The 72,089-nt window shown below is 35.2% G+C and overlaps 2 protein-coding genes across 8 annotated transcripts; one reads left to right on the top strand and one right to left on the bottom strand.

The window, feature by feature from the left end:
- Positions 1-15,135: 15,135 nt before the first annotated feature.
- Positions 15,136-50,406, bottom strand: LOC149536674 (uncharacterized). Of its 7 annotated transcripts, none has more exons than XR_016358189.1 (9): positions 49,990-50,384; positions 23,665-23,792; positions 23,132-23,379; positions 22,732-22,887; positions 22,452-22,608; positions 17,895-18,034; positions 17,746-17,781; positions 15,741-16,744; positions 15,136-15,384 (listed from the first exon to the last, which is right to left on the bottom strand). XR_016358189.1 is itself a non-coding variant. In XM_089807804.1 (9 exons), exons 3-9 carry the CDS (start codon positions 23,738-23,740, stop codon positions 15,800-15,802), a joined length of 1,758 nt encoding a protein of 585 aa, XP_089663930.1. In that variant the 5' UTR covers positions 23,741-23,792; positions 25,295-25,385; positions 49,990-50,404; the 3' UTR covers positions 15,234-15,799. The 7 variants fall into 7 exon arrangements, 5 of the variants coding, with proteins under 5 accessions (XP_089663930.1, XP_089663932.1, XP_089663929.1 ...); XR_016358190.1 differs by having other exon boundaries at positions 22,762-22,887; positions 49,990-50,254; XM_089807804.1 differs by adding an exon at positions 25,295-25,385 and having other exon boundaries at positions 15,234-16,744; positions 49,990-50,404.
- On the top strand, positions 26,051-26,559 carry LOC149536675 (uncharacterized). Its single transcript, XM_089806327.1, has 2 exons — positions 26,051-26,171; positions 26,222-26,559. Exons 1-2 carry the CDS (start codon positions 26,051-26,053, stop codon positions 26,557-26,559), a joined length of 459 nt encoding a protein of 152 aa, XP_089662453.1.
- Positions 50,407-72,089: the final 21,683 nt, after the last annotated feature.

Genomic DNA, 72,089 nt, shown 5'->3' on the forward strand with positions numbered 1-72,089 from the left:
GCAGTCGACGGATCATCAATAGAGGAGAGACCATGAACTCACAAGTTAGTTCACAGGTCTGCCTTACTTGTGCATTGTCCATTTTCCCTTGAACTAACTTCTCAATGCCTGAAAGGGGAGCCTCATCTGTAGAACTACATAAAGAAGCCCAAGATTTCACTTTTAATTCAGTCTCTGTTAATAGTGAAGAATTCCTATTGACGATCGTCATTTTTTTGTTCTTGATAGTGTCTAACTCCCTGAGCTATAAGGTAACAGATTCCAGATTAGCCTTGAGACCTGTATTTTTAGCAACTAGAGATTGCACAATATCTTGTAGAGTGTGGTTCTCGAATTCCAACAAAGCCAATCGTTCTACAATTTTAACATAGAGTGAAGTTGACTGAGCAACAACATTTTGTAGGACAACATTAGCAAACTCCATTGTGGTCTTGGAAAATCCCATATACTCTTCTCTTACATTTCCATATGAATTGGAGAATCAGAAAGGATTTATGAAGACCCATTAATCTCTTTTGCATATATATTATTTCTCTTAATCTAGTGACTGCAACACTTTGAAGGATTCACACTTGAGGACAACGTGCAAATAGAGATTTCTTCTATCAGTGGGGCCTACCTAATTGTAGTCTCCTACATCAAGCGGGGTCCACTTCTAGTGAGTCCCACTTCTAGCAGGCCTACATCAAGCGGGGCCCACAGCAAGCAAGGTCCACCTCCAACAAGTCCCACTTCTAGCGGGGCCTACATCAAGTGGGATCTACATCTAGTGGAGCCCACCTCTAGCAAGGCCCACATCAACCAGGGCCCACCTCTAACTAGTCCATATTAAGTGGGGCACACCTCTAATAATACCCACCTTCTTGCGGGGCCCACCTATTATGGATCATTCTTACAATTCTTGATGACAGTCCTTGTACAATCTTGAATTTTGCAACTTCTGAGGCATAGTTTAAGCTCATACAAACACTTTTTTAGGTGCAATTTTTTTGAAGTGCATGATTTTTTCTACTTCTTAGTTTTGGTATCAATTATGAGATATTATGGGTAGATATAGTACTTTGAGAATTTGGTCAAAATTGGCCTAATTTGGCACTTGTACTCTATTAGATCCTTGAGTGATCTAGTTTAATGTCCCCATTCTTATTATTCCAAATGAAGAACAAAAATTATCCGACGCATTCTTGGAAACATTGTTTCCCTCTAACATATGTGAGTGGATGAAAGTTCATGACTATTCATTTAGTCACTTTTGGTAATTTATTTGATCTAATAAATATTTATAGATTAGTTAAAATATAATATAAAATACTTAAAATAAATATAAGTATAATAAAATACTTATATTATATTATATTATATAGTATTGATTACACTAATTATAATAATAGATTATTTATTAATATATTTATTTGAATTATGATTACTTATTAACTTAACATTATTATATTTAGGTGGCTCATATCACTATATTGATATTGTTAGTTATATTTTCTTTATTTTGTATGTAATACTATTGTTAATCATATTATTTATTAAGTATATTGGAATACTATTTATTTATTGTTTATTATTTTATTTACTATCGCATGTATTATCGGACTTATATAAAATGTTTTACATTAACTGTCTATAATTGATTATAATTATAATTATATTTTATGTTATAGTTTAATATTTAGTTTTCTTATTGATATTACTTATTAATATTTCTTATAATATTTATTAAAATCTTATTAAAATTGGGACATGACATCTAGTGTCCTAATTGTATGAGTCTCTTATTGCTTCATATTTGAAGTTGTAATTATCAAATTAGAAGTCCACTTTGATCCATATTTTGCAAAAATGGTAATTGTACATGCACTAAATTATAAAGTGCCAAAATCATTGTATCTTGGGGGGTGATTTTTGATCTAGTAAAAAGGAGGGTAGTCGCATGTGTAATCTCTTAGACTCTCATTAGTCTCTTGTGTATACCTTTCTTCTCTTTCATTTTGCACAACAATCTTTATTTTTGCACTAAAATGAATCAATCGACAATATGATTACTCACACCCTATGACTACTATGAGTGGAAGTTGAAAATGACAATATATCTTAAGAAGTTACGGTTATATAGAGTAACAATAGATTTTGAAATTGAACCAATATTACTTGTAGAAAAGCCAAATGACACAGCAAAAGTGATGAAGCATATGGTACCTTATGCATGGCTATATCTCCAAATCTTCTCTTTCATGTGGAATAATCTACAACTCCTAATAATGCATGGACAACATTAGAAGGATTATTTGGAAATCCAAATGAATTGAGAGGGCATCAAACCCCCATTTCCCTCTCACTTTTTCTCTACTCACTTTTTTGTTCGCACCTTTTGCAAGTGCGTTCTCCACTGCTCGCCATCCTACATCAACAAAAACACAAGGTTAGCACTATGAAGGCGTGCACATGCTCACCTCCATAAGGTGCACACTTCCAACCTATTCACAAAAACCTAAAAAATAAACTCCAAATCACTTAAGGAAGGTGTGCACATGCCCATCTCCCCAAGGTGCGCATGTGTACACCTTCCCTTTCAACATAAAAACATAAAAAGAAAAATGTAACACACAATCAATGCAAAACCACTAAGGTATTAGAGGTGCGCACATGGGCACCTAAACAAGGTGTGCAACTACACACCTTTGTGACTACTAAAACAAGATAAAAAACTAAGCCACACCCCCTCCCCCCCTCATTGCATTGTGTAGTGTGTACGCAGGTGCGCAACTGCACACAAATGGCTATTCAAAGTCCAAAATAGCGCACCTGTGCACTTGTAAGGGTGTGCTAGGTATGCTAAACTGCATTTTAGGGTTTTTTGGGGGACTTGATTAGTTTTGATCTTTTTTTTCCTGATTCTAACATATTGTGGAGTCAATTAGGGTTTATTTAAGGTCAAATTTTAGCTTTTCAATTGATGTTGCCTTTCTCTTGTGCATATAAGATGGCCTCATCATCCTCTTCAATGGCAGAAAAGATAGCTCCAAAGAACTCAGACATAATAGACTGGAATGTGTTCCTCACAATCTGTAATAAACCTAAAGAAAGATGTGCAATGGTGTTAGCACTCATCTAGTTAGGCCTTGTTAATGCAGCATCACATCCAATATCAGTCTAGTCCACAGAACTCATTATGACCCTTGTAGAGCATTATGTGAACGAAGAGAAGGTCGTTAAGAGAGTGACATGAGAGATAGTCCTAGACCTCCGACCTAGGAACATTAAGAAAGTCTTCCATCTCCCATGGGAAAATCAGTATTTACAAGTTTCCTATCACAAATCAAAATGATGGTATAAGGATAATTTGAAAGAAGCAGAGGAAATAGTGCAATCCTCCTCCTTAATAGATAGAAGATCAGTGGGCACAGAGTCGGTAAAGTTGATAGGACAAGAGGGTATATGAATGATGACATTAGATATGCAATTGTGTTTTTGAAAAGAGTTATGGGACTTCTTGAAGTAGGACGCCTTCAAACCTAGATGGTCCACTTTGTATAAACCATTAGACTGACAAAGATGCTAATTGATTAGGCTACCATCCTAAGTGACAACTTGGATGATAAACTTGTTGCTGTCAAAGATGACCCACAATTCTACATGACATCATAATGGTGTATCTACTAGCAGCTAAAACCACAGACTACCCAGGCCTCTACAAAAGGGGAAGCATGCAAGATGCAAATGCTTGGCCCTATGTGGTATATCCACAATTGGTGAAGAACAAACTCCCACTGCAAAGTGTGGAATATAGGATGGTGAATGGCAGGTTCATCTTTGCAATCATCAAGTTCATAGAGGGTGATTATGCCAAAAGAATGTCAGAGGAAGCAACTGTCAGAATCACAGAGATCGATGCTTACTACATTTAGTTTAAAATGTTCACCTATCTTAGGGTAGTTGGTACTGTACTATGCCTAAAAAAGCTCCCAAGATACCCATACGATAGGCTCATCCTGTTGGAGATCGCACACCAAGTCACTTATGCATATGACAAAGTGAGAAGACAACATAAGACGCCATGGGTTTGGCCCATCACAATTGGTGCTTTTGAGGTGAAACAAAAAAAAGATATTATCACCTTTGATTATAAGTGAGATCAATATCCCTTGGAAGAGTAGCACTCCCCTTTCCCCTACTTTGACAACATTGGGATGGTACAACATCTGGCAGTGAAAGAGTTTGTACATGAAGATGCATTAAAAGATCATTAGATGAATGCAATAGATGACTATGATGTTCATATAAAGGATTATTGTAGAATGACTCCATATTTGGAAACACGTGTTGAAGATTAAGATCCCTTAGAAGGCTGTGGAAAAGGACATTGAAGATATCTTGGATCCTTTATACAATAGGGGGAAGATCTATGACCGATCCATAATGAATGCAGAAATAGGGAGAGATGAGAATGTGGATATAAATCATCAGACCAATCATATAGTCCAATTGACAAAGGAATGGATCAAGAAACCATTAAGAATGGATCCAGTTCCTTAGGCTATACCCCTATAGGCTACTACAAGGCCAATCAAAGGAAAATGTGCAAAAGTCATAGTGCCAACCTTTCTTGCTCAATCTCCTGTAAGGTCGAAAATGGTACATCAACATGAGAGGGAGGTTGAGTACTTTGAAGCTGACAGAAGTAATAAGAGGAAAAGGGTTCCTTCAAAGGCTAGGAAGCAAACAACTCAAGCCCACGCACCTCAACAAGAATAGGTACAACCTGAGCAAGCTGAGCCTACAACTCAAGAGCCTCTACAAGGGCCACAAGAACCTCCACAGCCAGAATAGGTAAAGGAAGAACAAGTAGAGGAGCAAAGGATACCACCAGTGGTTACACAAGAGGAAGAATCCTCCACCTCGGCTCCCAAAGGAGAAAGGATTGAATCAACTATGGCAAGAACACGAAGGAGGAGATTAAGGAAGAAAAGCACTTTGCCCACACAAGTTCCAGAGACAATCTTGGAAATAGAGGCAGAAGAAGGGGAGCAGATTGAATATGTCCCCGTAAGCCAAAGAATCCGTTCAGGTAGGGAAATAGAGGAAGAGAGAAGAAGTTTAATAGTGACACCTTCATTTGCTCCAAGGGATCCTATCTAGGTATCAACATCAGAAGATGAGCAACAAAAATGGATAGGTGATATGGAGGGTCAAGAAACTGATCTCTTTAACCTCTTTGACTTTGACTTCATGCCAGTGGGCACTGAGATGGTGGGAGAGAAAATAAGAGATACTCCCACAAGTGAGTCCTTAGGAGAGGACTGGAATCAATTACTACCTCTATCTCAAGGACCTCTGGGTATTCCACCACCACCATCTCGAGATTTGGTATTTTTGGACAAGGGATCAATGACTCCACTTCTTTGGGTTGTAGAATGATGCAGGCGCATCTCATTACTAAATCATTTCAAAGGTCCAAGATTCTCCATATATTTTAAATGGTCAATTTTAATAATTTAGGATTATGTCTTAGTGGATAGAATTTGGTGTTTTATTAAATAAATGTTATAGTTTTTAGTCGGATATGTTAGAGAGTTAGAGGAAAGGGTTAATGATGTTAGTGTCGGTTTTAGAAAGGATAAAATTAGTAATAGAAATGCCATGTGGTCAATAATTAAAAGAATCTCATCAGAAAGTTGGTGGCAATTTTAAGAGTGTTCATAATGACGAAAAAATGGCTATGGAATAAAAGAAACCGTTTCATATTCCTTCTATTTGGAGGAAAGTCAGTTTTCTTTAAAAAGCCAATCCTATTCTTAGCAGTTACAAGAATACCCATGATTGCTGCATGGTATTGATGGTAAAGCATCTTTCAGATTCCTATTCTTAGCAGTTACAAAAATATCCATGATTGCTGCATGGTATTGATGGTAAAGCATCTTTCAGATTCCTATTCTTAGCAGTTACAAGAATATCCATGATTGTTGCATGGTATTGATGGTAAAGCATCTTTCAGATTCCTATTCTTAGATGGAAAAGAAAATGTTTTTATTACTACTGGACAGCAAGGCCAGTCAGACTTTGGTTATTAAAAAGCCAATCTTTTATGTAAAAAAAAGGATTCAAACTTGGGGAGGAATGTGAAGTTTTATGTCTCTTTTGGTCTCCTATGTTTTTTTTCCAAGATTATAGTTCTACTGTTATGCTTCATATATTTCTCATGGCAATCAGTTTAGGGAATAACAATTGCAGAAAATTGTACTTTGATGCGGGGTCAATATCCCAGCTTTGAACCGTTGGATTTCTCTCAAATTTTTATATGTTGTTTGAAACCTAGTTACGCCAAATATCAACAGTTGGATTGAGTAAATCTTTTATGTGTCGAAAGTTATTCATGTCTGAGTGTGGGTCTATCTGAAGGCAGCAAGAAGATATTTTGGGAGATTTTATTTTCAAAGTTTTGTTTATTGGCTCTAATTTTAGTGTGTGATCCTGAAAGTTGTAGATGCCCCTTGAAGCATCTCAGTTGAGTGACTGATTCCTCCTGAGTTTTCCAAGGTGTGGCTCTGCATCACAGAACAAGAACAAGCAATAGAGGAAGGGGAGCCCAAGAAACTACATGTCGATTAAGTATATGAAGAAGGGAAAATAATTGAAAAGCCTCAACAAACTCTAGCTATAGAGGTTCGGACCTTAGCCCAACCAAATACAAAGACTCCAATTGTAGATATTTCTCAACAAGAAAAGACTCTAAAGAGCACTAATAAGGGAAAGGAGCCTATAGTAGAAACAACCTCGGCAACCAAATTCATGTCTCCCATGGGCACAACTCTAACGTGGTTAAAGAGGGAGGTCATGTTTCACCATAAAAGGAAGTTGGACTTAACAGTTGAGGAGAGAATGAGAGAATTAATCACAACAATCAATAAGCTTGAGCCACATACGGGTGATGCGTGAACACTGGCCTTCATAATGAAGAACCAAAATCAGAACTTACTTGCACATATAGCCATTCCTCCTTCGCATGCTGACACTGAACATTTTACTCCTAAGGACTACCAAATTAAGGAGGTCATGTTGGGTAGACCCACCATAGACACTGCAAAATTGATGATCACTACAAGGATGAAAGAGGTGTTTAGACACATGAACTGAGATGAGTCCAAATTGATAGCACTGCGGAAACAAAATAAGCTATTAAGTGGCTATTTGCATGAAGTTGTGGGCCCCATGGACCTAGAGAATCTAGAGATCACTCTTGCGACAACATTAGAGAGGAAAGGCATGGGAATAACATGGTTAGACCCATTTTTGGAAGCATGTCAGCAATGGCGTGACAATTTTGATGAGAAATGTGTGCAAATAACATAAAGCAATTTGAACCTATTGCACCACATCCAGTCGAGTGTCGACAAGCTGGTTTCCATGGTGAACCAAGATTTTGGGCAAATGAATGAATTACATCCCTGGGCCAATGACTTACAGGTGTTGAAATCGATAAAGGGCAAAAGGTATTGTATGCTGATGGAAGTATATATTGTTGAGGAGCTAGATAAGCTTGATGACTAGATTGAGAAGACATCAACAGAAAATAAGATAATGCAAGGATTACATGCAGAGATCTAGAAGCTTAAGGATCAGACTCAAGAGCAATTTCTGGAAGTGGAAAGATACTACAACGTTGCTTGCCTTGAGATTTTTGAAGACGAGTCTAAGACTAAACTCATTGAGACGCAATTAGTGATCCAACAATTTTGAGAAACATTTGAAAATGCTTCATCAGATGAAGACATGAGACAAGCATTCAAGATTAAAGAGGTATTGTTGGAGCTAGACACAAAGCTTGAGGATTTTGCGACAACTCGGATCCAAGTAAATAACTACCGACAGTAAATAAAGGACAAATATGGAGCTTTGGATTTTCCAAAGGCTATCCTAATGACAAAAATAACAGAGAAGTTTAAGAGCAAATATCCAAACATCATTTTGGTTTAAGGGGAAGAAAAGCCAGATGGTGGAATGGCCATTTTGACACTACAATTTTGGATTTTTGGAACCTATCACCAAGGTGCATAGGTGCACTTTTCACAAAGGCGCATTGACAATTTTGGGTAAGAAGCAGTACGTCGACAGTTAACTACAAATATCTAATTTAGAGCATTCTTATTTATTCTACCTTCACAATCTACTAAGTACACCATAGAATTTAGGTTGAATCGCTATTATCTTAAACTTGTGAGACTTACATATATTGAACCGCAAAGAATGAAATATTATTGTAACGAAGTATGTATATATTCACGTTCCTATTTATGGCATGTAGTGGTATGTCTATAATTCTTAAAATCAATACTACTGCCTTAAATATCTCTATACTAATGGGTAGAGTTCGAGACTATATTCCAAAATGATAGTAACGATGTAATTATTGAGATGAAGATGATAATGATCTCACATTAGTTCATAATCCTTGTATTATCAAGATATTTATTTCTCACTAACATGGGTTATCACAACTTTCTCCAAACTACCCTCTTAGTTGCTTGATGATATTCGAGTTTAGGTATTTGTTGAAGTCATATATTATATGTTGATGATTCTTGATTGCTAATTGAATGGCCTAGATGAATTATTTTATTTTTGATGTGACTTCATGTCTCATATTGAAGCTACCACCTCTACAAAGTTAATATTTCTTCTATTACCTCTTATTAAATATCATTGTTATCTATGCTTATTGCCCTCTAGATTTCCATAAGTTGATTCGGTTGCTTAATTGATGGTATTGTTTTTCTAATACATACTAGGACGTGATTATTTGATTGAGGCGCTAAGATGCCTTATTTAGAATTCCTCTTATATGGCCATTTTTATTGAAATGGGATCTTTTATTTGTTGTTGCTTATGAAGTGTTTTAAATTGCTGTTTGGAGGACGTGTTTACAACCCACCAATCATCATTGAGCTTTTGATAATTATTCTCACTACTGAGTAATCATTTCTATGTTTACAACCCACCAATCATTGTTGAGCTTTTAATAATTATTCTCACTACTAAGTAATCATTTGTAGATTTTGATTGATGATTAACCAATAACCATAAAAGGATTATCTCTAGGTCAATTCAATCTGATTGAACCTACAACATTAACAATAATAATTATTTTTATTTTTATTCTTCATATTACAAGAATCTTTTCACCCTATGAACCTATATTGAATTTAAAAGAACATGAAATTAATTATTGATAACATTGTTTTTGTATGTGTGAATATCTTCAACACATACACTTGAAATTCGATATGTTTTAATTAATTACAATTAGTGACAAGGATAATGAATGTGACAATGCCTCTATTTAACCCAACATGCACATCAATATGATAGAGCTTGGAAATTGTATCTATTAGGGCCTCATGTAAAACCGTGTCTATATATCATAACATGCAATTACATCCTCCTCACACTATGCCAAGGATATTTAAATGGTTTCTATATAGAGAAGACATACTATTACTTGATTAGATGTATTGGCCTAGACTTTGACTCTCCCACCTGTTCCAACTGTAACTAAATGTCTCCTACACCTTACGAGGTAATTTATTGTCTACATGTTCATAAACTTCAACTCATCTAATTTTATTTAAGATTGCACTTAAATGATTTCTACAATTGCTTGTCTTTAAAAAAAATTTAGAATACACATGAATGAATTCAATAATTGATGCAAAGTTTGAGACCATTACAAAATGGTTGAACATAACATTATGCTCTTTTGAAATAAAATGTTTATGATTACATGCCAATTTGAATCATATCTCATTATCAATTTGAATTATACATTAAAGAACTCTTTTGCCAAAGTCCTCTCTTCCTTAATAAGAAATGCCCATTAAAGAAGACATGCAATCTCAATCAAGCACCTTGTTAAATGACATAGAAAATAAGGACAGCCAACAAGAAATTAAGGCTCAACAAAATGGATTACAAATGAGAATGGCACAAATGCTACTAGATGGAATTGGTTTTTAGAACCCTAACAAATCAACTTAAAAGTGACCAAGATAAGATTAGATAAATTTATTGATGTCCAACAAGAGACCAACGAGGGTCTAAGCAATTGGAAACAGTACAAAGGCCAAATGCCAATAGAGGGAGCACCAAACGATGTCCACAGAAAGAACATGAAAGCAAAACAAACAAAAGAACCAAAAAAAAGGAATACAAAATGGATTACGAATGAGAATGGCGCAAATGCCACTAGATGGAGTACATTATGGAGCATTAATTGGACTTTGAGCCTTTCTTTTCTTAAAAAGATGACATTAATTTTGATGAATACTATGAAAAATGGCAAAAAATGAACCTTGTGTAGACCACTGTGAAATTTATGCAACCTCCATGGTAACTTGACCTAAAATTCATGTGCACCAATTAAAGTGCCAAGTATCCCAAATCTTCGATTTTGATATCTCAAAATCTCCTAGACTCCATGTCCCATAAAATGATGGAAACCAATACAATAGTTTTTTTATTTCATCAATAATAATGTAAATGTTCTATAGCACCCACTCTTTTGGAGGATGACAATCAAAGCACAAGTCAAGAGCCTATAGAGTTCATTGTGGATGAAAAATGATGCAATGATACTTGCAAAGAAAATAAATTTTTAAAAAGCCAAGATAAGACTTCTAAAAAGGAAAAAGTCTAACTGAGTGCATTTCATGGGTACCAAGATAGAGAGAATAATAAATACACGATGTTATGGGCAATCTTTCCATATATATATATAACTATCATTGTAACCCTTGTACCCTTCAAAGATACAAGTGCTAGTTATTTTCCTTTAGCATTTACTTTTGATACAGTAGATATGGTATCATATCTTGTTGTTTATCATTTCATTTATTATTGCATAAGTCTTTTACTTCACATATTATATACATATATTGCTATTCGTATAGAGAATACCCCAAAAATTGCCCTCAATCTACATTAACACCCATTCATCCTCTTAAGTTGCACTAAAATTAACACCCATTCATCCTTTTGAGTTGCACTAATTAGATATGGTTTTGTGGGTGTATTTTATTTCCAATATATATGAAAAGTGAGGATCTACCCTAGTAACCATTCACAATATCATACCCAATGATTCCAGCACCAATCGATGAAATGATGTTAATTCCCAGATAGGACAACTATTGACCTTTCGGTAGCAAACAAATATAATCCAATTCTAAGACAACTAATGACCTTTTGGTAGCAAAAAAAATATAAAATGGTAACAAGCCATTAAAAATTTATGCTTCTCTCATGTTCAATGGCCTAGATAATTGCAAATATATAATCATTCATAAAAACATTAATAATTCAAAATTGCAAATAAAAATATTATAAGTATTATTATGCTTTGAAATGCCAAGGGAACCATAACACAAAGTTGAAGCGGACTACGAATTAAAAATACATGTCCTATCATTTTAAAAAAATGAATTAAAAAGCTTTAAAGTGAATTTAAAAAATTATACAGATCTTAAAGAAAATATGTACGTATACAATTATATCGATTGAATAATTAAATCTGTGTACGTTACGTGGGCGTTTGAAAGAAGCTATATACCACATAAGATCCTTTTGGAAGTAGACGCAAAATCGAGTGTCCGCGAAAAATAATTACTGAAAAGCTTGTGCGATCTCTCTTTCTTATCATCAATGTTTTCAATATGTTTTCCTTCATTGACATCAAGTTGATGTGGAAGTGAAATGTGCTTGCCAACAAGCATTAGAGAAAAATTCAATGACCATGTCACTCAAGTTCTTAACATAAGCAGCGCCTTTGAGCCCGCCAAATCAAATAAATACATCAACCAGAAAAAATGACCCACTTCACTAGTATTGTCACATGGATCAAGCTCCCGTGTTTAGAAATTGATAGGATTTACAATATCACCAGTCTGCAACAAGTACAACTTGCCTATAGGTCCCATACACAATTGTGACCAACAATGGATGTACTATTATATCAAGATGTTTGTGGATTCATTGCACAAGTCAAATGCCCCTGTGCAATTCTCGACACCTTCACTGATTATTGTGCCATTAACGTTTCAATCAGCATACAAAATTAACATGCTTAAAAATAGATAGTTGTAGTGTTGCCCATCTGTGCACTTGTTAACAATGCACTATATAACTGGGCTAATTTAACAGAAACATATTCCACAAACACATTATTATCAAGGACGCATGGAGACAGGTACTTGGAGATGGGTGCGGGTATGGCTATTTTTTCCAAAATAGATGATGGGTACTTTTGGTACGTCAATTTGCTTTTATATATAATTTAGTATTTTATAGCAAAACTATAAATATAACACACTTGAGTTTTCAAAAAAGAACAGCGATCAAATTTACTGTCAAACATTAACTGTGAAGATTCAAGTACACAAAATGAAATGTCATACAATCTTTGTACCAAAGCTCGAACTGATTAGTAAATTACATATTGAAATAAGCTTAATAAACAGCAAGCTGATATGCAAACAAAAAACTAAAAGAAAAATTAGAAATGTTAATCAAGGTAATTAGCTATGATGCTCTCCACTAAGTATGCACTGAATACCTGGCACTTGGGTATTGCCTACCAGTACTGGGTACATTTCCCAGGGTATACCATGCAACTATGATTATTATCTAATAGATAAAAATGACTTCAACCACATAGCTGCTAGGTACCATCAGCGTTTTACAAATTACACATCATACAATGCAAACAAAAAAATATCATAAGCTGGCAGCAAAACTATACCTGAAAGAGCTACAACTAAATCAACCCCATGTCGCAAAATAATCTGCAAGTACAGAAAAGTTACATGAATGTTCTAACACAAAATATTTTTCTGTCCACACAGGTAAACCAAATTTTTAACAACCTCAGTTCCAATCATGAAGAGCAGGCATCCATCTATTAATAACCCCATGCCACAAAACTCTCTTGTACGTAATAAACCATGTAGAGCTGCTTATTTATATCATACAACAAGATGCAAAGTTTTTGTATCCAAATCACATTCCCTTACAAATGCAAAAGCGGTCATAGCTAGGAAAGTTCTTTGCTTCACAGTCAAAAGACTTAAACTGATACCACATATTTTTGCCAATTAGGATGGACAATACAACTTTCCCATTCTCAAAATCTATGGCTTGCTATTCAAACCATCTCAAAAAAAAATTTGTAAACAGGTAATAGCACACAAGATGAAAAAATACGAGACAAACATTTTAAAGACTAACTGAAAAAGATAAGACTGATGTCAAAGTGAGCATTAATTTGTACTGTTATTTATTCACTGTTAGAAACAATATAGAAATGTTTTAAGATTGACAATAGTACAGATTTGGAAAACTCAAAGCACTTAAGGTTTATTAATGCACAAAACAAACAATTGTACACTTCTGTCGGCTAAATCTGTCCCCAATAATGACCAAGCATCATCCAACAAGACTATACTGAGCATTCTACACAATTATGACTCAAATAGGTTTCATACCAGAGCTTCACCCTCCAACCACTAGCATCTTCATTTTCATTATTAGAATTCCAAAGGAAACAGACAAAATCGATCACTTCATTTGCAACAAAATACTCCTTATAAAACAACGGTTTACTTTCATTTTAAATTAGTTGCTATTGCTCACAAGCGTATTTTAGTGGGGTGAGAAATTCTCAGCTCATATTACATGCCACTTGGCTTAAAATGCTTGTAACTACAAACTTGCATTAGTTCGAATGATATCAACCCATTTGCCAATGTCTACAAACAGACAGCTGCTACTGATATTGTCAGGGGCAGAAATTCAAATAGCATAAACTAATGTGGTATTTTCCCACCTAACCTCTGTGTCCACTGGGAAAACTTTTGTTTGTCCATGCTTTAAGAAAACAACTTTCTCACAAAAAAACATAAATCATTGCAAAACAGAAACAGCCAAACCAACTCACTAATGCAAAAAGAGATTCAAACCGAGGGTGAGATGCGATCAGTCGTCCGTAGGGTTGTAGATAATAGACTCCACCAACCATAGGGTGGGAATAAGTTCCATTCATCTGTGAATGAATGTAAGGCACAGCTATCACTCCATCAACTTGGGAACTACACTACATAAAAGGTGATCAATGTCAATTAAATGTGATATAATTTATGTGCCACAAAAAAAAAAACTGTCCATTTATTTTCTTGTTTTAAAACACAGCAGCAAAAGTGTGGAGTTGTGAATTATGCCATATATCCACATTTCCAATCCTAAGAAAATAACATATGCATCACCAAATAGTGACGAGAACTTCTAGTACCAAAGCCAAAGATAACTTGGCTTAAACTGCTTGTAATAAAAAACTTGTATCAGGTCACATGGTAACAACCACATGCCAGAGAATGTTCGCATAGCAATGTCATTTGAGGGAAGAAAATGGAATGGCGTTTCTTTCAGGATTTCCCCCATCCAGCTCATTGGGATAGTGCTGGTACTGGTAATCCTACATTGTTACAAAGCACAAACAGCAATTACACTAAATAAGTGTGGAACTTGTTCAAATGTGTTATAACTGCTGTGCCAGACGGGAATATTTAAAAAAAAATTCCACTTCTTGTATTTAGAACAGCCCCAAAAGTGGGGAGTCATGAATAACATTAATGCCTGCATTACGAACTCTAGGCAGATCTCCCCTGCATCCCTAAATACAGATAAACTGAATTTCTAGTGCCAATGCCAATAGAATCTTGCAAGCTCCATTCATCAAGATTGTCATCTTCTCTGCTAAAAAAAACTTTACCCCTGGCAGGATAGCCATATAATTGCCTGGGATTACAAAAGGGTGAGGTGATGATAACACCCCATTTTTCATATATATGAACCTAGGAAGCCTGGGAAAGCTGCTTTGAACGATTGTTTGTGGCCCTGGGAATTTTGTTGCCTGTTTCATGTTTTACATTTGGTAACAGGCGAAGCCCAGAGAAGATAGAGAATAGAATATCACGAGTTCTCAAACGAATAGTCATTCATTTAAGTTCCACCATAAGCTCCCAGTTCAGAAAGTATTATTCAAGTAGAAACATGATACAAACTAAAAGAAACAATTGCAACAAGTTATAAAATAATTTCTAGGATCAAGATATTTAATACCTTATAATCTACAATTGTCTCATACAGAAGATATTTCTTGCTGGAGCTGAGAATCCATAACATGACTGAAAATTTTGAATTATTTGTTTCTAAAATCTGCTAACCACAATACTCACATTGACCCATTACATGCAAGTCCCCACTCTTTTCCTCTGCTGTAGTTAATTGTAAAATGTCCTATTACCACAATTGGCTCCATAAACATCAATCCTGCTGAAGAAGATAATTAGAATAAGATTGGTAAAATTAAAAACCAGGAAACTCTCAACATCTGCCAACTGCCGTACATGAGATGAACTATCACATGCAGTTCTCCCATTTTCCTCCACTGATTAATTGCATTTAATGGAGAAAAAGATTATACCCAGAATCATATTGTAATCTTCTCGTGCAAATGCAAAAACAAATAGTTTAAGCAATGCACATAATAGCTTGAATAGAAAGTTAAACAAAAAGGAACCTCAAATTTGTACAACTCTGGACTAGCTGCCAGGGATAAATAGAAAATGCTGTGCAGAAAAATTACATGTCTCTAGTACAAGTGCTCAAAAAAGCAGTAAGTGACATACCGACTTTTTCCTATGTAGCTTCCTGTAAAACAACGAATTGGTTAAAAAGTTCTATTCCTTTATTGTCGAGGAATTGGTGGAGCTGGTAAGGGAGGTTGGCTGTAGAATCCCATTCCTGGAGGCTGAAGAGGTTGGTAAGGGCCAGGAGGCACCGACTGTTGTAGAATTGCAGGCCTTGGCATTCCTATCATTGGATGCCCAACTAAAGGAGGTGGTGGTGGCAAATTGCTACCATAACCATATGGCATACCCATGATACTACCAGGCATATACTGTATAGGTGGTGGGGGCGGTGGCGGTGGAGGAGGGGGTGGGTAAGGAGGTTGATGTTGCATGGGGGATGCTTGATGCGTCATGGGAGAAGATGTTGGATGTTGCATGGGAGGAGATGTCTGGTGTTGTACAGTGTTTGGAAGAGGTTGCTGTTGCATGGAAACAGACTGATGCTGCATAGGTGACAACTGTGATGGCACAGGAGTTTGATGTTGCATTGGAGTGGAATTAAGCTGTGCAGGGGACTGATGAACCACATAAGGCGAACCCCCATCTGAATTTGGATAGTGGTTTCCCAATTTTGTTCTTTTCTCTGGGGGATATCCAGATGATGTTTCAACTGGAAGACTTGTGGTCCTCAAACCACCAGTCATTGAAGCAGCCTCCTCAGCTGCAAGGGATGACAAGACTGAGGTAAGCATTTGAGCTGATGAAGTTGAAGCTGCCAGTTTGGCTGCTACTTCAGCTGCAACGGATGATGCAGTCATTTTATGTTTAGCATCCACAATTCCAGTGGACTCTACCAAAGAAGTTGTAGGTGCCATTGATACAGATGAAGTTGCATGATCTTTCTCTGTTGCAGAATGATTTTCTCGGCTACTAGTGTGATTTGTATCTTGATGTGCATGAGCATTTGTGGCAGTCTGCTTTAATGAAGTTTTCCCACTGCTCGTTGCATCATTTAGGCGCTGACGCATACTCTCTGTTTGCTCCAACTGACCCTGGGCAACCTGACAGAATATCAAATGCACCTATCTCACTGAAAAAAAAGGAAGTCTAAAAAAAGGATTTAATCAAATTAACCAAAACAGTATTAAAACATCAGAGAAAATACAAATATATAACTAAATAAAGAAATTTTATCCTATTAGCCAAAACATTTAAACTAGTTCATTTTCATATAATGCTAATATATAATTTAGAGTTTAAACCACCAAAAAATGATGCTATCCAATTAGCCAAAATATTTCCAAATAAAATAGACATCTTATATGCCACCACTGAATAACGGACTATTGCTAATTACAGACTACCCTGACAATAGAACCAAAGTAGAATAAGACTGGGTTAACACAATCTATAGTTTTTGTTATGAAGTCAGGTAATTGAGGGTCCCATATCATCCCCATGTTATAACAGAGCAATACACTCAAAGAAAAAAATTTACCCAAAATTACTGGGTGCATGGAAACAACACCAAACAAGATCAAAATAGTGTTACGAGAATAGATATACGAAAACATATTGCAAGTCAAAACACAAACCTAGCATTGTGATTGCTAGAAACTGGAAAAATACAACTAGAGACGACTGCCAAAAGTATATAAAGCACTAGAGATTATAGAGATCAGGAACTTTTATTTAAGTCAATGTGATAATCTAAAGAAAATGTCCTTGACATAAACTTCAACAAACTAGTTCATCAGACAAATATGGGAAAGTCATATATTGCATGAATGTACAAACATGACGCATAAACTAAAAGCAGATGACCTGCTGTGAAGTTTAGCATATCAGAGACCATGTAGAACAAGATCTTAATACACATCTCGATGAGCTGTCTAAGGAAAAGGTAGAGAGAAAGAATTTGATGGTGGCAAACAAGATAACTGGATAACAAAAACATCAAATACAACATTGGCTTGTTCCTAGATATATGTCTTGCCAAAATGGAAGCCTTATCCTCAAAATCTCAAGTGTGACATTTAAAATAATGCCTAAACAAACTCACCTGTATTTGTGTCCGAACCTGTTCTAGCTTAGACTCCTGCGGAAAAGAAAAGTGTCAAAAAAATTAAAATAATGGTAATTCACTTTGTCTACAGTGGCCTGATACTGAAATTGATGAAATAAAATCTTTGGGTTACTACACACTCTAACCTGCTCCTGGAGTGCCTCTTTCAACTGAGCAACTAGAGCTGTCCGTGTCATTTCACTGTTTTCAAGTTGCTCAATGCTTTGCCTCAGAATGAGTTCCTGTTCTTCAAGATTACCCGGTAGACTTGAATTTTTAAGATGTCCTGCTCATTAAACAACTTTGTTATATCAAGTTGGAATCATACATAATTATAACCACGAAAAAAGAGATGAACAGAATGCGCACAGCAAGAAATGGAAAAAATTCACCTCTCTAAGCTTGAGTTCAAATTCTAATTAAGTACGTAGGCTGGGACTTAGCTCGCCCACTTTTCCTTCCCCCCCCCCCCCCCCCGCCCACCAACCCCTCCCTCTCTCTCTCAGTATATATAATTCTAGGACTACAAGTTTTTAGAAGTAAAAAGAAGATTTTTAGACCATGGGCAAATTAGACTTGGCACACTCACAAAAACACTCAAGGGGATTTCTCAATTACCATAATTTTGTTCTGACTTTTGTTACCCTAGGTTTAGACCTTGTAAAAAGGCTCAGAAGAAAACTGAACCTTAGTTATCCACTTACACCAAAAATGCAAATACCTTGCTAAAAAGTTTATAACAAGTTATTATTTATACATAAACTTTAATTTTTCTTGTGTCAAAAAAATTAACCTTCCATGCAATGCATGACTTCTTAACACATCATCAAAGATATGAAATCAAACTATGGATCTGCCTTACCTAAAGGAATATTATGATATTTCAAGAAATAATATTATTAGTTTAAATGAGTCCATCAATGATTTCCAACTATCTCTAAGGTTTAAGCCATCTTGATCATAAGGTTTTTTCCAATCTTCTGGGCTTCTCTAACATGTTTTATTATGAGGATATAAAATTATTGACCTGTGCAAGGACTTGTATTCTACATCAATTATTAGTTTGTATGGAAGGTAAAACTAGGTTTAAATGAGTCCATCAATAATTTCCAACTATCTCTAAGGTTTAAGCCATCTTGATCATAAGGGTTTTTTCAATCTTCTGGGCTTCTCTAACATGTTTTATTATGAGGATGTAAAATTATTGACCTGTGTAAGGACTTCTATTCTACAGCAATTGTTTTTGAAGGCCTACAACATTATTACTGATATGTAGTCAGTATACAAAATGCCAAACCCAGGATTTTAGTAGGAAAAGGAGAAAAGTTATGGAGATATAGAATCAGCTCAGATATGTAATTAAAAAGAGGTGATCCATCAAATTTGCAAAAACTGAACTGATAGCATCAGAGGCATCGCTATTAATAGAAACAAACAAGTATTAAGATAAACAGAACCCCAGAAGTATAACTGTTGAAAGATTTAAACCCAACAGCGGTTGAGGAGGGAAGGCTTATATCATTGGATAACTCTCCTTCTGATGAGGTTCCTTGCTGATGGTATTTTAGCAGCAAGGAAGTTGAGAATCACATCCTCATCTGGATCTTAGTGATATATTGGGTCATGCAATATTTCCAATGGCCACCTCCTGCATCACTTAATATTGGCGGCTGCTAATAGGGTTGTGAGTCTACTTATCCATGCATGACATTGTCCAGAGTTTCTTTGCAATTGGCTGTTAATAGGGCTGTGAGTCTACTTCTCCATGCAGGGCATTGTCCAGCATTTCAACAGTTTGTGTTTAATTTTGAAGGAGTGTTCAGTTAATGCTGAGTTTTTTGTGCAGTTGTGCTATATGTTCATCTATCTAATTCTTATAGAGAATCTGGTATGTCCAACACGTGATCACCCACAAGAAAAAAGGAATTCCACAGATACCTTGGCTTTAGAAAGGGCCATAGAGAACTTTGGTGGATTTCATTATTCATACTGTCCTCATGTTAAAAATAGTTTGCTCAGCAGTGTCTTTAGCATTGCAGGTGGATTCTAGTTGTAACCAAGGTAATCGTACTTTTCCTCAAAAACAACTCCAAAAAAAATTTCTAATTTGTTTTTGGGGTATCCACTGTTAAGAAAATAGGTCCTTTCCACACCTAATAATATCCTGAATAGAAATTCTGAAGGACTGAATTGCTAAGGTATTCAAAAGTCCTATGTTCTGTGACGTATAATACCATGAGTTGGAGGAACTCGTATCTTGTCTCTCCTTAGAGAATCTGGGACTTCTATGCTTTCTCTGTATTTCCAGTTTGTTTTTTCAACTTAGGTTTTAAAATTGAGATTACAGGTCATCTTACTGCAGCGAGGGGTGAAACTGTGGTGGTCAATTTATGCATACATATTATATATGCTGAACTTAATTCAGAATAAAACAAGTTTCAATTATCCACAAGCAGAATGGCTTGCTGTCAAGAGTATGAACTCAGATCACTCTCTTTGTGAATGCAACCCTTTATCATGATAGAGTTTTGGTCCGCCCTAATGCAGTATAGGTAATTGAACTTGGATCACTCTCTCAATGAATGCAACTCTTTATGATGCACAGTCATGTTTTGAATTGGTCTTTGTTCTCATCTATGTTCATATATCATGTGGCATTTCCATTCAGGATCCAGCGCCAATTACTAGATGTTTGAAAATGGAAATAAGTTGAGGCCTTGGGAAGCTCTTAAGTATTAAAATAAGGTTTCCACAGAGTCAACATGTTTATCCTTTGCCTTTTCAAGTTTGAGTTGTTTGAGAAGTAGCTTGCAATCACTTCCTGGTGTTATCTTACAAGCATTAATTGCAGCTTCAGGTTCACAGATTTAATTCACGGATCAGGCAAACAGAAAATAGTGGGTGCTGGGTTTTTGTACTTGCTGTCAAGAACATGAACTCAGATCACTCTCTTTGTGAATGCAACCCTTTACCATGAAAGAGTTTTGGTCCGCCCTAATGCAGTATAGGAAATTGAACTTGGACCACTCTCTCAATGAATGCAACTCTTTATGATGCAGTCGTGTTTTGAATAGGTCTTTGTTCTCATCTATGTTAATATATCATGTGGCATTTCCGTTCAGGATCCAGCACCAAGCACTAGATGTTTGAAAATATAAGTTGAGGCCTTGGGAAGCTCCTAAGTATTAAAATAAAGTTTCCAGAGAGTCAACCCGTTTATCCTTTCCCTTTTCATATTTGAGTTGTTTGAGAAGTAGCTTGCAATCACTTCCTGCTGTTACCTTACAAGCCTTAATTGCTGTTTCAGGTTCACAGATTTAATTCATGGTTCAGGCAAACAGAAAATGGTGAGTGCTGGGTTTTTGTATACAAAGCATGTATATATACTAGAATATTAGAGTCAATATATATATTTCCTAATCCTTTTTAAATATAAAGGATTATTTATGAGCCTGATACAATATTAATGAAGTTAATAAAGTTAATATAAAATAGAGCAATAAAATAATAAATAAAGTTAATATTAATACAACTATGTTATTAATTCTAAAAACTGATTAACACTAATTATTAATAAATTCAGTAAAACATGATTTAACTCAAATAAATAATGGACAAAAGTTTATATTCTTGTTTTGTTGTTGCATAAAGGCAATTAGAGTTCGCAACTAAATTTGTAGGAGCAGAAAACATTGCAAATGTGGCACTAAATATGCAGACTACCTACATAGACCCAATTTTGTCTTCCCCAGACACGGTCAAAAGTAATAATAAAAAACAAAAGCAAATATTAACAAATTATTGCATGGGTTCTAAACAGAATTCTTTTGGTTCTTCACAGATCCATATGGTTTGTTGAGGATAATACCACAGTCCAAAAATCACCCCCTGCAATAACCCCCACTTGGATCTATCTACAATCGGGACCAGGTTCAAAATGGCCCCAAATCCAGGGCCTGCAGTAAATAAACCAGTTACATTGTTATAAACCATTCACATGTTCTAGATTTAGATTCTCGTCTTTTTCATAACTGTATTATCACAGGTTGAGACGCTTTTGGTGCCAAAATTATTATATTTTAGTGCATTAAAATTTGATAAATTTGATTTAAAAATGTCATTTTTGTAAAGCTATACCACATCCACTATTGGCTTCAGGCATTATGTTCTTTTATCTGAAACATCATTGATTGCTGCAGAATGTATTGGAGCTTATTGGAGCATTCTCCAATTTTCTGTAATGGATAATCAATGAACATATTCTCATGGAATTGCTTTACCAAATAAACAGCAATCTGTGGAATCAAGAAGGCCAAAATCCCAAAGATACTATGTTGGTCCCAAAACTTCATAGAGTTCAAGCATATTGGAACTTAAACATATTTGATTTAGCAATTACACTTTTGACCAGGCATACATGTGTCCCTTGCTTTAACCTGTGTATTATGTTCTTTCTTATCTGCAAGGTCATTGATTGCTGCAGTTCGTATTGGAGCTTATTAGTTCATAATAAAATTTCCTGTAACAGATTATCATATAACATCTCCTCATATAATTGTTTTATGATATTGAACTGCATCCAAGGAATTGCGGATGCCGAAAACCCAAAGATATCACTTTTCCATAAGTCAAAAGCTTCACGGAATGCTAGTGACATACAAAAAAATACATATAACTACAACAAAGAAGCTTTTTCTCTTTACCAGTTCCACAAGCATCTTCGACATCCTTGTCCATCTTCTCCACTCGCCTGAAAGCAGCCTTACATTTGTTCAAAATTGCATCCTCATCAATATGGCCATCATGCACACCCTGAAAAGCTGATACAATTTTTTCTGCTGTACCTCCAACGGCCAGTTTCTGAATTTTAACAAACAAATACGGCACTAGTCAATTGCGTCTAGATATTTGATAAACAATATTAGAAGTAACAAGAAAATCTAAAAAACAAATGTAGAAACAAGAAAGGAAGACATTTCTTACAATTTTCACAGAATGTGGAGTCTTTCTTACTATTTTGATGGAATGTGAACCTTTGCCATTGTTCTCCAGTGTTGGAGGTGGATCCTTTCCAAGCATCTCTTCTCTAAGACTGCGCCCACGAGATCCAAATACTTTTCGTTCCTCCCATATATCAATCTGAAGATTTGTTGACAGCGACAAAGCAATCAAATCAGAAATTATGGAAACAATGACTCTAGTACAATCTAAACTTGTCATTCTAAATATAAAATGTAAAGTACAAAAACAACATTCTTCAGCTTAAATCACTTTAGAATACTTGTGATGGTCCAAACAAGAAAATGGATTCACATATTTCAAGCTCACTCAAAAGTAAATTATTTCTTGATGACACCTGCTATTCACGAATAGAGGAGCTTACCAGTCGAAAAACCACATTCTTTCCATAATCATCTCCATTCTCATACACATCCTTCAGAACACCAGGAAGAACCTTCCAAAACTCACCAACAAATTCTGTGCCTTTTCGTCTGCTGTTCTGCAATATGTCATTTGCAAGGTAGAGAAATGGCACCCGTTGTTCCCTGAGTGAATTATGGAATTGTCTATCCCATGTCTCCACAACCTGCTTTGCTTTCTTACGGTGGAATATACACCAGTGTGACAATGCTAAGCAAAGAGTCAAGCATCACATATTTACTCACAAAAAAGCAGAAACCAAACAAACTTAAAATGTACAAATTGTTTCTGCTAAATTTCAACACAAATGTTGATAAGTGGAATAATAGGAGGCTGTACGAGGGAAATAATACAATACCATGGTACTTCGGTGTGTTATAAAATAATCAATAAAGCTTCAAATATAAACAACTAAAATACATAATCTAGATTGTCTGTAAACTACACAAACATAATAAAGCTAAATTGTTCTTAATCCTTAAAATAAAAGGATACTTTCAATGCTTTGTTGTGAGTTGTTAAGCTTAGAAAGCTTGTCAGCTAATATCTGCCCGTTGAATGCACTGTTCATCCCTTCTGATCAGTTATTCTACGCAATTTGCTTGATTAAGATCTGTGAAAACCTGAAGCGTTCTATAAGTCAGCCAACAGCAGCCATGTATTTTTGCATTTATTTAATGGATCTATTATCTCAAAGATCACCTTTAACACTCTTTATGGCTCCTATGTATAAATTGCATGCCTATTTTGAACATTGATTATGTTATTGAAATAATTGCCCACTGTGCAGCAAAGTGATTGAGGCATTGCGCAAATTTACCATCTACTAGTGTCCGGAAACACAGGGCTGACATGGAGTCATAAATCAATGAGCATTGTATAATCATAAATATTTTGAAGATCAATTGAACTTTGAAGCACAACATGAAACAATCTTCACTTGCCATCGGCATATCTCTTAAATACTAGCACCACAATGACCAAGATTGAGTAAAATATTTTAAAAACAGAACAGAAACATTACAAATATATAGTATGTATTAAGTTTAGAAGTACCCACACAGATCAAGTACTACTAGTGACAAAGAAAAGATGTTCCCAGTAGTGCAATACACTCCAAATAATGGCTCTTCTATGCTATTTGTATGACATGTATACATTCTTAAAATAACAATAATGTAAGTTGCATTTTATTAAAGAGCTCAAAAATGAAATAACAATTTAGGCCCTCAATTATAAAGTAGAGACCTGTAGATGTTATCAAAAAATGTAAGTCACAACTTATTTTATTGAAGGGATCAAAAATGAAATAATAATTTAGGCCTTCAATAATAAATTGGCGACAAGGAACCCCATCTATAAGGACAACAGTAGAAATAAAGTCATGTATTAAGTTCAAAAGTACCCACACAGATTGAGTTCTACTGGTGATAAAGAAGAGATGTTCCTAGTGGTGCAATAACTATTAACTTCCAACTAATGGCTCTACTGTGCTATTTGCATGACATATAGATGTCATTAAAAAATATTAAGTTACAACTAGTTTTATTGAAGGGCTCAAAAATAAAATAACAACTTAGTCCTTCAATTATAAAGTAGTGACTCGTAGATGTTATTATTAAAATGCAAGTTACAACTAATTTTATGGAAGGACTCAAAAATGAAATAACAATTTAGGCTTTCAAAAATAAATTAGTGACGGTGACCCACGTCTTTAAGAAATCAGAAGGAATTAAGATAGCATCTAAAGGGCGTTTATTATGTATTTGTCTGAACAATATGCCTCACAAATTTTAAAAGACAAGCCTCCACACCCTTGACAAAAATCAGCGCATAAAGCTCAAACTCATGATCTTGTAAAATATCAAATGCCTTTTAAAGCTCCATGTAGTAACAGAATGCCTCCACATAACAATGTCAAAGTTGTCATAGCATAGTAGCGAAAACTGGAAAAAGCTCATGAGTAATTACAACATGTCAATTTTTCCATGCCATTCTGCAGTTAAACATGCAAAATAAGCAAATTTATCAAGATGTCTTCAAACATAAATTGCTTTTGATAAAGATCACTCAAGTTGTTCATTTTTACATATGCTACTACAAATGCAAGAGCGAGCCCCCATACCGAGCCCAAACAGATCTGATCCAGGCCCTAGTATGTCCTAGACATACCCAGAGCACACGCTGGTCACACTATGCATCCACCAAGAAAATGCCTTTTTCACATTAAAATAAAAGTGAATATCAATGAAATATAGAATATCAAGAAGCAGAAAAATATTGTAAACAACACCTAACTAATTGAAGCTAAACTTAAAGTACCATACAAACACTAAAAACTCCTATCTATCAATCCAAATTTTCAGAGCCCATTTGTCACTACTTAGAATTGCTGTTTTTTTAGCATAGAAACATTATGATGTTTAGTTTGATACTTAGTATGGATATAAAATAGCTCGTCTCAAGGAGATATTTCATCTGAGGTAAGCTTTCGAAAGCTCTTTGTAAGCTTTCATGATTTGTTTCCAAGTTTCCTATGTTTCATTTTAAAATGTTTTGCTGTGCTTGCAAAATTGCTGTTCATTTTTTAATGTAACATAGGGTTACAATGTTATTTATTAGTTTCCAAATATTTGTTTATTTTAATACGTATAGGTTATGGCTGCGATTGAGATCTTTATCTCTGATTTTGCTCTATGTTGAAATTGGGACACTACCTCTATATTGTGTCAACAACTAGAGAAGATATTTATGATGATATTGCCCTCATATTTAAGTGAGCACAATGTGGCATTCAATGTGTGCTAGGTGTCACACTATATATTTCACATTTTATATAAAGAGACGTGACATGTGAAAAGCCATGCATTTGGGCCCGTTCATGGGTGTATTGGGGCTAATCCAATCTCGAAAAGGGAGAAGGCGTTATGGATACCTCCACAGGAGGGATGGGTTAAAATTAATTTTGACGGGGCGGCAAGGGGAAACCCAGGTGTATCAAGGTGTGGATGTGTGGCAAGAGACCATAAGGGCAACATAATTGCGTTTACAGCCAAACGCTTGCAGGATGGTACAAATAACATTGCAGAATGTTTTGCTGCTAGGGAAACTTTGGGATTAGGAGCAAAAATTGGATGTAAACGTATACATTTGGAAGGAGACTCGGAAATCATTATCAATGGCATTAAGAGAGGAAAGATGGAGGCATGGCATCTAGATCAAAGTATACAGCAAATCAAGGAGTTGCTTCTGGACTTTGATGATTTTAAAGTTTCACAATGCTCCCGGGAAGCGAATAGAGTGGCGGATCGGCTAGCCAATTTAGGTGCCAATTCAGCATTGGGCCCTCAATATGAAATTTTTGAGGACTTTTGTCCCCTTGGAGATTAAATAAAGAGAGCAAATTTGTTCGGCCATTAGATTTAATAATTCACTCATGGTACTTCAATTTGGAGTCTGAAAGGAATGGCATTATGATTTCGACTTACGATGACATTGATCATCCCACGATAAGTAGAGATCTCCATGTTACCAATGTATCCCTCGCGCATGTCAAAGTCGTGTTTGGCTTGCTTCGGTACTTTGTTCCAGAGAATTTGGAGGCATTTATATTCAAGCTGAAGGCAAGGAAAGTTCATTTGTTTTTCTCTAAGTCAAAAATGGAGGCGAATTTTGCTCTTGGCTCGGATTTTCAAATACAGACTTATGAAGGTCGGATATCCATGCAGTGCTTGAAACATATCTTTGTTATCGATGACTTGAGCTTTCTGAAAGGCATTCAATAGTTATTAGGGCCAAAGTATCTGGAGGCTTTTTGGAAGAGGTCGTCAAATTTGGATGTGGCATCGCTGTTTGTGGCGCTTGCGTTGATGGTGGGGAGATTGAAAGAAGAGGTCCGTCGGCTCGTGGCTCCAAGCGTGGACAGGCAATGGTTTTTTGGGATTGGATGATATTATTGAGCGAGCTATTTCAGGTGTTGGAATTGAGATGGGTAATGAACCTTGGCGACTGACTAGCGAAGGGGACTCTTCTATTCAACCACTGATGGTATGGCCTTCTTCAAATCCACAAGGCGTTCATATCCCCAAAGCAAGGTTGGAAAATGATCATGGAATACCTGGCTGAGCACATTTGGGTGACGAAGGAGGAGGAGCGAGGCTTTATGAAGCCCAAACCAAGGAAGAGCACGATAGCCCTTGGACAACAACTTCGCCATCAACTTGCAAAGAAATCTCATCTACATGAGGGCGCATCCACAACAGAGGGAATATGGGTAGATGCCTCTCTACTTCCTGATGAGGGGAAAGGCAGTGGAAAGCGCCGCAGGATGAGTCAAGGGTTCTCAGTGAAGGATGACTGCTCAACCCCAACTTTTACTCGTGAGGAAGCAGCAAACTAGTTCAAGAAGTAGCTAACAACGGAGGTGGTGGCGGCTCTTTTTATTTTAGTGATCAGTTTAACATATGGGTGGGTGATTTGTTCTATCAAAGTGTTAATACTTTGTTTTTTGTTTATCTAATGGTATCTGTGAGGGCAGAGTAAAGGTAGATTAAACTATAAGGCTCTCAACCATATTGCCATAATGTACTCTCTTTATCAATATTAATACAAACAAATATTATCTATCAAAAAAAAAAAAAAACCATGCGTTTGGATATACTAAAATACTTGTTTTTTAAAATTGAAGAGATATTCAGATATGAAATGAAAAGTTGCTCAATTCTATAAATATATACATGATTGCTTTGAGTGTTGATATATGGTATCAAGTGAAAGCATTATACTTTATTATATCAATAAAAGAGATTTTTCTCATGTGGCTGGGAATTTCCTTTCAAGTTGAAGGTTTTTCTCAGGGTAAGTTCTTGTGCCTTTTGTACCTATTTTGTTCTTTTATTTATTGTTATTTATCATTATTCTAGGCTAAGTATTAACATGCTATCAGAGCCAAGTAGGATAACAGCAATAAGAAAATGTTGAATTATTGATAGCTGCAAGATAGATCTTTGTTTCTCCTATTCTGACGTAACTTGTCTATGTTCGATGATGCTCTCTATCATGGAAGAGATTTTATGTCTATTAGTTTCTCCGACACTTTATACTTTTCCTCCTATTCATGCTTCACTTCTAGCTTCCATATTTCCTTTAGTGAATGGACAATCTATGCTGACTAATCTTTGTGTATTTATACTTTCCTCCTATTCATGCTTCACTTCTAGCTTCCGTATTTCCTTTAGTGAATGGACCATCTATGCTGACTAATCTTTGTGTATCATTCCTGATGATGAGTTGGTGTTGGGAATTTATTGTTTGGCTTGATCAAATTTGTGGAATCAGTTGCTCTTCATGACTGTCAGTGTTTCCTTATGTCTCACTGAGTGTCGATTATTGTTGTCGCTCATCTCCTTGTAACGGTTGACGCTTGAGTTAGTTGTGTCGCCTAAATTTTTCTGTATTTTATGTGTTCTTTTATGACATTTGGGTGACGAAGGAGGAGAAGCGAGGCTTTATGAAGGCCACACCAAGGAAGAGGACAATAGCCCCTGGACAACAACTTCGCCATCAACTTCCAAAGAAATCTCATTTGCATGAGGGCACGTCCACAATAAAGGGAATATGGGTAGATGCCTCTCTGCTTCCTGATGAGGGGAAAGGTAGCAGAAAGCGCTGCAGGATGAGTCCGGGGTCCTCGATGAAGGATGACTGCTCAACCCCAACTTTTGCTCGTGAGGAAGCGGCAAACTGGTTCAAGAAGTAGCTGACAACGGAGGTGGTGGTGGCTCTTTTTGTTTTAGTGATCGGTTTAATGTATGGGTAGGTGATTTGTTCTATTAGTGTTAATAATTTGTTTTTTGTTTATCTAATGGTATTTGTAAGGGCAGGGTAAGGGTAGTTTAAACTATAAGGCTCTCAGCCATATTGCCATAATGTACTCTCATTATCAATATCAATACAAACTAATATTACCTATCAAAAAAAAAAAAAAACCATGCGTTTGGATATACTAAAATACTTGTTTTTTAAAATTGAAGAGATATTCGGTTATGAAATGAAAAGTTTCTCAATTCTATAAATATATACATGATTGCTTTGAGTGTTGATATATGGTATCAAGTGAAAGCATTATATTTTATTATATCAATAAAAGAGATTTTTCTCGTGTGGCTGGGAATTTCCCTTCAAGTTGAAGGTTTTTCCCAAGGTAAGTTCTTGTGTCTTTTGTACCTATTTTGTTCTTTTATTTATTGTTGTTTATCATTATTCTGGGCTATGTATTGACATGCTATCAGAGCCATGTTGGATAACAGCAATGAGAAAATGTTGAATTATTGATAGCTGCAAGATAGATCTTTGTTTCTCCTATTCTGCCATAACTTGTCTATGTTCAATGATGCTCTCTATCATGGAAGAGATTTTATGCCTGTTAGTTTCTCCAACACTTTATACTTTCCTCCTATTCATGCTTCACTTCTAGCTTCTGTATTTCCTTTAGTGAATGGACCATCTATGCTGACTAATCTTTGTGTATTTATACTTTCCTCCTATTCATGCTTCACTTCTAGCTTCCATATTTCCTTTAGCGAATGGACCATCTATGCTGACCAATCTTCATGTATCATTCCTGATGATGAGTTGGTGTTGGGAATCTATTGTTTCGCTTGATCAAATTTGTGGAACCAGTTACTCTTCATGACTGTCAGTGTTTCCTTATGTCTCACTGAGTGTTGATTATTGTTGTCGCTCATCTCCTTGTAACAGTTGACGCTTGAGTTAGTTGTGTCGCCTAAATTTTTCTGTATGTTATGTGTTCTTTTGTGACATCCGATTCGATACAGGTGTGCTCTGAATACGTGTAGATTGCACAGTTAGAAGAAAAGTTATGGATATTGAATACATTCCAGTCATTGGGTTTTCATAGAAATGTTGATTATTGTCTTTGACTGATCAAAGGATGTTCTGCCTTGATTCATCGTGTTTGTCATAGTTCACATTTTGAAATTCCGTGTCATATCTCTGGAAAAAAATGTCAGTAAATCGTATGACATATTTCTGAGTTAATTGAGTTCAGAGTTATTATATAACATATTTTATTAATCCTTCGCAGCATGCAGTTTTCAGTTACACTATTGGCAGCCATTTTTGCATTTGAAGACAGATCTTTTATTTATTTGCTTTCTCACCGTAATCAGTTGTTCAAAATTCTAAAAAGCCCATCAAAAATTGACAGAAATCGGACCTTATGACCCATGTTGAGCCCACAATAAAAGAGGTGGCTGACACCTTCTGTTTCTCTGTCAACAGATGGAAAGGAGAAGAGCAAGGGGGGTGTTACATGGTTGATGCTCGTTCTCCTCCTAACGGAAGAGGGATCCCTGTGAATGAGAATGAAATGTGGAGGCATGTGAAAAAAAAAAGTGGGGTTGGATGAAGAAGCCTTGCAAAAGAAGGATAAGGCCACCTTAATTTCCCACATCACCGAGTTAAAATCTGAGATATATGATTATCAATATAACATGGGGCTTATATTGTTAGAGTGCAAAGAATGATATCTAACAATGAGCAGTTAAAGCTAACTGCAGGAGAAGCTGAAGGAAATTTTAAATGTGACCGAGCTGCTCACTCAACTGCTATGGCAGAGGCTGAGAAGCGAGAAGAAAGTTTGAGAGAGGCTTTAGCCATTGAGCAATGAGAAACAATGTGTAGCCAATTGGACAGTTATTTAGGAGATCAATTTATTGTAGACAACTCAGAGTCTGGGGAGTTATGGGTTTGTAGATTGTGAGCAGGAGAGTGCATATTCCAGCATCTTCTGAAGCTCTTTTGCAGAAGTTGACATATACAAATGCAAGCCATCGAATTTGACTGTAGGAGTTGGTATACAAGTGAGGACAAGCCAAAGTAACAAAGGCCAATGCTTCTAGTTCTGATCACAGTCACATTATATATGAACAAAACACCGAGATCATTGTATCACGTCAGATTAGACTAGAAAGAGATAAATATCCTATGATTATACTTTATACATCATGAATAATTGTTATATGACTAAGAATAGTGTATGCTATATTTCTCTTCGTTATATATTAATTTTATGTGTTACGTCTAATCTCTCTTGGTTGCGGGATGCATCAAGATGCAATGAGATGATAAGGGATTTGTGAACATGAGGATGTTGCTTGTAGGTCAGAGGGTGTCTATTCAACATTGGAGGGAGGTTGTGTGACAGAGGGAGAATGCAAAAGCTCTTTGCTTGATCAATCATTGAGTTATTCAATTTATTGTGATATTCAAACTGTGAGTTTGCCGCCCCTCTTGGGAGCGAGTCTTGGCGGAGAAGGAATCTCAGGCATTCAGATTATCTTTATGTGCTTTAATGAATTATCCTTTGTGAAAGATCCCTTGCTCCACCCTTTGCAAGTAGGTACGGTGGATCCACCCTCTGTGAGTAGGTATGGTAAAAATGAAATCTTCACTGGTAGAAGTCTGAGGTGAAAGTTCTTGAATCACCCTTTGCGAGTAGGCGTGGTGGATCCAGCCTCTGTGAGTAGGCATGGTAGAAGTCGTGTGTGTGACTCCATGACTTTAATTTCATGCTTTAATGAGATTATTAAGGTGAATTATGTTATGCTGAGATAGCAATGTTTTGATGAGAATCTATGTGATAAGAATTTATTATTGACATCTTTGGTTGTAGCTATGTGTGCTTTCCATACTAAAGATTTCTCTCTTGCTAAGAGAGAGTGTTGAAGATTGTAGCTGTGATAAAGATTTATCTCTGATTTTGCTATATGTTGCAATTTGGACAATGTCTCTGTAATGCGTCAACAACTAGAGAAGATATTTATGATGATTTTTCTGTCATATTTAAGTGAGCACAATGTAGCATTCAATGTGTGCTAGGTGTCACACTAAATATTTGACATTTTATTATATGAAGAGACGTGCGACATGTGAAGAGATGCATTTGGAAATATTTAAAGACCTTGTTTTTGGAAATTGAAGAGACATTCAGTTGTGCTATGAAGAGTCTCTCAATTGTATGCATATATTTGTGACTGCTTTGGGTGTTGATATAAGGCATCAAGTGAAAGCATTGTACTTGAACATTTATTATATCAATAAAAGAGATATTTTCCTGGGGTGACTGGGTTTCTCCCTTCAAGTTGAAGGATTTTTCAAGGGAAAGTTCTTGTCTTTGTACCTATTTTGCTCTTCTTTTATTCATTGCTGTTTATCATTATTTATGGGCTAAATATTAATAGTAGGTACAGTTATAGTTTACAATTGTTCTGACTTCTAGTTTAATAGGCCATGGGATAGGTAGACCTGTCAAATTTGACCCAGCATCACCTCTTTGGCCACATCACTATGTTTGAGTAGCTTGTTGGAGGCAAGAGTTATCTTTATAGCAATGTAGCCAGTGCTAGAACAAGTATTTTAGTTCATGTGGTTCAGGGTGGACGGATTGTTGGTTATGAGGTTAGAGTTTATTGTGGGTTAAACAAATATGTTCCAGAAGAGTAAATTCTTGCTTATATTACGGAGAAAGAATAAGTAGACAGTGCAATCAAAAGCAAGATATTCCACCCTTTGATCAAGAATGAATCACACAAGCCACTTGCAAAGATATTTTCTACTTCTCCAATACAGGCTGTCACACATCCTTTCTTTGAGACACCATCTTCCCAAGAAGACAACAACTCAAGTTCTAGGTTCATGTTCAAGTATAACGATTCAGGTATGTGAATATACAAAATCAAAAATTTGGGGGTTTGATTCATTTCAAGTTCATCTATACAAAGAACATGAAAACCATACATATTTATTTGCAACCTAAAAAAAAAGAATTTAAGTTTGAAATACCACATAGCTTCATATAACTAACAAGACTACCGGAACATTAAACATACTACTTCAATATCAACTTGTCGAACTCAAATGTGATGCACAAGGGAGTGAGCTTAATTGGTTGAAGCATTGAATTCTCAATGTGGAGACCGGAGTTACATTAAAGAGCAAGAACAAATAGATGGTGCAATTGAGAGGAAGATCAAAACTCCACCCTTTGATCAAGAACAAGTCACGCAAGCCACTTGAAAAGCTATTTTCCACTTCTCTAATAGTGGCTGTCATACATCCTTTCTTTGAGACACCGACTTCCCAAGAAGACAATGACCCAAAGTCTAGGTTCATGTTCAAGTATGATGATTTGGGCATGTGGATATTGAAAAACAAAAATCTGGGGGGTTTGGTACATTTCAAGTTCTTTTATATAAAGAATATATAAAAATCATAGATATTTATTTGCAACCTTTAAACAAGAACTTAAGTTAAAAATATTGCATAGCTTCATATATCTAACAAGACCACTAGTACATTAAACATACTATTAGAATATTTCTAATAATGCTCTATCTATCGTATGTAGATAGTTTCTATCTTTTGTTAGTTTCTAGTTTCTATATATACATTTTGTATATATGAGCTTGTAAGCTCATTGTATTTCATTCATTGTTTATTCAATACAAAATAATCTTTTGATTATTTTATGGTACAGAGCTAATGCTTAAATTTTTCTCTAAAACCTGCCTAGGGTTTTCTGTCTAGAGAAATTCGAAAATCACGAACTAGTTTTTTTAACTAATCGTAACTATGCTTGTGAAAATCGCGGATTTGTGACTGGTATTTGCAAATCACAATTTTTTTTCTTGGCTTAACTTCTCTCCAAATCGCGTCTAAAAGGAACTCGCAGATATTTCTTGGTCTTGTGTTTTTTTCCCCATTTGGAAATCATGATCGACTAGTATTTTTGCAGTACCAAATCGCGGATTTTCTCTAGTGGTCTATATTTGTGGTATCTGCCGAAATCCGCAGTTTTCAGAAAGGTCGCTAATTCATGTTTTTTCTAGTGTAGTAACCCGATTTTATTCTGCCACCTCAGATCGATGCCTCTCTATACTATGGAAAACATCCAATTTTTTTCCAAATCTCCATTATTCTGTAAATCCAAGCTTTCATTGCCGCCAACTGTATTTTTGCTCAAAACCCTAATTTTTGGGTTCAAAATTTTTTATTGATTTCAAATTCTTGGTGGGTTTTTCGAGGGCTCAACTGAGTTGTCATCCATTTTTCTGGGTACCTCGCTTTTCGTGCCTCGATTTTCGAGCCAGCAGATCTAGAAAGTAAATTCCTTCTGTGTTTTCCATCTACTCTTCTGGGTACTTTGTCATTTTTTTCTAGATCAGCCTCAACATTGCCTCGAACATCGTGCAAATGGCATCCTTGACCAACCTGATGCTAGAAAACAGTCAACGATTTAATGGCAGCAATTACAACCACAGGAAGTAGCGCATGTTAACCATCTTCAAGTATTGTTGTTTGAATACATTTGTTCTAGGCACAGAGACTTGTCCTGCCCCCACTAGCACGCCTAGTGGGACCTCCGTTACCACAGATTAGGATAAGTTTGATGATTGCAATTGCAAAGCTGTTATGCTTCTCAAGTTCTCTGTCATAGATGATTAGCTACCTTAAATTCCCTTTGGCAAGTCAACTGCAGACATCTAGAAATATTTAAAGGAGTTGCATGAAACATCTAACAAGAGTCGAGCATTCTTTCTAAAGAACCAGCTGTTTTTTATTATGATGGATGAACATATGTCCTTACAAGAACATCTCACAAAGATTAAGGACATTCGTGATCAGCTTGCAGCCATCGATCGGACAATGGATGAAGAAGATATGGTAGTTATTACCCTGAAAAGCTTGCCAACATCTTACGAGCATTTCATAAAGACTCTCAACGTTACCTCAACTAATGTTGATCTGAAATTCCCAGAGTTGTGCACCAAACTCCTCCAGCAGGATCACTGGAAGCAACAGTTTGGCAGCCGTGCTTCCTCACCCTCATCAAAACAAGCCTTTGCAACTAAGTTTTAGCCATCTCAGTCATCTCCACAGGGTAGTTCCCATCAATCCTCAGGCAATTTTCAGCAGAAGAGTGTTCAGTGTCATTACTGCCATAAATACAGCCACATGAAAAAAGATTGTCATCAATGACTCGCTTCTGAACAGAAGAAGCTGGGAGGGTCCAATCAGCAGATTGGTATGGGAGGGTCCAATCAGAAGGCCAATGTTGCTAAACATTCTGAGACAAAGGAGTCTGTGTTCTATGCTTTTATGGCTAAAAGCCCTTCCGATTCAGCCCGATCCTCTGCTTGATATAGACTCCGGTACTTCACGCTATTTCTCTCATCGGCGTGACTAGTTTATGGATTTCTATCCATACAGCGATTCAGTTGTGTTTGGCGGAGGAGAGGAGTTCAAAATTATTGGCAAAGGAAATGTTCAGATACAATCTGATGTGTGTCAACTCATCTTTCTCAATGTCTGCACTCAATCTTCTCTCTGTGAGTCAAATCATGAGAAATTCTCCTCAGTTGGATGTGGATCGAGAGACTTGTCTTACTATTGCTACTGGTCTAGAGGATCATGGCCTATATCGGCTTACTGACACTGGTGATTCTCCTAAAATAGCTATGGCAGCTTGTGATTTATCTCTCAGCACTTTGTGTCATCAGAGATATGGACATCTCAACATCCAGTATCTCTCTCAACTATCTCGAGAGGAACTTGTTTCTGGACTACCTCTAATTCAGCCGCAACATCTTGGAGTATGTGACGCCTATCAAGCTGGCAAACAACATCGAACTCCCTTCAAAGATGGAGATTCTTGGCGTGCCTCTCAAGTACTTCAATTACTTCATGCTGATAATTGTGGTCCTATGAATACATCTTCAGTTACTGGTTGCAAATATTTTTTGTTTATTGTTGATGATTTTAGTAGAAAAATGTGGGTGTACTTTCTTAAACAAAAATCAGATGCACTTAGTACATTTCAGAATTTTAAGTTGTTGGTTGAAAATGAGTCCGGCTACAGTATCGTTTCACCTAGTACAAATAATGGGGGGGAATTTTGTTCTCATGCATTCTCCAGTTTTTGTGTTGAACATGGCATCAAGCGCCAATTCACCACACCTTACACTCCTCAGCAAAACAGTGTTGTTGAGCGTCACAATCGTACAATTGTTGAGATGGCTCATTCTATGTTACAACAGAGGAGTGTTCCTAATAAGTATTGGGAAGAAGTAGTGTTTACTGCTGTCTACCTTCTAAATCGTTCCCCTACTCAAGTTGTCAAGAACAAAACTCCCGAAGAATTGTGGTCTGGTCGTAAGCCCAAGATCAACCACCTAAAGATTTTTGGCTCTCTTGCCTATGTCTGGATTCTTTGTTCCAAATTAGATTCCAAAACTTAGATACTCACGATGACAGGATATAGTGATAACCATAAGGCCTACAAATTGATAGATATTGACACTGATCATCTTATCTTTAGTCAGGATGTTGTTTTTGATGAAACTCGAGGACCATTTATGTCCTCTTCTGAGCAATGCTCTGAGGAACAGCCTCACAGTGTTCCCCTTCCTTTAGCACCTTCTGATGGGCAGAATGATACAGAGAATGCCTGCCTTGGGACACCTGATATTGATCCTGTTGAGACTCTTGAGAATGATCCTCCTCCTATTGTTGCTCCTGAAACTCTTCTAGCTCCTCCAGAGGTCAGCTCTTCTACTTTCCGACCCAAATGGTGGTTTAAAACTATTAGTTATCTAAGGGATGATGAGCTCATTGAAGGTAGAGTTTCTTGAAATAAGCGCAAACAAACAATTAACTTTGCTCTTATGGCTAACATTCATAGTGTTTATGAGCCCTAGACTTATTATGAGGCTAAAGGTATTCCTGAATGGGAACAGGCTATGGAAGCTGAACTTTAGAGCATTCAGAAAAATCAAACTTGGGTTCTTTCTGATCTTCCTATAGGGAAGAAGCCTATTAGCTACAAATGAATATACAAGGTCAAATATAAAGATGATGGCACCTTAGACAAGTACAAGGCTCGTCTTGTTGCTCGAGGATTCTCGGAAAGGGAAGGTATTGACTATGAGGAGAATTTTGCTCCTAAAGCTAAAATGAGTACCATACGGCTTGTTCTTGCTCTAGCAGCTCAGTTCGGTTGGAAAGTTCATCAAATGGATGTCAAGAGTGTTTTTTTGAATAGTGACTTATAGGAAGAGATCTACATGACGCAACCTTCTGGATTTAAGGTTGCTGGTCAGGAACACAAAGTCTGTAAACTTGTCAAAGCTCTCTATGGTCTAAAACAAGCTCCTCAGGCTTGGTACATGAAAATTGATAAATATTTAACCGACCATGGTTTTCAGCAGAGTCCATCGGATTCAAACCTATATATCAAACATGTAGGTGATGATGTCTTGTTTATAGTTGTTTATGTCGATGATTTGATCATCACTGGAAGTTCAGCAGAAATCAAACAAGATTTGTGCAGCAGTTTTGATATGACAAATTTGGGACTCTTGCACTATTCTCTCGGAATTGAGGTTTGGCAAACTAAACATAGTATCTTTCTTTCTTAGTCCAAGTATGCTAGAAGTCTTCTAGACAGGTTTAGAATGCAGGATTGCAAACCTGCTCACTCCTATGGAACCTAGGCTCAAATCATCCACTCAGTTTGATTCACCTGTTGTAGATGAATCCTTGTTTAGACAACTTGTGGGTAGTCTCATTTTTCTTACTGCCACCAGACCTGACATTAGTTTTTCTGTAAGCTATGTCTCCCGCTTTATGACAACACCCAAGACTGATCATTGGACAGCTACAAAGCGTGTCCTGCGCTGTGACTGGTACTCTCGATTATGGTCTTCTATACACTCAGAAGTCTGATTCTACAATATGTGGCTACACAAATTCAGATTGGGTTGGCTCTATTGATGATCGTAAGTCTACCGCCGGATATGTGTTTAATTTAGGATCTACTGCTGTGACATGGACTAGTAAGAAGCAACAGGCTGTGGCCTTGCCTTCGGCTAAAGCAGAGTATCGGGAAGCAGTTAAGGCAGCTTGTGAGGCAGTTTGGTTTCAGCGGATGCTTGCAAATATGCATGTTCCTTAATCAGGACCGACTCCTATATTCTACAATAATTAGGGAGTAATCAAACTCGCAAAGAATCCGGTCTTCCATGAACGAACCAAGCATGTCGAAACACATTGTCATTACATTCGTCAGCTAGTTGAAGACAAATCTATTCAGTTGCTATATGTTCCCACCTTAGAGCAGTCTGCTGATATCTTCACCAAGTCTCTCGGTTCTAATAAATTTGTAAAATTCAAGGAGGCTATTGGTGTTATTGATAGATTAAGCATTATGGGAGGGTATTAGAATATTTCTAATAATGCTCTACCTAACATGTGTACATAGTTTCTATTTTTTGTATATACGTTTTGTATATATGAGCTTATAAGCTCGTTGTATTTCATTCATTGTTTATTCAATACAAAATAATCTTTCGATTATTTTACATACTACTCCAACATCAACTTATCAAACTCAAATGTGATGCCCAAGGGGTGAGCTTAATTGGTTAAAGCATTGAATTCTCAATGTGGAGAATTGAGTTCAAGTCCCAAAGGGACATATACTATAGAATTCTAAATTGTGAGTCTTGGTCTACCACAATGGCGTTTATTGTGGATTCTAAGTTGTGGCTATTGGTCTTCCATAGGCGATTTCTAGTGTGGTTGCTCAATAGGAGTTAATATAAATCTTATGGTTGTGCTCACATGAGCAAAATATTTGGAAACGATTAGTATTAAAAAACTCAAAAGTGATGATATATATTCATTGTTCATTAGTAATTACTAATTACTAATAATGAAATCAAAAATCAGCACCAGGGTCTTAAGCAGAACATCATCTATCATCACCCATTAGATGATGTAGGTACAGTAGAAGAAACGTATAGAGTGTCACTGGTCCTTCCACTGAAATGAATGGTATCAGTTATCTGATTACTCTGAAAATGAAGAATGCTGGGAAGTGGAAGCATCCAAGTTAGGATGCTCTAAAGTCTACATCACAGAACCTTGCTACTATTTCTTTGTAGTCATTTTGTTTGAACAAAAGAAAGTGCATGATAGATTACACTTATAATAAATCCTCTGCCTTTTGATTATTTTGATGAATTGTGTTTTCAGTAAGATAATGAAACAGAATGTATTCCAACTGTGTTAAGATGAAGACAAACTTGCAATTGAGGCAAGGTTAGAGTTACAAAATTATGATTGAAAATTCCAATTTGAAAATGTCTAGTTAGATAACAACAACAAAAACTATTGTATTCCAATTTGAAAACGTCTACTTAGATAACAACAACAAAAACTATTGTATTCCAATTTGTTTAGATGAAGACAAACTTGCAATCTGTAAAGGCAAGATTAGAGTTACAAAATTATGATTGAAAATGTCTAGTTAGATAACAACAACAAAAACTACTTGCAGTAAAACTTTGATTGCATAAGGTCACAGGTGTTGGAATGATTGACCAGAGGCAACACCAATTGTAAGCATCCTTGGTGTACTTGTCATAAATAGCAAAAACACTTTGATAATTGGAGCATACAAAATCAATATTCATCCATGGGTACATCCTCCAAATCAGACTCAATGAAAAAGTCTAGCAAGCACCTACTAACTTCCAAACCTCTATATGGTTCAACCCTTGTTGGCAAAGAGAGTTCTCAGCACTGCAATATTTTGGATTCAATGCAAAGGCAAGAAGATGTAGAGGACGGTCATTTTATTCCATCATTCAACAATTATAATTTGAACTTATTTTACGAAACCTTTTAAGAATATTGCTCTTTCTCATTTATAATAGGCTTTATCATCTCAATCATTGATTCAATAACATCATATACCTATTTATTCATGTCAATATAGCATATCATCCTCAAAATAGGCTGGAAAAACTAAAAGAGAATCCTCATGATCCCACACTATGTATCTAGGATCATCCACCTAATATTTGCTGCCCTCTCACTATCAAATTGCCTCCATACAAACCAAAGTTAGTTGACAACCAGGTAGGAAACTGCCTTCCAAAACTTTTCATGATAATTTTCTTGGCAGTAAATTAGATCTCAACAAACTAATTTAAAATAACAATAACAATAAATTAAAAACAAAGAGGAAACATACTTGAGTTTTATAAAATAAGTTACCAAGCGAACAATAAAAGCTTTTTTTTCGTTTCACTTACCTTAGACAGTTCTAAATGCAAGGATATGGCATGAGATGACAGGTGGTGAAAATTTGGTTCTGTTTTACCTTGGCATAGACCTAGTCGACTCGATTAATTCTGTTGCCAGTCATTTGTAGCATAAGGCTAAGTCAATAGACAACACAAAGTGTCCAAAAGATTAGTCAACCAATGTTCCAAACTTCCAATAGCTCTAAAAAAATGTATTGTTTACTATGACTTGAACACCATTACTAGGCCCCACTTCCTCAATGGTCCCTATGTGCATTTTAACGATAGATTATACATCCACTATTTAGCATTTACAATCCATGCTTTTCAAATACATTGCCCCTTTGCGAAGCACTGCAACCACATTGATCGAGGGCTGGTTTTTGGCATCTTGCCATTCATTGTAAAAAATAAGCACTCTCCCAATTAATCCTTAATAAGCTTCAATTAATTTCACCTCCCTTGCCAATATGGGGCTTGTGCCCTTTTGAAGCCTCATAAATTTTGGTCACTTTTTGCCAATACAGTAAATAAACAAAATTATAAAATTGCATAGATGCATCTTGAAGTATGTTAATCAACTATCTCTCAATATTCATTTTGAAAGGCCATTTCCAAAAACCCATTTGTTTTTTTATGTGAAACTAAAGGATGACCTGCTCTGCAAGCAATTGCTTCAATTCTCTAATACATTCTACCACTTGGCATGGATACATCCTCATTCCAAAAATTCCACACAAATGGGATTTTAACAAAATATGTGAGCTTATAAATTTGGATAGGTTTAAATGCAATGATGGCCCATCAAGCTAAAAATAGCTGCAATTGTCATCCCTATGGCAACAAGTTTGGAATAAAACATATTACAAACAAATAAAAATATAAATATAAATCTTAATTCATTTAATATTTTAAAAATAGGGTAACATAAAACAAAAGGGTCCATTGTAGGAAAAAATGAAAACAAAAATTTATCTTGTTTCCAAAATCTTCACCATTTCTTGGAAATGAATAGGCATTTAGACATTCATATAAATAGCAATCCAATAACCTCGGAACCTACAAAGATCAAGCTTCAACTCTATTTGTGTAATGACAAGCAAAAATAAAAGTTCAGCGAGAGACTTCTATTTTTTCCTTTTGAATTCAAAATGAGATAAAATGAGTTTGTTTCGATGTTTCAAATGGCTTAGATGACACTTTAAAGGTTTGGGGCTCCCATTGTAATGTTTTTTAGTTAGAGTAAAAATAACAGGAAAACTTTTTTATAAATTAAAGGTGGAATTTGCCTAGATCTTGAGAAAGTGAATTCAAATTCACCCAAATTCATCTTGAAAAAGGCTAAGTTGAACCCAAGTTTGCTTACTAAGACCCTTGACAACCACATATGAACTCATACCAAAACCTAGAACAAGTTCAAACTAGAATAGGATTTGAGAGTTTTTTCTCATGAATCAATAACAATGGCAATAGCCCTTTCTTTTATTCAAAGAACCTATGCTTTTGGTGTACATGTTCCCTGCCCTAAATGCCCCCATCCCATATAGGAAACATTTAAGGGACAAGTGGTGAATGTCCCACCCTAACTTCCCACCCCCTCCCCTCATTTTCCACATTTACCTTGTCAATGAATAGGCATTCAGACGCACACAAAAATAGCAATAAAATAGCCTTGGAACCTACAACAATCAATCTTTGGCTCTGTTTATGTAATGACAAGCAAAATGCAAGTGAGATTGATTTTTGTCTTTTGAATTCATAATAAAGGATGAGTTGGTTTTGATGTTTCAAATGGCTTAGATGGCATATTAAAGGTTAGGGCTCACAGGTTAATTTTTTTTAGTTAAACTTATTCTTGTATCTATTTTTCAGATTGATTCCACTTCAATTTGAGCTGTTGTGGTGTTTTGTAGTCCACAACATTGATAGTTTTTGTACCGTAAATAAAGCAAGGGGTCTATTAGAACAAGGATGAACAAGAAAAAAATGAAATGGTGTAATTATTAATAATGTGTAACTTGAAAATATATATTTTAAGTAGAAAGAATTACAATCCTTGTGAAACATCTAAACAACAAACAAAAAAGCATGCCTTCCCAAGGGGAGACCCATCCCTGAATAATAAAACCCATCCCCCATCCTTGAAACTTGGAGAACCATTATTATGCTTTTGATTATACTTATGTTTTTAATAAATATGTTTAAATGTGTAAATTTTAAAATTTCAATCTCATTAGGTTTCTTTCAATTATTGTATTTTACAATACAATTATTAATTTTTATCTAAGTTGCCATATTCATTCGTCGGACCCTAAATTCACTAGCCAATTAAGCACTCATTCAAATTCAGTTCAAAATTTGATCCAAAGTCGACACCAATCTAAGTCATTTAGTCAAAATTCAATGTGCAAGACCCTAGATGACTTTGGGTCAAATTTCGGCAAATGATGAAAATAAGAAATGAACCCAAATTGAATTGCCTAGTGAACAACATGGCCTCAACTTTTCAAAAAAGAAAAAGAACTTTTTTTAATGGTTCCAACCCTAAAACAACAATTATTAAACCACTTTTTGGTAAAACAACAGCATTGTTATTGTACACAAACATTATTTTTTTCACCATTGTTTAGTATTGCAAGGCATTTTCTAGTGTTTAGAGGTCATTCATGGTGTCATTGATTGCACACCACAGTCATTCACGGTGTTGTATTGCACAGTCTTGACAATGCACGCCATTCACAGTGTAAATTTGTCATTGATTGTAGTCTACAAGCATGCAAGGTCTTGACCGCATCTACATGATTTAAGTCATGATTGCAATCATAGGACTTGTTTCCAAAGCATGCACGCACAACCTGAAAAACATTCACACACAACTCGAAGGCTTGAGGTATGTTCAAATAATTAGAATATCATTAATAAATTGAATATAATATATTTAAAACCTTTTAAAATATCTTGAAAACTGGGATTGGATGTAGGATGATTTTTGTTGTATCTATAATCAATATTAGATTGGATTCATCAATAAACAGTTTCTATTTTCTTTTCTTTTTTAGATTCTTTGGAGCAAACTTAGCATCCACAACATTCATGAAATAGGCAAAGGTATCACCATATTTGTAGCAGACTCTGCAAATTATTTGTTTAACTTCATAGTAAGATTTAAAACTTTTCAATGTCATTGTGAACAAATAGAGCAATGCTACATATATTGGGTAGTGGTTGTTCGAGAGCTATGTGTTGTTTGTAGATTCAAAGAATGATTGCAACTACTACTAGCACTAGAAACTCCTACTTCAAAATAGACAGATGCTCTCCACTATGGAAAGGTGTGGAAACAGTTCAATGCCAAGTGGAGGAGGTTATATGTGGATTTGCAGCCATTGCAAAGAGGAATTTAGTAGATCCTATAGTAGCGTGAAAGCACATTTGTGCTTTATTCCTCAAAAAGACATTAAATTTATTACGATAATAGATAGTTTCTATTATCTTTGTTTAGTATCTAATGGTTATCTATTGTAATCTTTTGTAAATATTCGAATGTTTCTAATATTTAGTTTTATGTTTCTAGAATAGAATGTTTCTGTAAATAGTAGAATATTTCTAATATTTAGTTTTATGTTTCTAGAACAGAATGTTTCTGTAAATATTAGAATATTTCTAATATTTAGTTTTATGTTTCTAGAATAGAATGTTTCTATGATTTACGATTGTTTCTTAAGGAAACATTATTTAGTCTCTTGTATAAATTTATCTCTTGATCACTATTAATAACAAGCAAGTATTTTCCAATTACTTTGTAATATGGTATCAGAGCCAATACTCTAAAAAAAATACAAAAATAATTATAATTTCTTGGTTGAAATTATCTACCTTTTATTTTCAAAAGTATTTATGTGCATATTTGCTTCTAACTCTCCCTATAATCCAACTAAGGTTTCCGTTATGAGATATCTAAATCCGCCGACTTCTCATTCAATTCTGCAACCCATTTTTGAGCAAATCTGCCATTTTATCTACATATTCGACCTTCAGCCATTGACTTGCTTTTTTGCTCGAAAACCTAATTTCTTACCTTAATAATTTTTTTCTAATTTGAAAGTTTTATTGGGTTTTTTGAGAGCTCCACTGGGTTGTCGTCTGATTTTTTGGGTGCCTTGATTTTTGTGCCTCATTTTTTGAGCCAATCAATCCAAAAACCGACAACGTATTTTTTTTTGGATTTTTTGAGCTCTTTTGGGTCACCCTTCAAATTTTTTGAGATTTCTATTTTTTGCCTCGAAGAATGTGCCTTCACAGATTTTCATTGAAAAATGTGCTATGGCATCATTAACTAATATTCTGCTCCAGAGCAATTCAAAATTCAATGGTTGAAATTATGGCACTTCGAAGCAGTGAATCGTAGCGATTTTTGAATATCAGAATATCGATCAGATTGTTTTGGGTGTTACACAGCCTTCGACCGCCCCTGGTACTAATCAGGATTCATGGAATCTGAATAATCGAGAGGTGGTGATGCTTCTCAAATTATCTGTGGCTGATGATAAGCTCTCTCTAATTCCATCTGACAAGACAACTGTCAAGATATGGGCACATCTCAAAGGTCTTCATGAGACTTCTAACAAAAGCAGAGCTTTCTTCTTGAAGAACACTCTATTTTCTATTATCATGGATGAGCGAACCTTGCTCTAGGCTCACCTGAAAAGGATTTAGGTAATTCGTGATTAGTTGCTTGCCATCGATTGCAAGATGGAGGAAGAGGATATTGTGGTTATCACTCTGGATTTTAGCAAAGTCCTACAAGCATTTTATCGACTCTTAACATCATGTCTTCTAGTGTTGATTTGAAGTTCACCGATCTCTACACACTTCTACTTCAGCAAGATCCGTGGAAACAACAATTCGGTAGTAGTTCCAGCTCCACCTCCACAGAGCAAGCCTTTGCTGCCATATCCTTTTAGAAGGATAAAGGCCTATTTTAGCAATCTTCTCAGCAAACATCCTCTGCTCCAGATTCAAAAGGCTCCTGGAAGAAAAACATTAAATGCAACTGTTGCCACAAGTTTGGACGCATGAAGGTTGAATGTCGGAAGCACTTAGCTACCCTATCTAAGCAATTTGGTACGCAACCCATAGCGAACAATGTGGAGCACCTTGAGCAAACAGAATCAATCTTTTACACTTTTTGATAGCTTCGTGCTCTAGATAGATTAACCATTATGGGAGGATATTACGATAATAGATAGTTTCTAATATCTCTGATTAGTATCTAATGGTTATCCATTGTAATCTTCTGTAAATATTAGAATGTTTCTAATATTTAGTTTTTTGTTTCTAGAATATAATGTTTCTACTCTTTACGATTGTTTCTTAAGGAAACATCATTCAATCTCTTATATAAATTGATCTCTTGATCATTGTTAATAACAAGCAAATATTTTCCAATTACTTCATAATAAAATTTTGTACAAAAAAGCCAAGAGTTGATGGGGTGCTACCTAAAACCTTTCTTCCAAACCACAATGTGAACAAATATATTCAAGAACGAAAACAAGCAGAGGAAGCAGTCAGGAGAGCAAGTTCTCATCCTTTACAAAATGATTAAAAAAAACAAAAACGTCATCTATCTTCAACTTCCACTCCCAATGAGCCACCTACAAAGGGTCATCCATTCTTGTGTGCTCCTCAAGTATCGGTTGCAAATAAGAGAGCGATGGGCCCTTGGAAATATCATTTCAAAATGAAACTAGAGACATTGCCAAGGAAGCCATAGCGAGATGCATCTATGCATATGGATTGGCATTGAATGTTGTTCACTCACTGTATTGACAAATAATGGTAAGATCAATTAATAAGGCTCCAAAGGGGTTCTAAGGGGCGGAATTATGAGAAAGTGTGCACTATTTTATTGGATAGAGAGGTGATCCATATGAAGGTTTCCATGAAGCCCATCAAGGATTCATGGATCGAAACAAGTGTGCCCATAGTATCTGATAGATGGAAAGAAGCAAGAAATCATCCTTTGGTCTATGTTTTTGTAGTGTCCACAAGAGGTGCAATGTTTCTAAAAGTTGTGGATTGTGAAGGAGAGGTGAAGGATAGTCCTTTCATTGCAAACATTCTCATCCAAGCAATTGAGCAAGTTGGCCCTCAAAATGTTGTTTAGGTAATAATCGACAATGCCAAGAATTGTAAGGTTGTCGAATTAATGGTTGAGGAGCTTTGAACACATTTTTTGGAAACCTTGTGTTGTGCACTCACTTAGCCTAATGATGCGAAAAAACTGGCACTAAGATTAAGTAGATTAAAAAATAGTATGAAGATGACCAGGAGATCCAAATGTTCATCACAAAGCATCATATGACGCAAACGATATTAAGACAATTCTCAAAATGGGAACTCGTGAAGATAAATTCGATTGTTTAAAACTTAAACATGTTTTAAAAATCTAGTCACTTTAGTTTAGTATAATTTCTATGTTTTCAAATTTTTATTTTAATCTTGATTGTAATTTATTATTGTTTTGTTCTTAAAATAGGTTGTTGAGACCCACTTAGCCTCCAAGACTATTGTTTTGAGATGCATTGTCAAGCTTAAAGAGGCATTATCTAGAAAGGTAATCAGTGCTAATTGGAGCATATGGAAGCAATCTAATGGTGTTAGGGCAATTTCCATTAAGGCATTGATACTAGATGACTCTTGGTGGGATCATGCTGAGTACCTTCAAAAGTTCACTAAGCCTATATTAAGCATGATCCAGTACACTAACATGGATAGGCCCCTGCTTGGGTGAGGTATTTGATGGCATTGACTCCATGATTGAGGATTATTTAAATATCATTAATGAGAGAGAGAGGATTATCAAACTAAAAAGTTCTTCAAGGAGCTACAAGTAATCATGGTAGAGAGATGGAACATAATGACTGCCCCTTTACATCTACTATCCTTTGCATTGAGCCCAAGGGTCTTTAGTCAACCAGTCCTCAAGGGGAGTACCACTACAGATGCCCCATATAAAGATCTTCAAGTTGCTCAAGGGTATAAAGCAGCCCTTCGAAAACTCTTTCTTGAGCACCTCCAACCTATAGTAAGGTTTGTATTCATGAGGTTTGTGAGCACCAATGATTGTGATGTTTTAGCTCTTCAAGGTAAGAACAATGTTGATGCTCATAAAAGGTGTTACTTCCATGAACAAATGTACCAACACTTGCAACCCATTGCCATCAAAATTTTATCACAAGTAATTTCTTAACTCTTAAGATTCTAGTTTCTAACTTCTTTTTGATAAATATTGAATTTACATTAAAATTATATTCAAAGCTCTTAACTCTCTAATTTCAAGATTGTAAATCTTGATAGGTTGCTAGATCATCATCATCTAAGAGGAACTGGAGCACATACTCCTTCATCTGCTCAATAAAACGCAACAGACTAAACTCCAAGAAAATAGATAACTTGGTCTTTGTGCATTCAATCTTGAGGCTCAAAACACACAAAGACAATACTTACAATAAAGAGGAGACAAAACATTGGTATGTTGAACCAAAGTCTACAGAGTTGGAAGCCCACTATGATGCACTTGCAATTGATGATGGTGACTGCGAGCTACTTAGTGATGTTGAGTCTGATCCTAAAGCTGAGCTTGACACTACTAGAACTGATGTGTGGCACTTTTTTGCTTCTAATTTGCAACAGCAGAATGATAACGATCTGTTTTGATGGTTTTTTTAATGATATTCGATCATAGATAATTGACTATATATGTTGACATTATTGTTTTTGAACCGAAACATTAATATGGTAGTGTATTTTGGAACTTTTATGTCATTTGAACTAAAACATTAATACACATGGTGGTGTATTCTGCCAAATTGCTTTAATATTAGCATAGCAGTGCATGAACTTATTTGCAGTAGCATATTTGTATATATTTATTTAATTTTTTTTTATAAAAAATGTACGGACAGACGCAAAACGAGCCCATACCCAACCTAAAAAACTTTGAAAAAATTTTGAACCCAAGTGTCAAACCCACATCCATACTAGAATCCCAATCGGCAAGTTTAGATTTATATATGTTATTTTCATAACCAATCCCCTCATGTCCTGAAATTCCAGAAACTTTTGGCATCCCTGAAAAATAAAATCCATCCCCCATCTCTGGAACTTGGAGAACCACTGTTATGTTTACGCTTATGCTTATGTTTAAAGTAAATATGTTAAAATGTGCACACTTTAAATTTTCAGTCTTTTTAGGCATTTTTCCATTACTTGTATTTTAAAATGCAGTCATTAATATACGGATGTTATTCTGATAGCCAATCCCTCATATCCCAAAGATCCGGAAGGTTTTTGACATCGCTGAAAAATAAAGCCCATCCCCCATCCCTGAAACTTGGAGAACCATTGTGTAAAGGTTAAAAAGTGTAATATAAGGTTGAAGTGGGTCAACGAAAAGATATTTTTTCCCCAATAATTCTATCACAGATGAGTTGGCAATGTTACTTTACAGTTAAGATCAGTAAACATAAATTTAAAGGTATAAATTTGAATGAAATGGCAAACATATCTAGCTTTAAACATTCGCAATGGGATCTTTTATAGGTTAAAAGCTATTGGAATCTCATTTGAGCGTCACTTTGATGATCTAGCTTGATTTCTCATTTTCTTAATGAAACGGTGTCATAGACCAAAACTCAATTTTCAAAATCATATATACTTACTTTCAACAAACACTTGTGGTTACTATCAATTTTTAAATTGGCCAATTTTCAACATAAGCCAAAGGCAAAGTTGAACAATCATAAAGCACAATGTTAAGGAAAAAAAAAACTAGAGAGCTCTTGACTAATTGACAGATTACTCGATGTTTAATAATCAAAATTGGGCCAATTAACTGATGATAAACCTAAACATCCTTAGAGGAGAAGTGGAACAGTCGCCGCAATGAAAATGAAGATTTATATCCCACCCAAGAACTGCTAACCTGAGCTAAGTGCAACTTTGCGATCATAAAAATTGAGCCAAACAGCCTATCCACTACACACCTGGTAATGCGGCTCCGTACCTAAGTCCGCGAAAGAGGAAATAGTCCCCAAAAAGGAGATGAGGCCAATTAGTCTTCAGGTAATATAGGGGGAAAAAATCAGGAAAGCCGAAAAAAGCAAAAACCTTGACTCGAAAGGATGGCTACAATTTAAAGCGACCCAATTAAGCCAGAACAGAAAAAATTTCAGACAGGTCCACAAAACTAGAGGATAACTCAAAGATACTACTCAAATGACCTCCACCCGAATAGGAGATAGTTCATAACTATCTACTGAATACAACCCACTTCATTTTCCAAAAGAGCAAACCATATGCCAAGTCCTTCGAGGAATAAATAGAATATCGGAAATGGGAAAAGAAAAAAACTAATGGGAATGGAGCTATTTGACCCGAAAATTCCAGAAATCAGCATAACATAAAAAGCTAATATAGTTACCTGCAACCCTCTCACCAAAATAGCAACAATGGTGCCATTTCCTATGCCCCCACGTAAACAAGAACCATGAAAGAGTTTTGTGGCTTATTTTGAAAACTCGACAAGCAACCTACTGAAAAATTCTTTCCAAATTAGGTCAGAAAAAAGTTGTAAAATGCTAACCTTTTCTGGCGATCGAGCATGGCTTCGCTAACCCTCAGCTGAGAATGGCATCGAAAGCTAAACCTCTGCCTCTGCAATTTACTTTAGTTGGGGGTGGGGCCGACTAAATCATTTACAGAGCTGTTGCCAACATGCCACTAATATTTTAAAAGAACCAGTGTTCCCGACCTGTGGAGAATTTGAGGGCTAATGCACCTCAAATCATAAAAATGGTGGGTTTAGGGCCCAATTTTGCTTTTGAATCTGACGAGCCGAGGATTGTCTTAAGAGGGATTCAAAATTCAGAGGAATCTAAAATGGGTGCCATGCAGAGGGCAAACAATCCGCGGTTAGATTCGAACCCCTGTCCGGTTAGCCATAGGTTTCTAGTGAAAAAAAGTATTAGCAGCCTGTGTCGTCCTTATGTAATCTCTTTCTATATTTTATATGTGGGAAAAAACTATTTATGTGAAGATGTGTTAGAGATAGAATGGAAGGCTTACTATGTATTTATCCCGCCATTAACTGCCGTGTATGGAGAAATGGATATTAACTAGAAATTCGAGTTGGGTTAGGCTAGGGTCCTATGGAAGCCAGCGTCCTTAAAAATAGAGCTGCACCCGCTGAGATTTTTAAGAAAATTTGTAAGCTGAGAGGTCTGTGGATTTTGTAATTTGAGTTTCAGCTCCCAAATTTAAGAAAAAAAATTTTTAAATTTATTTTATGATAAAAGACTTTTTTAGTTTTAAAGTCTTAGTTTTTGACAAATGGCTAGATTTTTCCTTAAGTTGGTGGCGCTATTTCCAGCCCCACCCCATTTTTATCCACTTCCTAAAAAAGCGGAGCTCCTCTTATGAAGGAAAAAATTCTAATTAAACCATTTGCCCCTCAAAAAAATTCTTATGGGACCACCTGTACCTAAAAAATAGACCTTTAGCCCCCCCTCATGGGACCCCTGCCTTATACTAAGGGTCGCTTCCACATCTACTTTGATTTCACTTTTGGTCGACTTTGATGGGGCTTAAGATGGATTGAAAAGAAATTATGAAATGTCGAACAAAAACTATGACCCAGGTTAAAAAGTTCAATCTAGGGGGGAGGCAGTTATAACCTCAATTATATGGAGTGCGGCAGTGGGGCAGCTAGTTGAGGATATAGATGGTGGGAGGGAATAGAACTATTAGAAAGGAGGGGGGGGTGGTTGAGAGTTCGAAATTAGATTGGTTATGGCATTATTTAGATTTTGGAGTTCACAACTAACTAAATTCTGAATAAGTAAAGCTTCACAATTTTTTAGCCTATCCAGCTATTTGATTTTCAATTAAGGTACGATTTCAAGACATAAAAATGCAAGATTAAGACAATCTCAACATGAAACATCAAATTGAAAGAAAGGAGTACATGGAATAGAAACTCCACGTAGATCTCAAAAAAGTTTTTTTGTATTATCAAAGTGACTCTAAAGGCATCCTCAAAATATTATGTGTTACAATTGTAAAAAAAAAGACAAACTTCTCAAGAACTCTCCAAAAAGTCTCTCTCAATAATGCAAAAGAAATGATCTAAAAATGAGTCTCCAAACTCATAAGTGCAATCCTCGTCATTCATGGGTTGAATCTAGAATAATGTGTTTTAGAATGAAGTCAAATCCACCCCAAATATAGGAGAAAATGGTTGAAAAAGACTTTTCAACCTTTTAGGCACCTAACACCTACTCAAGACCACCTTCCACTCACTCAAAAGAGTTAAGAAGACTCTTAAATGACCTTACGGAATATGAAATTTGAGTTCAACTAAAATGAGTCAATGTGTCCTAAATTTTCTCCTATTGTCTCCTAATTGCTCTTAACTTCCAAGGAGTCAAAACTAATCAAGAATCATTGAAGGGGCTTAAATGCCCTTCTAGAAGAAATTCCCCCTCAACTAGATCATAATACATGGGCAAAATAAATAAAAAAACTTTTATGTTGACCTATTATTTGCATTTAAGAGAAAACATAATGAAGAACTAGCTTATAATAACACTTCTATTCATTTGCTTCACAATTGTAATATATGAAAAAATACCCTCTAACAAAATGACAAAGGCATGACACTTTAAACACTTAAGCATGCGAGGTATTATGGTATTTGGAAAATAGGAAATAGGCCCCACAAAAAACATAAGCTTCTAGGGTATATTGAACCCTAAATGAACATTGTTCCATTTACTTCATCTCATTTGCAAAAATTGGAACTTTTGTTGTATCACCTTTGCTAGTGTTTATGTCCACTCTATTACATAGATTCATGAGGCAAAGATATGTTTGGAGTTTGTAGTTGTTGAATTTCAAGAGGTTTGCATGTGATTATCCTTAATTTTGACTATTCCTTTTTTGTTGTGGTGCATGTATCCATGACAACTTGAAGGGCTTACTCTTTCTTTGACATTAACTTGCAGCATCTTACTTGAGAAAGGTAAGCTATCATTTGAAAAGAAAAACTAGGGTTCTAGAATTTTTGCTTTAATCTATTGTGGTAATTTGAAGAGACATGGGTTTAATCTTTACACTGAATGAACATTATTTTCCTTAATATGTTTGATAATTCTTGTTTTCACTAGTTTTCTAGATTGTAACTCAACCCTTTGACTATGGAGTTAGCATTTTGAAATAAATTACTTAGAGTGCTTTAAAAAGACTTGGTGGGTTTTTATAAGATTTTCATCGTGAAGATTATAAAATATTGCAGGTTGTGTAAGATCATTCTGAGGAACGAATATTCATCTCTACTTCTTTATTGGGAAGGTTGCTTTGAGGTCCTTTCTTTGTTGTAGGTTTTCAAAAAAAATATTCCTCTTGTTGTTGAATATAAAGAGTTTACATTTATGTGTATGTCTGTTTTGGGCTGCCAAGAAATTTGAAGATTAATTTATTTTATTGAACACATGGGGCCTGAAATAGATTCTTTATGTCTACTAGTCACAACATGGACTTCGTGGTATATGGCGATTTTTTGTATTTTGTTTTTTCCTGCATCATTACTTTCAATGAGAGTTTTTAATTTGTGTTGCTCTTAATCCTATATTGTGCTATTGTATTTTATAGACGCATTCTTTTGATAGGAAGATATGCACATAGTTCATGGCCCCTTTCTTGCTCTTGACTACCATTTACAAACCCTAGCACTAATATTCCTTTTATTCCTCATGTATTTCTCCTTTCTCTTCTCTTGTAAGCTTCAGCGTTTTACAAGAGCTTCTACAAAAATATGCACAAGTAACCACTTCCTCTTCTTATGTAATATCTCTTGCATAAGCTAAAATTAATTTTGATGTTTAACAAATCCAGATATTTACTAGGAGACAGAGTTTTTGAGACTTGAAACCTTGGTCTCTGAAGTCTTGGTACAAAATGATTGCCAAAAAGGAATGTCGTCTTGTATTTCCAATCACCCCTATTGAAATTCTTGTACATATTTGCAACTTATAATATTATGAAAAACAATACAAATTTTTATATGTTTATTGATTTAGATTTGAACCCCACATTTTCATGTTCTAACTACTCATTAATAACCGTGACTTTTTGTAGTGACTCTAGAGTTCTCCATTTTTTCTATTTTTTTCTTTATAAGCACTCTATTGGCATGTTTTCACTTTGCTTTACAACATCCTTTCTATATCACACTTGTAATAGTATTTTTTCTTGCATAATACTTGTTGATGTATTTCTTCTTGTACTTGATGCACTATTATTTCATCGTACAGTTACTCATTATTCAGGATGATGGTTGTCAATCTTAGATTGGTTTTGACAAGTGAGTGTTAACACACTTAAGCCATTTACTTAGTTCATGCCAAACTAGTAATACATGTCGAGCACAACATGTAATTACTAGACCATGCTGAGTCGTAATGAGTGTCGAATCACTCATGTGTCGAGTCACTCAAGTGTCGAGCAGATAGACCATGCCAAGTGATTCAGGAGCCCAGTAAATAGTGGATGCCAAGCAATGCAAGTGCCGAGTCACAGTATATAGAATAGTGCATGTTGAGCATCAAAGACTTCATATGCCGAGTGACACAGTTTTGACATATTTGTTTGTAATGGCACAAACAACTATGTAAACCATTTTTTAGCTGACTTAAAGATAGATTTCACTATTTTGGAGATAAGGATGAATCTCTATTTAGATTCCCTATGCAATTACATGTAGCCAATCAGAAAATGGGAAGGTTTAAGCAGCAAAATGGATGAATCTCAATCGTAGATTCATACCTAACCCTAAGCAACCTAAGTCTTCTCAAGGAGGATGAAGCCCTAAACTCTTTGACAAAGGAGAGTGAATGTGGATCGAATTGAAGGAGTGAATAAGATAGTTTGCATGCAGAGCATTCAAGGTGACTTAGAAGAAAGAGTGAATTGTTGAATCAATTGGAGAAGAGTAGAGGATAGAAGAAAGGATAAAACATTGAGACATCTAATTGAGAAGGATCAATAAGATATTGTGTAGAGGTGATATGTTATCAGGCAAACAAGTGTCAATCGCAGGATCTATGATGAGACATTTTAACATTTCAGATAGATCTCTTAAGAAAAGTAGTCCTAGCAAGATGTATGAAATCCTTTAATAAGGTGCTTAATTAGTTGTAAGTTGAAGTCCTCTAACAAGGCACACTTCTAACAGGGTGTTGAAATCCTCTAACAAGGTGAGACCTAACAATCTTTGTAAGCCTTTAACAAGGCAAACATTTCACAGGGTAGATCATGTTTCATGGTTAGAACATTGTAACCTTCATTGGATACACTTTATTACTGCAGTAGTGAAGATTTGTGGGTGTCATCCCCACCCCAGTTTTACCTTCTCACTTGGAGGGTTTCTAGGTAATAATATCTGGTCTCATGTGTGTGAATGCTTACATGGTTATATATTTTAGATGCATATGCTTTACATGTTATTTCAACTTACTTGTTAATGCATGTGATGAATGAATGGTGAAAGTTTTACACCCCCCCCCCCCCGCCCCCACTCTCAAAAGTTTACTCTTTCCACTTGTAATTCCAACAATTGGTAAAGAGCATTGTTCTCTAAAAGAGAAGCATTGCAGCTTTGAGGAAAGATCTTGAAATGGAAGTCTACAAGTTTGGAAAGACCATTAGAAGCCAAGAGATTGAAATACATCTCATACTACATCAACTAAATGAGGCAAGAGAGGAACTAAAGAAATCCTTGAAGAGAAGGAAATAGATTGCTATTGTAGAGAATGACACACTATACAAAGAGATAGACACTACCAAGCTATTTCTAGATGGTGACTCCAATGAATTTGATGTAGTAATTGTAGATCTAATGGAAAAGAACATAATCCAAGCCAAGGAAATAAAAAAACTCAAGCTAGAGCAAGAATCACAAGCTATGTTGCTATGTGAGGTGACTGAACAAAAGAAAACAGCTATAGAAGATGAAGCCATGAATAAAGACAAAAGAATTTTGGCCAACTGACTGAAAGAAAAGTCAACAAAGCTAACCAAGATTTCCAACATGCAATTGGATACGCTAAGTCAAATGATGAATGCCAACTATGAACTGAATGTCAAGGACATTGAAATAACTACATTGAAGTTGTTGAATGAACAGTTGTAGAGTGACTTGAAAAGAGAAAAGGAATTTGCTGAAAGTTTCAACAAACCAAATGAAGCCATCAAATACTTTGAGCAATTATTGAGATCCCTAGATCCAACAATGATACACTAGGATTGGGCTACACAAGCATCGAAGAAGGAGAATCATCCAAAGTTGCAGAAGAAAGGAACATTAAAGGTAAGAACTCCAAACCTACTTGTCATAATTGTGGTAAGAAAGGACATATTGCTAATATGTGCAGGAGCAAAACTACAAATCAAAATGTCAAGCCTAAGAACGTGACTCATTGTCATAAGTGCAACAAGCAAGGCCATCAGGCACATGAATACAGAACTAGGACCATGCATAAACAAAGATTCAAAGGATATTGCTACAATTGTCAAAAGTATGGACATAGAGCTTTTGAATGTAGATCCAAATCCATGTGGTCATCAAACAAGCCAACAAAGGTAAGAAACAATGGAAATTTTTCTGATTGGGATTATAATACAAGACGTGGCTATCATTATTGTCAATAATATGGACATGTTCCTAAGAATTATATTAGGACACACTTTAGTGGTAACTACAAAAGGTGGTTGAGTCAAACCACATGTTTTATCTACTTGAAGACTAGCACATTAGTAAATATTGTCCAACTAGGTCAAAGGCACCAAGTTGTGAATTTGATAAAGGTAAAGGCAAGACAGATGTTAAATACATCAGAGATGAGATGAACAAAAAATGGAAGAAGAAAGATGTTTGCAACACATCAAATGGAGAAGGGATCACTTCACCCAATGATTCAAGTGATCACACCTCACCAAACTAGACAAACAAGAGGTATGTGGGACTGACATTTAAAGGTTATATCATGCATAAGTTCCAAAAGGAGATAGTACTGAGAATACTAAATTATCATGAATAAAGATGCAAGATGTTGTTAGAAATTTAAGAAAAATCTTTAAAATTTCCGTGTTGTTGCCGAGTATGAAAAGTTTCCTGTATCTGTCGAGTGGAATGTCAGTTGATGTTAAGCTATTAGACTACTCAGTGGATGTCAAGCTCGTAGTAGCTGTCGAGTGGTGGAAATATCAATGGATGTCGAATGAACCAAAAATTGGTTATTGTCAAGCTTATAGCTGTGTAAGCACTTAGCATTAAATGTAGGGTTTTCAAAGGATATATGATCAATTTGAGCTCATTTCTTCATCATTTCAAATTCAAGAAAGAGTGACCTAAAATTTGTTAGAAGTGATTACAGAAGACTTGTGCAGAGATTGATCACCAGTTCAACAGATTTCCAAGGTATTTATTAGAAGCCAAGCTACGTAGTTTACATTTTCATAAACCCTAGCTTGTCACAATGGCATCAAGTTCGAAAAATGTTGAAGGGAAAGAAGTTCTAAATGTTCAGTTAGTCAATAATGAAGTTAAGTAGCCTATATTTAAAGTTATTCTTGACATAGCCTATAAACAAGATCCATCTTGTGCATTATCTACGATCCTGCCAAATGTGATAATGGTGCAGTATGTGAGGAAATGCTACAATTACAAGATAGGAAGTATAGGTGACATGGAGATATGAGGTGCATATGACAGATTGCGTGAAAATGATGTCTTGAAAGAGGAATATGAAAATGTTGAGAAAAAGGGTTTGACACGAGAGCTAGATTTTTCAAATGTATTTAAAATTGAGTGGATAAGTATTGTGCTAATTCGAATTCATGATGGTTCCTTGTGGCTAGAAGGAGGACCAATCAAGATTACCAAGAGAATAATCCATAGAGTTATTGGCTACCCAACCCTAGATCGGCGAAAGACACTCAGAAGTGATTCAAAGGAAGTAATTGAGAAGAATACTATAGCAGTTTGGAATAAAAGAGGTATGACTATAAATACCATCACTGATCCATTGCTAAACTTTGCAGTAAGGGTAATCTCACATAAATTCTATCAATCTAGTAGATTGAATAGTGTACCCTGCATAGTTGTGGATGTTGGTTATAAAATTATCAAGAAAGATCATACATATGATCTAGCAGAATTTTAGCTACAACTTATTGAGAACCTTGAAGCTATAAGGAAAACCACGAGTGCACAATGCAAGTTTGGTTCTATGCTAGTTTGTATATTCTTTTATATACAGGATGCATTCCCCTCTTTTGGTACTGTAGGATGGAAGACAAATAGATCAATTGTAGTGCAGATTAATGAGCACATTGAGCAATTGGGAAAAAATTTTGAAACCATAATGACTAGTTACTTTGAAGATTTTAAGAAACCAATGAAGTACAGACTTGAGATTCTAGTGTCCTTAATGGAGAAACATTATAATGATGTATGTTTTCTTGTTGATGCTAACTACACATTTGTACAAGCTATCAAACCAAGGGTAAGATGGTTAATACCCTTAGGTTATGAGGTCAATGTAGATGAAGCCTCAGTAGCCATAATAACCCTACATGCAGAGGAAGTAGATAAGACTACTAAAGTTTTTGGAAATTATGATGGTGAAATCAAAGATTTCTATGGAACTAAAAATTGCCTCCACAATTAAGAAGAAGGATAAGCTGGTTAAGAAACTAAAACCAAAATTTGGAGAGGGTGCAAAAGAGGAAGAGGAAGAAGAAGAAGAAGAGGAAGAGGAAGAACAAGCACAAACTCAAGAACCTCTAGCTTTTACTCAAGGCATGGGAGAAGATAAAGAAGAGGAGGAGACTACAGGTGTTAAGGGAGAAGAAGCCGAGGGAGCACCTACTACTGTCGAGTCAAAGAAGAGAAAGCCAAAGGCACAACTAGTGGCAAAGGAAAAGAAAATTTTAAAACCTATCTAGCCAAAGCCCGCTGCACTTACCACCAAAGCTAGCACATGTGCTACTACCCAAAAGGCCAAAGAAAAGATCAAGCAGACAGAGCAAGGAGGACAAGAAATAAAAAGACACGGAAGGAAATATGTGGCACAGCTAGAATCTGATGAAGAGAAGACAAAATCATATTATAATAGTCAATTCAAGGTGGTAAGTCACAATCCTCTCTTTGATCTTGAGAACTTATGTGAAAATGTCAAGAGCAATGCAGATTTACCTGGTTTTAATCATATTGATTTTGATAAATTGGAAAAAGAAGAGAGAAACCAAGTAGAAGAGGCATTATATGTCATGATGTCAAAGTTTAAGAACACACCACTAGAATTTTCCAACTCAATACCAAAAGGCTTATATGATATTGTTGAGAAAAAATGGCATTATTGTCTAAATTTGGAAAGATAGATAAGGGAAACAACATTAGCCCAAGTAATGCCAGAGTTGACAAGGGGAAAAATTGGTAAGGCAGTCAAGAGATATGCAGTTAGGTTTACACCTAAATACAGAGCCTTCAACATTCTCCAAAATAACATTGAGGACATTGTGAAATAGTCAACACAAATATGGAAACTCATTTATGGGTTGACCACTGTCAAGCAAGGAGAAGCTAACCCTTCAGAGGGTAAAGATGATAACAAAGATGACGATAAAGATGATGACAAGGAATATGACAAGGAAGATGATGACAAAGACAATACAATTGGGGAAGAGATAGAGATGGTGACAAGGCAGCAGTAGAGCAGCAACAAGATGAACATAATGTGCTGGACACACAAGTGCTAAGTGTTAGTTTTCCCCATGACACAACCAAAACCACTAAAACTATAATTGTCAAGGATGTTTCTAATCCATTAGTTTAGAACATCAATCCACTTACTACAAAATATTTGAAGAAAATTCTAGATCAGTCTACATTACAAGCCAAATTATGTGGCAATCTAGTTTTGGTTAGTGTAGAGGAATTGCAAAATACGGTAACTGATGTCACAAGGGAAAAGGTGAATCCACAAGAACCACCTTCAATCATCCCTTTAGTTACTCATGTACAACCATTAGTTCAAACAATAGTAGACACATCCACCAAGGTTGATACAAGTGTAGAAATTGATACTGTTGAGAAGAAGGTAGAAGAGAAAGGCACTACTATAGGTCAATCTCAGGAAACTGGACAGATAGATTCATCTATACCTACAACACAGGAATAAGGTGCTAGCCAAGTCATAGTGATAGACCAGGGCAAGCCTGAAGAGAGTGAGCAAACACCAAAGGTGAAGGAACAAGTGGCCATACAAGCACTAGTAGCCTTACCGGCATCTGACACTCCTTCTACACAAGCTCTTCAGAAGTCGGGCATAGAAGCCATTCCATTGAAAATCTCAGTGCCAAGCCCAAGCTCATCAAAGGTAGAAAAGGAAATTCATTATGGAGACATAAGCCTTAATGGAGAAATTGTTATTCCAAAGTATGATTATGATACTATGACATTAGAGCAAATAGGCATTTTACAACAAGCCTTAGAAAGGAAAAAGCATCAAGAAATGCTTAGGAGAGAACATAGGCAGAAGCAAGCACTTCAAGATATCAAGGACATCTTTTTAGATGTATTCAATCTGCCAACTCCTGAAGAAACCAAGCCACTCATAGAAAAATTAACATATATAGTGAAAAAATTCACTAATGAAGACCTTGATACAAATGCAAAACTCTTAGAATGGTTTGAAAAGAAGTTTCAAGGCAAGGTAAATGAGAAAATATCCAATGAGATAACACTACAACAATTTGCATTAGCAAAAAAGGTTGAGGATGTGAAGAAGGTACTTGAGAATATATTCTCACTATACACAAAACTATGCAATCCTAGACTCTTCACCCAAGAGACCAGAAGTCACATTCTGAGTCTAGAAAGTCAAATATCTGCATCAGGTGCAAGACTACCATCAAATCTAGCTCAGACTGAAAAGTATTTCAGAATGTTGCTTCAGACACAGAGTTAGTTTACTGTCTTAATAGCATATGAGGCTAATATTAGAGCCAAAATAACAAGTATTCAAGCTACCCTCACCCCTCATATGGAGATAATGCATAAGGAGCTAGGCTATGCCGAGACTCTATTGAAGAAAGACCATAATCTTTCTACTTTAGATGGTCTAGTACACCTTGTTTCCAAGCTTGCAATCCAAATCAGGTCATTGGATGGTACATGTGATAACTAGGATGCAACTCTAAGGATAATAATGGATGTCCATAAATCTTTTTTGGACAAACACACTGTAAGTGTATAACTCATTTGACATAATTGTCAAAAAGGGGGAGATATAATATGAGAAACATAATTAGGGGAGTATGAACAAAAGGGAGAGAAATAACAAAGGGGGAGCATAGTAGCAGAGTTATATCATTAGGGTGATATAAGGGGGAGCATAGTAGTAGAGTTATATCATCAGGGTGATATAAATTTTTGAGAGAAATCGATCAAACAAGGACAAATATCAGCCAAGAGAGAGCATATCAGATGAAAGAGTATCAGTATTATAGTGCATTAAAGTCAAAGTGTATTAGTAAAGACATATTTACTTAGGCAGGAGCACAAATTTTGGATACAATACAGATCTATTAACTCAGGGGGAGTTAAATAATTTTTGAGGTATACAAGTTAGTACAAAATTTTAAAAAATTTGAAGTTTTGAGTATATGTTGAGCCATGGATATGTTATGACCTAATAAATTCAATATAATATTGTATATTTAAGTGTTTTTGACACTCATGTCAAAGGGAGATATTTTTTTTATCTTAGATTGGTTTTGACAAGTGAGTGTCAACACACTTAAGCCACTTACTTAGGTCATGTCGAACTAGTAATACATGCCGAGCACAACATGTAAATATTAGACCATGCCGAGTTGCAATGAGTGTCAAGTCACTCGAGCTGAGACACTCAAGTGCCGAGCAGCTAGACCATGCTAAGTGATTCAAGAGCCGAGTAAACAGTGGATGCTGAGCAATATAAGTGTTGAGTCACAATATATAGAACAATGCATGTCAAGCATCAGAGACTTCATATGCCAAGTGACACAATTTCAACATTTTTTTTGTAATGCATAAAAAACTATGTAAACCATTTTTGAGCTGACTTAAAGATAGATTTCGATATTTTGGAGATAGGGACGAATCTCTATTTGGATTCCCTATGTAATTACATGCAACTAATAAAAAAATGGGAAGGTTTAAGTGACAAAATGGATGAATCTTAGTCATAGATTCATACCTAACCCTAAGCCACCTAAGTCTTCTTAAGGAGGACAAAGCCCTAAACTCTTTATAATAGAGGAGAGTGAATGTGGATCGAAATGAAGGAGTGAACAAGATAGTTTGCATGCAGAGCATTCAAGGTGACTCAGAAGAAAGAGTGAATTGTTGAATTAGTTAGAGAAGAACAAAGGATAGAAGAAATGATACAACATTGAGACATCTGATCAAGAAGGATCAATAAGATATTGTGTAGAGGTGATTTGTTATCAAGAAAACAGGTGCTAATTGCAGGATCTATGTTGAGACATTTTAACAGGTGATTTCAGTTAAATCTCTTAAGTAGAGTAGTCCTAACAAGCTATATGAAATCCTTTAACATGGTGCTTACTTAGTTGTAAGTTGAAGTCCTCTAATAAGGCACACTTCTAACAAGGTGTTGAAATCCTCTAACAAGGTGAGACCTAACAATCTTTGTAAGCATTTAATAGGGTAGACCTTGCACAGGGTAGATCATGTTTCATGGTCAAAGCATTGTAACCTTAGTTGGATACACTTTATTACTGTAGTAGTGAAGATTTGTGGGTGTCATCCCCACCCCAGTTTTACCTTCTCACTTGGAGGGTTTTTGGGTAATCATATTTGGTGTTATGTGTGTGAATGCTTACATGGTTATATGTTTTAGATGCATATTCTTTACATGTTATTTCAACTTACTTGTTAATGCATGTGATGAATGAATGGTGAAAGTTTTATCGGTCCAAGTTTAAACTACTGATTCACACCAAACCCCCCCCCCCAAGATGTTTACTCTTTCCATTTATAATTCCAATAGATGGCAATGTCTTAAAAGTAGAATTTTTACAACTTGTTCAATATTTTCACCATTGCTTTGTAACATCCTTTTTTTGCATGGAAACATACAAGACACTTGTACTAACATGTTGTCCTTGAAAATACTTATTGAAATAGCTTGCAACCCTATCACCTTGTGATATGATAATGCATTGATTGCACAGGAATATATGACAAAGACTTGTTTCTTTGAACAAAATTTTTGTAATAGACTAAAATGGCAACATGGTATATGGATGCATTTAAACACTTTATATTGTAAATCAAGCAATTTATTTCAACATTAATTCATGGATCAACTCTATCTTCTAAATGTTGTCAATTCCATAATTATTTACATCTATTTCCTTTGTTCCATGAGAGCATTCCTTTTTGCTTCTTGGATGAGTGGATTCAATAATATAGTGGTAAAACATACTCTTCCCTGTTGCATTTTATTCCCTGAAGCTATTCCCATGAACTTATTTGATTCACCATTTTGTATCTTATAAATATTGTTCAAGATCATGATTTATAGTTGTAGGTGATCATCATTAGTTTATCACTTTCATTTATAACCTCCATGACATCATTGTGGACAAATTCATAGCTCTTTATGCAACATATCATATTTTTTTAAGTCATATTTACTTGAAAACTTAGCACTTCATTTTGACTTGCTGATTGTAATCTATGTTGATAATAAGGCTCTTTGCATTTTGTTTCTAATTTTAAACATGATTTGATATTTGGATGGCTTCTCTTGATGTTTAGATTGTTTCACATGTTACACTTACTCACCTCCATCTCTAATGTAACTAGCATCATCATACTAACCGTCAACCACTATTAATATTTTTCATTGTTTCCTACATGCTTTTTACTTAATTCAATGTGCTTCAAAGTGAAAGTTTCTTCTTCTTTATACATTTTTTATGATTTCATCTTAGATTTTTTCAGAAATTTTTCTTAATCTTTCATAACTGACGTTAGATCCATTGAATTGTAAGGTTTCAGCTATGAAAATGATGTCCCTTAAATAATTTATGTGTGCTAACTATGATCTTCAAAGTGATATTATAAAAAGTTTATTGTAATAAGTTAACATGTCTCTTTAATATCATATATACTTCCTACTTTATGTCTGATATTTGTTAATCAAAGAGACGCTAGGCTTGAGCCCTTGTGGGAGCCATATTTTACATCCATGGGTCATTGATTTACTTTTGTTACACATGACACAAAATGGTTAGGAAAATAGAACAACATTTTGATTTGGATAATATAGATGCTTGCATGAGGTATAACAATGACAAGTTGGTCATTAATTAGATCCCCTAGATCTAGCCCCATTTATCTTGTGATTGCAGGATCTTGCATTTTGAAAGGGGGAAGCAAGAAAAGATGGAGCGTGAAGAGTCAAAACATTTGCAAGTTTGCTAACCATTCAAGCAATGATTGGATCTCATGATTCTTGTGCTTCATTTTTTTTCACACATGTATTCATATGATAAATTCAAGCATTGAATTTATTTTCCTTGGCTAGTTTCACAACTTGTGTGAAGCACTTGAATATTTTGGTGTATAAGATTTATATTTCTAGAAAATATGTTTGATAATGCATCAATTTATGTCACGTTGTTTCTCTTTTCCTCATAAAATATAAAATTTATGTAGGTGAAAAATACGTGATAGTAAGATATCAAATTTATAAAATGACAAGAAGATAACAAAATTCTAATCATTTTTGTATTTATCTATTTTTAATGAATGCATAATTAATTATGCAACTATGATGAACTTTCCTAAATTAACTAGATGTATAAGGTAGCGGGAAATTCAAGCAATTTTTCATAAAGTAAATACTAAAAGGACATAGGCAAGAGCCTACAGTGCATCCGTAAATTGTGAGCCTCTCATCGGGGAGGTATTGGGTTCAAATCTCCTCGAGATTAACACATAATAATAATTAATCTAGCAATAATAATAAAAATGAATAATAAATAATCTAGGCTTTGGCCGATTACCTATAAATAAATAAATAAATAACTAAAAGGACATAAACCACCATTGAATACTCTATGAATTAAATCTTCGAGGAAATGGTAGGAAACCCACATAGCCTAGAGTGACCCACTTATAACTTTGTAGATGCAATCATAAAAGAAACTTTAAAAGGTGAATTATTTTTCACAACCCATCAAGTTGTGCAACCATAGGGACATATGTGCACACAAGATGAATTGATCTTAATGCACTAGCATAAATTCCCTCTCTAATTAGTCACAATAGAGAAATTTCCTACCGCTGATATTCCTTTTATTCCTCATGTATTTCACATTTCTCTTCTCTTGTAAGCTTCAGTCTTTTTAAAAGAGCTTCTACAAAAATATGCACAAGTAACCGCTTCCTCTTCTTATGTAATATCTCTTGCATTAACTATGATTCATTTTGATGTTTAATAAATCCATATATTTACTAGGAGATAAAGAGTTTTTGAGACTTGAAACCTTGCTCTCTAAAGTCTTGGTGAAAAATGATCACCACAAAGGAATGTTGTCTTGTATTTCTAGTCATCCCTGTTGAAATTCTTGTAAATATTTGCAACTTATAGTATTATGAAAAACAATACGAAATTTTCTATGTTTATTGATTTAGGTTCGAACCCCACATTTTTATGTTCTAGGTACTCATTAATAACCGTGACTTTTTGTAGTGACTCTAGAATTCTCCATTATTTATATTTTTTTCTTTCTTAGCATTCTATTGGTGTGTTTCACTTTTCTTTACAACATCCTTTTTGTATCACACTTGTAATAGTATTTTTCTTGCATAATACTTGTTGACGTATCTCTTCTTGCACTTGATGCACTATTATTTCATCTTACAATTACTCATTGTTCTAGATGATGGCAACGTCTTAAAAGTGAAGTTTCTATAGCTTGTTCAGTATTTTCAACATTTCTTTGTAACATCCTTTTTGTGCATGGAAACATACAAGACACTCGTAATAACATGTTGTCCTTGAAAATGCTTATTCAAATAGCTTGCAATCCTAGCACCTTGTGATATGATAACTGATTGATTGCACTAGCATCTATGACAAAGAATGGTTTCTATGAACAAAAATATTGTAATAGACTAAAATGGAAATATGGTATATGGATGCGTTTAAACACTTTATGTCATAAATCAAGTAGCTTGTTTCAACATTAATTCATGGATCAACTCTCTCTTCTAAGTGTTGTTAGTGTTGGAAATATGAGGGGAGTAACTGAGAGAGGAGGAGTGAATCAGTTACCACAAAAACAAATCCAAGATCCCTTAAGATGTCTATACAATACAAAACCAAAACTTTGCTCAAACTGAAATATTTTTGTAACTCAACTAACACAAGAACACTTGGTTTACACTAAGAATTATTATCACTTGGTAAACACTAAAATAATCACTTCTTAAGATATTTAGTGTGTTTAACCTTAATTAAATTAGTTGCATAAACATAAATCAAATAACATTAACACAAGATACACCAAGATTTAATGTGGAAACCTAATTTGGGAAAACCACCAATTGCAACTAGTTACTATTTTTCACTCTTCTGAAGTGAGTCCTATTAGGAGCCAACCTTGTTAAAGGTTACAAAACACATTGTTAGGTGTGACCCTGTTAAAGGACTAAATTCACCCTATTAGGAATGGCCTTGTTAGAGGTCTTCAAACACTTCAATCTAGAAATGCCACCTTGTTAGAGGATTTACAAAATAGTTGTTAGGCTAACTTTGTTAAGAGATTTGATTCACTACTACAATTATTAGAGAGTAACATTGATTTGACCTTATCGTTGATGCAATTGACTTTGTTGATTTTAGATCTCAATTCTAGCTTGAATACTTGATCCTCCTTGATCAGATTTATCTTTGTAACTTAGTTAACTCTAGATACTCTGATATCCTTCAAATTTGCATCCTTTATTCATTTTCTTCACTTCTACTTATTCCACTTATTCAATCCTCAACTTGGCCTTATATTTATATGATTTACCTTGTCAAGTTGGCTTGAATACACTTTAAAACAAATAGTATTCATCCCTTGGGCTGGTTAGAACTAACCAACAAAACTATTAGATTCAACATCCAGATACGGGAAATCCTTCATTAGTCGACCCAACTCGGTTAGCACTAACTCATAAAAGACTTTCCTTTAGACTTCTTGTGGTAATTGAGTGAGCTTGGTTAACACTGGTTCCATGCCAACTTTCCTTTGGTAACCAAGTGAACTTAGTTGACACTGGTTCTATGTAAACTTTCCTGGAACACTTGACATACACAGGAAACTTCCTTTAATGCCCTTGCTTGACACTAATTTTTTGATAAATACTTTACATTTGTGTAACATCAAAGACAACATACAATTAAATAATTGTATTCAACAATCTCCCTCTTTGACATTGATGGCAACAGAACATGTCATGATACAAAGAAATTTTAAGAGAAAAAATAGAAGTAAGGATAATATCATTAATTTCATTTTGATTCTCATCCATAAAACTCCCTCTATTAGTGTGAACTCCCTCTGACATCAATCTCTCTAATTTGTCTGACTACAATTTCTCCCTCTAACAGTAAACTATCCTCTTTGACATCTGATTTAAATTTCTAATTTTTTATACGAAAAACTCTCCCTCTTTTACATCTTATGCCAAAGACAACAATCAATGTATTTTCCATGTACCTAATGTACTGATACATATGAAATATGCTCTACTAATACTGTATTAACTTGACTGGTATTCAAAATACTCTGTTGATGCATCACTGAACTTTATTTAGTGAGCTTCAAATAGGGGAATGACCCCTAGCTTACCTCTTAGATACAAAAATGCATCCTTATGTAATGGATTGGTGAATATGTGTGCAATCTAATGTTTTGTATCCACATATTCCAATCTCACCTCCTTGTCTTGCACTGGTTATCTCAAGAAATAATATTTTATTGCAATGTGCTTGGTCTTGGTATGCATCACTTGATTCTTGGATATGTTGATTACACTAGTGTTATCACAGAAGATAACAATTGGGTCCTTGATCTCCTCTTTTATATTTGACAACAATTGTTTGAACCAAACAATGTTGGAATAATTGACTATTGCTACAAAATATTTTGCTTTTGATGTAGACTAAGAGATACAATTTTGTTTCTTGCTTGTCCAAGATACTAGCCTCTTTCCAAAAAAGAATTCTCCACCACTAGTGCTTTTCCTGTCATCAACACTTCCTACCCAATTAGCATTAGTGAATGTTTTCAATTTAAAGTTTCCTTCTTTCTTATACCACAAACCATAATCTTCAGTACCTTTTAGATGTCTCGTGATTCTTTCTATTGTCATCATATGATTTTCTTTAGGATTAGCAGAGAATCTTACCACCATACCAACTACTAATGTAATATCAAGTCTTGTGTGCACTGCATACTAAAGTTTTCCAATCATTGATCTATATGTAGTTTGGTCTACCTCCTTCGAACCATCATTTTTGGAAAGCTTGTGTTTAGTAGACATAGGTGTTCCAACTGGTCTAGAATCTTCCATTCCAAATTTCTTTAATATCTCCTTGATGTATTTTGACTGAATAATGTAGATACCCTTAATTTGTTGAATTTACAAGCCAACAAAGAATTTAATCCTTTAAACATTGACATTTCAAATTCTTTACTCATTTCCACATAAAAATATTTACACAAGTTATCATTTCTAGTAAATAATGTACCATCCATAATGATTTCTGCCAACACAATCTTCCTATCTAATCCTTCTTTGATGTATAGGTTGTTGTTATCATTAGTCCTTTGGAAACCAATCTTTATGAGATAATTATGTAAACTTTCATACCAGGCTCTGGGGGCTTGTTTGAGACCATACAAAGCTTTGTGTAATCTGCAAACCATATCCTTTTGCTACAATCTACGAAACATTTTGGTTGCTTAATGTGGACTTCCTTTTCTAAGATTCCATTCAAGAATGTTGATTTCACATCCATCTGATATACTTTGAATCCTTTGTGTCCTGCATATGCAATAGTGTCCTAACACCACCTAGTCTTGCAATAGGAGCAAAAGTCTCTCCATAATCAATACCTTCCTCTTGAGCATAACCCTTGCATACTAACCTTGCCTTGTTTCTTGAAACTTCTCCATTTTCATTCACCTTATTTTTAAATACCCATTTTGTGCCAATTACATTTTTGTCCTTGGGTATAGGAACAAGAGTCCAAGTTTTATTCCTTTCAATCTGATCAATCTCTTCATTCATTGCCTCAATCCAACTCTTATTTTCTTCATTAATATTTTCCATTGTTTCCAGCATGCTTTTTACTTATCAATGTGCTTCAAAATGAAAGTTTCTTCATCTTTATACATTTTTTAATGATTTAATCTTAGTTTTTTTCTAAAACTTTTCATAATCTTTCATAACTCACATTAGATCCATTAAATTGTAAGGTTTCAGCCATGTAAATGTTGTAAATGTCGTCCCTTAAATAATTTATGCATACTCTGACAATGATCTTCAAAGTGATATAATAAAAACTTTCTTGTAATAAGTTAACATGTCCCTTTAATATTATATATCTTTCTTGCTTTATGTCTGATATTTGTTAATCAAAGACACACTAGGCTTGAGCCCTTTTGGGAGCCATATTTTACATCCACATGTCATTGATTTACTTTTTTTGCACATGACACAAAGTGGTTAGAAAAATAGAACAATGTTTTGATTTGGATAGTATGGATGCTTGCATGGGGTATAACAATGATAGGTTGGTCATTGCTTAGATCCCCTAGATCTAACCCTATTTATCTTGTGATTGTAGGGTCTTGCATTTGGAAAGCAAGAAGTGAGAAAAAGATGGAGCGTGAAGAGTCAAAACATCAACAAGTTTGCCAATCATTCAAGAAATGATTGGTTCCCATGATTCTTGTGCCTCATTTTTTTTTACACATGTATTCATATGATAAATTCAAGCATTGAATTTATTTTCCTTAGCTAGTTTCACAACTTGTGTGAAGCACTTGAATATTTTGGTGAATAAGATTTTAAAAAAAAAATTTCTTCAGAAAAGATATTTGATAGTGCATCAACTTATGTCATGTTGTTTCTCTTCTCTTCATAAAATATAAACTTTATGTAGGTAAAAAAATAGGTAATAATAAGATATCAAATTTGTAAATCGGCAAGGAGATAAGAAATTCTAATAATTTATGAATGCATAGTTAATTATGCAACTATGATGAACTTTCCTAATTTAACCATATTCATAAATAAATACAAATGGAGTATAAGGTAATAGGAAATTTAAGCAAATTTGCATAAAGTAAATACTAAAAGGACATAAACCACTGTTGAATGCTCTACAAATTAAATATTTGAGGAAATGGTAGGAAATCCACATAGCCTAGAGTGACCCAATTGTAACTTTGCAAGATGCAATCATCAAAGGAAACTTTAAAAGGTGATTTTTTTTTTCACAATGCATCAAATTGTGCTTCCCTCTCCTTGCATCCTAGCCCTCCCTCATCATTCCTTTGTCTTTGCATTGTTGCCCTCCATCCTCACATCCTTGGCCTATAAATGAAACTCTCTCCATTCACAATTATCATAAACTCTTATGCAAACTCATAATGCCCCTTTGGATAATAAATCACTCAATCATGCCCTTACCATGCAGGAATCCACACTCACCCCATACATCATCTTTTATCCATTGAAGGCTTGAAGCATGCTTGAGCACACATATCACCATCTTGGATGCATATACTCATCAAAGGAGGCTTGGAATGTCAATTGTGTGGTTTGCATCCCCTTTTTACATGCTTTCATTTTGTCCACTCACAGGTGTTAACCTTGTTGTTCTTGTTAAGTGCTTTGTTTAATCATTGCATTTGATCAACACTAACAATTTTTAGGTGATACATTTTGGCACACCCGGTGGGACCCTGCAAAGGGGTCATCTATTCATCTATTTTATCTCTTTTCTTAACATGTAAAGCTAACAATCTAATGTTTGATGGTTTTTAGTATTTTTGTTGTTTGTGCAAGCTTGAAAACATGCTTCGAAGATGTATGCACGCTTCATAGATTTCAAAAAGTGCTTAAAAACCCTTCAAACAACTCAAGCAGATTTCCTTTTTTTATCATTTTAACACATACAATACTTCCTACAATGCATCTGTGACTTCTTTAGCACATTTACATATTTCTATAGCGCTTAGTGAACACTTACATAACATGTTTAACAGTTTAAATAGCGCATTTAAATCATGTTTTTGTGCATTTAAAACCTTCTTTAGCACATTTATCTAGTCTTTTAGCGCATCTGAAAACTTGCATAGTGCATCTATGCATTCCTACAGAACATGTGTTAAATGTTCTAGTGCATCTACATATTCTACAATTTTTGCACTCATTGTTGCATCATAAGACCTAAAAATTGTTTTAGCACATCTGATTGTTGTTTTAGTGCATTTGACTAGTCTTTTAGCACATGTGTTATTTTTTGTAGCACATTTGACGAGTCATTTAGTGTATTTGTTCTTTTCTGTAGTGCATTTGACTAGTCTTTTAGCACATTTGTTCTTTTCTATAACTCATTTGACTAGTCTTTTAGTACATTTAAAACTTTGTTCAATGCATTTTCCTAGTCTTTTAGTGCATCTGTTAGATTTTGTAACACATTTGGTAAATTTTACAATACATTTGCCTATTTCTATGGTGCATCTAATGTCTTTTGTAGCACATTTATAGAATTGCAAAATCTTAAGGATCTGACTCTAACTTTTCCTCTTTGTGCAAGTGAAAGAGCTTAGAAAAGTGCTTTTTTTTACTAACTATTGTTTGCAGGTTTTTATTTTAAATCAATTTCTTTGGAATTAACTTGCATACAAAAGGATAAAAAATAATAAAATCATCACATTTCAATTTGGGTGCTAAAATGAAACAAATACAAACTCCATCTTGAATGCATAAGATATTTACAACCTTTTTCATTGGAATGAATACATAAAAGTCAAATACAATCTTGAATGTCAAGGATCAATGAACTAATGCTATGTTTTACACTTCTAACTTGGGACTAAAATGAACAATCTCCTTATCAAACAATTCTTGAATGCTTAAAGGGACAAGCAAACCACACATTTTATTTTGGGTTTAAAATGAATATTCCAAACACTTCAATTTGGGGCCTAAAAACAAAATCACAAAGTCTTGAATGCTATTAAAGTAAAACACTCTTATTCCCATCCTTTTCAAAGCTTTCATGTGCGATTTCTTTTGTTGATTCGATTTATTTTGTTGACCATCACTGTCAAATTGGAAAAAATCTTAAAATCATAACTGTCTTCAATTCATAGATAGAAAATCTAAAATTTCCAAAAGTTGGAATGAATTAAGTGTCTTGTGTGTCTTAAGATATGTTCTCCAACCCATAAAACATTTATCTTCATTATGCATGCATCCATAAGATTATGCAATCACTTAAAACTTGTAGGTTACTGTCAAATCAACTTGTAAAA

Source organism: Cupressus sempervirens, chromosome 10, assembly GCF_028749045.1.
Source record: "Cupressus sempervirens isolate cs-2001-9-10 chromosome 10, ASM2874904v1, whole genome shotgun sequence".
In the NCBI taxonomy this organism is placed as follows: Eukaryota; Viridiplantae; Streptophyta; class Pinopsida; order Cupressales; family Cupressaceae; genus Cupressus; species Cupressus sempervirens.

What these genes read in the sequence shown, in the direction of transcription:
- LOC149536674 (XM_089807803.1), bottom strand. Translation starts at nt 23,740, where the DNA reads ATGAACAGTGCATTCAACGGGCAGATATTAGCTGACAAGCTTTCTAAG. An exon ending in AGAATGTGGTTTTTCGACTG is followed by an intron (nt 22,888 to 23,131) that starts GTAAGCTCCTCT and finishes ACAAATCTTCAG; the next exon opens with ATTGATATATGGGAGGAACG. An exon ending in AGGTTCGGACACAAATACAG is followed by an intron (nt 16,745 to 17,745) that starts GTGAGTTTGTTT and finishes ATATTCTGTCAG; the next exon opens with GTTGCCCAGGGTCAGTTGGA.
- LOC149536675 (XM_089806327.1), top strand. Translation starts at nt 26,051, where the DNA reads ATGGGTGTATTGGGGCTAATCCAATCTCGAAAAGGGAGAAGGCGTTAT. An exon ending in GGAAACCCAGGTGTATCAAG is followed by an intron (nt 26,172 to 26,221) that starts GTGTGGATGTGT and finishes TTGCGTTTACAG; the next exon opens with CCAAACGCTTGCAGGATGGT.